This window comes from Elaeis guineensis, chromosome 13, assembly GCF_000442705.2.
Source record: "Elaeis guineensis isolate ETL-2024a chromosome 13, EG11, whole genome shotgun sequence".
NCBI lineage: Eukaryota > Viridiplantae > Streptophyta > Magnoliopsida > Arecales > Arecaceae > Elaeis > Elaeis guineensis.
This window is the reverse complement of record NC_026005.2, coordinates 1,431,552-1,503,640: the sequence shown is the minus strand read 5'-3', so window position 1 is coordinate 1,503,640 and position 72,089 is coordinate 1,431,552. Positions and strand designations below refer to the sequence as shown.

At 36.9% G+C, this 72,089-nt stretch overlaps 2 protein-coding genes, 1 long non-coding RNA gene and 1 pseudogene across 3 annotated transcripts; 2 read left to right on the top strand and 2 right to left on the bottom strand.

The window, feature by feature from the left end:
* Window positions 1-19,440: 19,440 nt before the first annotated feature.
* Window positions 19,441-20,452, bottom strand: LOC140853435 (uncharacterized). Its single transcript, XR_012136493.1, has 3 exons — window positions 20,213-20,452; window positions 19,766-20,105; window positions 19,441-19,597 (listed from the first exon to the last, which is right to left on the bottom strand). It is a non-coding gene; the product is annotated as an uncharacterized lncRNA (long non-coding RNA).
* Window positions 20,453-29,760: 9,308 nt separating this feature from the next.
* LOC105037816 (galactoside 2-alpha-L-fucosyltransferase-like) lies at window positions 29,761-30,839 on the top strand (annotated as a pseudogene).
* A 12,587-nt stretch (window positions 30,840-43,426) lies between these two features.
* On the top strand, window positions 43,427-50,478 carry LOC140853436 (galactoside 2-alpha-L-fucosyltransferase-like). The gene is made up of 2 exons (XM_073248085.1): window positions 43,427-43,832; window positions 48,804-50,478. Exons 1-2 carry the CDS (start codon window positions 43,580-43,582, stop codon window positions 50,270-50,272), a joined length of 1,722 nt encoding a protein of 573 aa, XP_073104186.1. The 5' UTR covers window positions 43,427-43,579; the 3' UTR covers window positions 50,273-50,478.
* A 2,846-nt stretch (window positions 50,479-53,324) lies between these two features.
* Window positions 53,325-62,508, bottom strand: LOC140853438 (mitochondrial uncoupling protein 3-like). The gene is made up of 2 exons (XM_073248093.1): window positions 62,039-62,508; window positions 53,325-54,091 (listed from the first exon to the last, which is right to left on the bottom strand). The coding sequence occupies exons 1-2, from the start codon at window positions 62,432-62,434 to the stop codon at window positions 53,549-53,551; spliced, it is 939 nt and encodes a 312-aa protein (XP_073104194.1). The 5' UTR covers window positions 62,435-62,508; the 3' UTR covers window positions 53,325-53,548.
* Between the last annotated feature and the right edge of the window lie 9,581 nt (window positions 62,509-72,089).

The window sequence follows — 72,089 nt, the reverse complement described above, 5'->3', positions numbered from 1 at the left end:
TGGCATGTATGATAATTAGACATTGATTAACGATTTATAAGTGCTTTAAATTTTTCTTCATAATTCTTATGAAGCTTCTATAGATTTTTGACTCCATGTACAAGCATCACAAATCTTTTCAGGCATAACTCAAAATCATTAGAAACATTTGGTAGGAATAAGTGCTTTTCGCCCCATCTAATCATTATCTAGTACTATGATTCAAGAGGTTTACACGATCTAGTGTGGACCATGCTGTCCAATATAGAAAAGCTGGGATAAGGTCCAAGAGTAAGATACGCCACTTTAGAAAATTAAATTGTGCACCAAACTTTCGAGTATTCTCATTTGTATTGTGATATCAGCTAATTGAGATGTTTTTTGAAAATAAAATTTCGAACTCCATGATGTGATGTCAACCCCTGAGAATTCCATGGACATAATAATGAAGGAAAATTTTTATCATTTGGATCTCAAAAAAGCAGTCAAAATAAAATTTCACCTCAAAGCATACTTTGACAAGGTACATCTCAAAATCTAGGAAAATTAGGAGAGGTGACTCAGGATAAAGTCGAAAAAATTTTAGACTGCCTTCTTCCATAACTTCGGATTGAGACAGTCGTTTTCTAAGTAGTTTTTGAAGAATTTTGTAGAGGATGATGGATATCAAATTGAAGTGGAGCATCGCTATCCACCTGCAAATAGATGGTTAGACGGAGTTTGGAAATCATACGATAGTGCACCTCCTTCAAGGCTACAATTCTAAGCATTCAAACACTAGGATGATAGCTTGCCCTAGTTCTAGTTTGTCTATAATCAAGCTATCTACGGTTCTACACATGAAGCCACATTTAAGGTATGGTTGGCTATCTAACACAAAGCCCCTCCAATCTAGAGTTTACAGTTGGTTCTGCAACAAAGAACAACAAGAAAGAGAGACCACGCATAAGTCCAAAGGTTTCTTGATGATATTACAATGGTGCATCAGAAAGTCGAGGTACAGTTGCATCGATTAGAATAAAGGTACGAGGATCAACATGACAAGCATCATGTAAAGTGCAACTTTCACAAGGGGGACCTAGAGTTTGGCTCCAGATGAAGAAAGAAAGGTGGAAGGGCAAATGAAATAAACTGAAGGAAATTCTGCATGGTTCAAATTAAATTTTGAAGAAGATATGGGAGAGCACCTTCCAGCTTGATCTGCCACCATGCATGAAGTAGTAGTTAATTAGTAATAAATGCTGAGAATCTGAAATATTTTAAGCCTTCCTCGCAAGATGAAGGCCAAAGTTAGAAACCTAGCTACTAGCTAGGGATGATATATAAGTGGATCAAGAAAGACCACTGGATGAATATTGCATTGTCAAGAGAAAGGTTACAGAAACCAAACCGTTGGGGGATTGAGTCCTTTTGAATTGACCAAAAGGATCTGCTTCTTTGTAAAGCCAACTGGTTTATCTATGAGATAGGGAAGCATATATTTTTCTATCTATTGCTTGGATTCAGTAGCTTTTAGTTTCCTTAATAGGAAGCTTTGATTCAGGAGGATCACAAAACTTCATATAGACCATATTACAGAGAGGACTGCATAGGATTTAGGACTAGAGATGGTAATCGGTCGTCAACCAATATTCGCACCCATCTCATAATTAAAAACCTCATAGCCACACCCTGCCCCGTAAGCGCCTCAAGTCAGATCAAGTAGAGATGTGGATCAGATCTGGTTAGACAGATAAAAAGAATTAGACTGGATTGTATCAGATATATATAAATATTATAATATAATTATAATTTTGAAAGAGAGATATAGATTAACATTATACCGAGTCGGATTTGAGATAGGACATACTATTACTCATATTCGATCCAAATCTATTTTGAATTTTTTTTTAGAATCCATACTCATCCCGAGTTCTAGTAGGATGTTTAGTGGGATGGCTAAAAACTTACCATCCCTATTTAAGAGCGAGACATCTGAAAGCCGAATTATACAATAAACTTTTGAATACCCTAACTGTGCTTTATCCAATTGAGGTAATTTTTTTTTTTTTAATGATCATCTGTTTTTAAATCACGGGCACGTTGTATGCTAGTCCGCAATCTTTCTTGAGAGCATGAAGTTACATATGACCACTTGGTTTGGAAGCTGTGATCTCTGACTTAAAAGAGGTAGATGCCAAACAGAAACTGCCAACTACATACAGCTGATCCTCAAAAAGAGGATTTCCAAGGAGCTGCCTTCCCTTTTACTCCTTCGCTGCTTAAACAAGGATGGAGATCGAGGAGAAATAGTAAAACCCTTGGCATTCTTTGAATGCCAGCGAGAACCAACCGGACAACAAGTCCAACCATAAATGCCTCCTCTAAGGTTTGCCCTTAATTAGACGCTACCGTTGAGGGACTCCATTTTAAAAAATTTATTAATTACCGAATTTTGATGGGTCTTGTCAGGTGCTTCCCATCCCATCTAAACTCGTTTGAGTCTCTCTGATGCGAAAAAACAGAAAAAATACAGATCGTTTGGAATCCTTTGGCCTTTGAGATATGTGCTCGTTCTCTGTTCCTCTCTGTTTAATAAAAAAGAGAAAAATTCAGCCAGCTTGAGTCAATAGAAGAAGGAAAAAAAAGATCATATGAACCCACCCCGTAGAAGAGAGAAAATGTAGTTTAATCTCCGCTGACCTGGGATCATCATTGAGTCTGATCTGGAAGGTCAGCAAATTTTTAGAATAATTTATTAGAGCGTTTCTGGATAAACTATTTTAGCTACCGAATTAGCAGTCTTATTAACCTAGGCTACAAACAAGACAGCAAGTTAGAGTACGTACTAAGTTAGCAAGAACGCTTCTTGATAGGCAAGCAACATTGCTTCGTGCTTTGTTTTTAATGCTTTTTGGGAGCTGAGAGCCCTTCCATTGAGGAAATTTTTGCCTGCTCCCAGTGCCACGCACATGCAACTAAATAGAGATGTACAGCTTCTACAGTTCTACCCCTTAAAAAAGGATGGAAATGGGGACGTAAGAACGTGGAGGCTCTTTATATGGCTCGAAGATGATGCATGCACCGAGTAAGAAGTAAGACGACGTCAAGAAAAAGCAAGTCATGAGGATTGACCTCCCCCAGCTTGTACCGCCTGAAAAGGAGCTCTCGGCCTCCCAAAAGCTGACGGCGAGGACTATAACGAAGTACAAAGCCCACACGTTGAAAATATGACGAGCATTAATTATGCTCGTTCGTGATCCAATTTCGTTAATCTCTCCAGTTCAAGCTTGATCTGGAGGTCCAGTCCCACTACGGAGATTGCACCACATCAGACATCCTGTGAATGAACGGTGGAGGTGGAGGGAATGCTGCAACCTTGGGCAATACGTTGGTATTTAACAAATAAACCTCCCTGAGAGTGGACTTTAGTAACGACTTTTAACTGAATTGGTGCTATGTATCCGTACAGTAAATAAAAATATATATAATTAATGTTAGATTAGAATTAGATTGATTGTACGTGGATACGGATACAGATCCAGTTAGATCAAAAATTTATAATAAAAATTTTACATCAATGATTCAAACTGTTAAATGTGATCTACTACTTCAAAATTATTTATATATAAAAAATTATATGATTTGAAAATTTTTAACCTATGCATCAAGAAATCAAAAATAGATAGCATAAATAAAATTGAATTAGATATATTTTTTGAACACTTGATGCATAGGTCAGGGATCTTCAAATCATATGATTTTTTATGTACAAGCAATTTTGAAATAGTAGATCATATCCAATAATTTGAATTATCGATATAGAATTTTCATTGTCTAGTTTTGATCTGATTGAATCTAAACCTATATTTGATCGGCATTATTTAAGTCTATATATATATATATATATATATATATATATATATATATATATATATATTAATATATATTTTATTTTTATTTTTAAATAATTTTATTTGAATTTAATTATGATGCCGGAATTCTTAATAAAAAAATATAGATTTTTCAGCCAACAAAATTTGATGTGAGAACCGAATAAAAAAAGGAGGACCTTGGATGTACCAACAATTTACCTATCCTTGCTTGTTTAAAGAACCAGCCTCTCGTAATACAAAGTCTTCGTTCGTTGAGTTACGTTTAAATATCGGCCCATGCATACCTTGTGCTAAGAAATACATTTTCCATGGTGCCTTTCATTAAAAAAAAAAAACAACTGAGGTTAATTATACTTTTGATCGTCCAAATTTTGGTTGGTTTTTTAATAAGTCCTTAAATTTCAAAAAGCTTAAATTTAATATCTAATATTTTGTATTTTTTTAATATCATCTTTCTCTCTATCCCAGCTATTTTTTCTTATCCAAAGTCCCTATTGGCATTAACCAGTGATTACATGCTTGATTATATGGCGGAAACCATTTAAATAAGTGATTATGTAGCCGATTAATGATGACATGAATAACATATCTATTGTGTCCAATTCTCTATTGCGCCCATCATCGGTGAAGAGCACCTGCAAAATGAAGTCTGCACTGATCAAAATCATATCCGACGGAGATCCTTCGATGCTTAAGTCAGTAGAAAGTGATGAACAGCAGATGAATATTCAAAGAAGCAGAGTTTCAGCCCTCAAAAGTTTTTACCAAATATTGTTCATTTATCTCTTTTTATAGTTGAGTAGTTGGTAACCATCTGTAATAGTTAGACACGTGGATCCTGCTTGTTCGGGTATTATGTGATCATGGGATGTGTGGTTATATCCGTCACTGATCATATTCTGGCTATTATACACTTTTTGTGCTGGCAATTTCTGATAAACCGACTATATGTCAGTAATCAAAATATGTCATATGTCGATCGTATGTCAGCAGTTGTGGAAGTCCAAATGACCATCGGTCAGCAATTTTGATATGCCGATGGTCATTAGTCTGAAATCAGTCGAGTTGTTATAATTGAAGTTTATTGATAGTTGAGGATAGCCAACTGTCAGTCGGCTAACCGATTGACAGTCGGCAGTTCGTGTTTATCAGGCCAATTAAAAGTCAGAATCGAAGAGTCAGCTGCATTGCCTTAACAGTTACCCCCCACTTCCAAGTTCAAGGCAGTCTGACATGTGGATTGTCACGTAGTTTGACACATTAGACAAAAGAAGTTATCACGTATTATCTCAAGCTCCGATTCGATGGTAGATATTAATAATTTTTCTTAACACGAAGGGTCTCTAGCCATTTTATCATTTCGATATCTGTAAAATCATCGTTGGGGTGTCACTTCGAGAAGATAGTCTGATATTCGGCAAATCTGGACGATTTAATTCTGACTAATCGATTTCGGCCACGTGTTCAGATGTCATTGGCTCTGTACCATCCACACGGATTGTAGTGAGGTGGCATGATCTGAGGATAGGTATGTCAAACTGTCCGATCAATGATCGATTTTGATGTAGCCATAGGTCGAAATTTGGAAAAGCTCCGATCTGAACAACTTCATCGAGACCATTGAGGAGTCTTATATATATAAAGTCACTTTCATTTGGACTTTCTGCTTTCACACTCGTCATTTTTCTGTGTAACAGAAGGTTCTGTCGAGCTTTCCCCGTTTGCATCATTTCCCCATTCGGGTCATTTCTTTGTTCCAGGTCGAGTTCTCATTTTTTTCTCCTAGGTTTTTCTTTTCTTTTTTTTTTTTCAATAGCAAATAGGGGGAAGAAAGTGAAAGCTTCATCATCTCAAGATAGTCGGTCGGAGAATCTGACTGATGATTCTCCTTCGGATCTGGAGACAGAGATTTTTTCCTTGTTCGGACCCAATATTGATCAGCTCTAGGAACAGTACCGTATCCTGGAGTAATTTCAACTTTTTACTTCTGATCCAGACGGTCGGGTGAACTCTCCTCCTTCAAGTCAGGTTGCATTTATGTAAAGGACTTTCGGGTCAATCTTCGATTTTTGATTCTAGAGTTTATCCAGAATCTTCTTGATTATTATTGCGTTTGTCCCGCTCAGCTGGCTCCGAATTCTATCCGACTGATTATTAGCTTTGCCTTGTTGTGTCGTCTTATCCCGACCAACCCTCGTCCTTCTCTTTTTCAAGCTTTCTTTGTTCTGCGCCCCCACCCAAAAATCAAAGGTTGGTGGTTTTTCAATCCGAGGAAGGATCTTTCTTTCATTTTCGATCTTCCATCATCCATTCATGGATGGAAGAATCAATTTTTCTTTATTTCTTCTTCGTCTCTTTGGAGTTTTTCTTCACATTGGGGCGATCCGAGAACCGACCCCAATGAGCATAGTCAGGTTGACATCATCGATCGAAAAGATTTTCTCTGACTTAAAGATATGAAAGTTCCAGCGTAACGAAAACTAATGACAGAGCAGGCTCTCTATGATGCCGGACTTAGTTCGGTAACTTATTTAGATATTGCATAATTGGTCGCTTTGTTTTTTGTTTGCTTCTAAACTTTATACTGAACTTTGTACTAAATTTTATCTTTTGATTGTAGCTATGTGGTCGATAGCACACGTCTCAGCTGCCGACATCTGTCTACATGTTGCTAAGAAGAGAGCAGCGATCGACATCGGGCCATCCCGACCGTCGAAGAGAAGTCAGGGTGACACTGAGTCGGTACCGACGATGGTGTCCGACATCCCATCGATGATAGCTCCCAGCATTGAGTCGGTTATAGTGTTGTCGGCTCTGACAATGTTTCTTCTAATTGAAGTACCATCGATCGGAGTTGAGATGGTGAGAGACGAAGATGCCGCACCAGAACTATCAGCAGCTCCATCAATCAGGGTTCGGGCCAATTCTGCAGTCACAGCTGAACCAGAACGATCTGCTGCTGTGTAAGCTATTCCTCAAGTGGTGTAGTCTCAAGCACAGTCGAGCATCGACTTTATGGCAGTTTCAAGCGAATGACCATCGACTGCGGAGCGGAAAAAGATGCCAGCTATCTCTGCCGACAATGGGTCATCGGTGGGTCTCCCCACTCTTTTCGATATCCGAATCTCTATCGGCGAGTCTACCTTGGCCAATCCATCATTGGCCAAATGACTCATCGAAGTTGCACTTCTCCCGACTGACAGGGAGAACAGGAAAGATCGGACAGTGTTCGAAATATTTTCTTCTTTTTACCCAATAATACTTGGAATAAGTTTTTTTTTTATTTAGCTCCTTTCTTCATTTTATTATTATTTTTTTGACTTATTCTGTCCTTTCAGTGGGCACACGATTTGCATGCTTTAGAGAGCGGATATCGAAAAATCATCGAGCTTCGTCAGACGAGAATGGACAAGGTGGCGGTCGCCAATGTCGAGAAAGTTGCTGCTGTCGAACAACTTCAAGCGACAGTTGAATGGGAGAAGATGCTCCAGGAAGAGATCTCCTGCATGACGGCCGAACTATTGTCCTCCAAAGCCGAATTAGGGTCTGCTCAACAGAGCATCACGTCTCTTGAATCTCGGATCAAAAGCAAGAAACATTTCATTAATCGACTTTGGAGAGAGAGACGGATGCATAGAAGAGCTTGAGATGGAGTGCGGAAGAAATCGGGCCACCTTGAAGAGGTTGGCACTGGCCGATGTAGAGTCGGCCTCCACTAAGGAAGAAGTTGAATCGATGAAAGGTGCTCTGAGTCTTGCCATCGAGAATTTTAAAGAATCATAAGAATTCAAGGATAAAATTTTTGAGGGTGGATTCGTCTCTTACTATATCAGATACGAGGACGGTAGAGATGCAGTTGAAAAATTATATTCGAACTTAGACTTGAACAGCATCATCCCTCCTAGTTTGAGAAAAAAGGTTGCTAAGGAGACCACCGCGTCGAATGAAAGAGATGCATCAGCTGCACTAGAACTTGCTCCAACCACCAAAGTTATACCAGAGCAAGGTGAAGAAGAAGCTGACTGATGATCAGTGTAATACTTTTTTCTTTTTCTTTTTGTAATCGGACAACAAGTCCAATTTTGTAATCGAACTTTGGGTCTAATTTTGTAATCTCTTTTTCAATGAATGAAAATTTTTTTTTATGGAATCTCTTTTTACACTTGTACTGTCAATATTGTTAAATAACAGTCGGATTACCACTCATCCATTGATGAATTGAATGTCAATCAATAATCATAGTAAAATTTATCCGCTAGTCGGGTGTCAGCCGACTTGTATACTTTTTAGATATTTGATAGATGGTGTTAAGTCAAATATCTTTCGACTGACTGTAGTCTAGTCAGTGTATTTTTTATTTGATCAGAGTCGAGTCGGTATAATATTTTGCTTAGCTAAAACTAAGTCGACATCAGTAGTCATTCGACTTAAGTTAGTTTTTATAATAAAAAATTGAGATATAGTCGGTAAGTCAGTTTTTACAATGAAAAATCAAGATATACTCAGTAAGTTGATTTTTACAATGAAAAATCGAGATATAATCGGTACAAACTGATCAATTATTTATCGATTTGATACCGTCGTTCGAGTTAAGTAGATTTTTACAATAAAAAATTAAGATATAGTCGATAAAAATTGATCGATTACTTGTCGGTCTGATGTCATTTTTGTAGATGACTTGCAGTTGACTGAAGATTTCAAGATTCAGGATCCCAATATTTCATTTCAAATATCATATATGTATAACTTTATTGATAGTATATCTTCAAATTATCGGCATTTCAAGTTCAAGGGATAGTTGTTCTATCTAGGATTTCTAACCGATATGCATCCGAATGAAGTGTCTCTGTTACCCTGTAGGGTCTTTCCCAATTTGGAGATAATTTTTTTTGATCCAGAGATTTTGAAACTTCTGCTTTTCTTAGAATCAGATCTCCTGGATGAAAGATCTTCGGCTTGACTTTTGTATTATAATATCGAGCTATTTTTTGCTGATATGCTGCCATTCGAATTTGAGCTTACTGTTAAACTTTCGAAAGTAAGTCTAGGTCAGCTCTCTGACATTCAGAATTGCTCGGCTTATTATACTGTTCCACTCTTGCTGATAGCAATTTGATCTCAAGTGGAATCATCGTCCCAGTTTCATAAGCTGGGTTGAACGATAATTCTTCTGTCGGTATATGAAGAGTTGTCCGATATGTCCATAAGATCGGATATAATTCTTTCACTCAGAGACTTTTAGTTTCATTTAGTCTGGTTCGATTTGTTACCTTCACTTCATCGTTGGACTGTGGATGACCGATTGAGATGAGTTTGTGCGTAATATGAAAGTTTGCACAAAACTCTTTGATTCTGATTGTCAAATTATCGATCGTTGTCGGTGATGATGGTATGTGGTAGATCGAATCTACATATGATTAATTTCTGAATGAAGTCTACCTTCTTACTTTCGATGATTTGTGCTAGGAGTTCAGCTTCCATTCATTTGGTGAAATAATCAATGGCAACCACTATAAATTTTTTTGACCAGATGTCAGAGGGAAAGGACCAAGTATGTTGATTTTCTATTGTACGAAGGGTCATGGTGCAACAATTGATGTCAGCTGGCTGGCCGGTTGATGTTGTATGTTAGCATACATCTAACATAGTTCATATCTTCGGATAAATTCAGCTGCATCTTTCTTCATGGTGGACCAATAATATCCTTATCGCAAAACTTTATAAGTCAGTGATTTGCCCCCCAAGTGATTTCCATAAATTTCTTTATGAATTTCTTGGAGTACATAGTCGGCATCCGTTGGTCTCAAACACTTTAGCAAGGAAAGAGAGAATGACCTTTTATAGGATTATTCATTCATTAAAATATGCGAGGTCATCCATCGTAGTCGTTTGGCTTTTAAGAGATCTGCAGGTAGAGTTTCATCAGTCAAATACTGGATGGTTGGATCCATCTAACTTGGCTCATCATTGATTTACAGTATTTCTTTGACTTTATCAATATTTGATTGTTCGAGACATTCGATGAACGTCTGACCGAACGAGCTGAATGAAGTGATTTTGAGTCAAAAAAGTACATCAACTCGAGCATTCTCTGCTCTTGAAATGTGAGAGATTTCAAAATATTTCAAGATCGATATAAGATTTACCACTTTTTGAAAATATTTCATCATAATAGTGTCTCGGGTTTCAAACTCGTCCTTAACTTATCTGATAATCAATTGTGAGTCGGTGAAGACTTTCAAGTTGGTGATGTCAAGTTCTTTGGCAATCTTCAAGCCGGCTAGAAGAGCTTCATACTCGATTTGATTATTCGAGGCTTTAAAATTAAATCGAAGGACATATTCAGTTACAATCCCTTCGAATTGGTGAGGATGAGACCAGCACTATTGTCTTGTGTGTTGGATGCTCCATCAATATGTAGCACCCCACACTGATGTTAAGTCGGCCTCAGGAGTTTCAATTTACTTCGATTTATCATCGAGTTCATCTTCAGGATTCTTATCGGATATAGTGCACTTGACGACATAGTCGGCTAAAATTTGTGCTTTTATTGATGATCATGATTGATATTGAATATCAAACTTACTGAGTTTTATTGTCCATTTCGCCATTCGACTTGAAGTATTTGGTCGATATAGAATTACCTTCAACAGCTGATCTATCAAGATGACTATTAAATATGCTTGGAAGTACAGACGAAGTCATTGTGATGATATGATCAGAACGTAAATTATTTTTTTTATTCTTGAATATCTTATTTTAGCATTATGAAGCACCTTGTTGGTGTAAGAAATCGATCGTTGAATTCGATTTTCATCCACTTGGATGAGTACCGAAGTAACTACCTCTGTCGAAGTCGCCAGATAGAGATACAAAGTTTCTCCCACTTTTGATTTTGTAAGTAATTGTAGAGATATCAAATATCTTTTTAGATCTTCAAAGGATTGTTGGTACTCATCTGAACATAAAAAGTCATTTGCTTGTTTCAAGATCTTGAAGAAGGATAAACATCTTTCTGTCGATTTTGAGATGATCCGACTGAATGCGGCAATCCTTCTATTAAATTATTGTATCTCTTTCTTGGAGCTTGGATGCTTCATATTGATGATAGTCTTTATTTTCTCAGGATTAACTTCAATTTCTCATTGTGACATAAAAATTTGAGAAATTTTTCAGAAGTTACTCCGAATGCATACTTCGTCGGATTCAATTTTATTTGATGTCATCAAAGTATGTCGAAGATTTTCTTTCAAGTTTCGAATATGATCAGAAGTTTGGAGGCTTTTCACCAGTATGTCATCAATGTAGACTTCTATGTTACGTCTAATTTATGCATTAAATAGTTTGGTGACCAACCATTGATAAGTAGCTCTTGCATTCTTTAAACTGAATGGCATTACTTTGTAACAGTAAATGTCTTTATTAGTTTGAAGGCAGTGATCACTGTCGTAGACGGTCAAGAATAAAAATCAACTCAAACTATATAGACAGGGTGAGTCGGGATCATTTTCACGATGATCTAGGATGATTCTCTTTTTTTTTAAAGAAGAAATAAAAAAGAATTGATTATAGAAGGATAAAATAGCAAGAATTCAATTAATAGTATGAATTAATTTATAAAAAAAAATAATTTAGAGAAATAACTCAGAAATTTTGAATCCATCATGCAAATTAGATTTATTTACTTCTTTTTTTTTTATGTTGCAATATTAATTTTTGTAATTAAGGTATTAGTATAGCTTATCTCTTAGAGGTACGGACTGCATCAGTAGATCACAGCTCATCCTATTGAGTATAAACTATATAAATTCAATTACAAGATTTAAGATTTAATCTCATATACTACGATCTATCTCTCCAAAATACGTACTGTATCCAGAGATCACGGCACGTCAATAGAGGGTATAGGCCATGTAGGTTGGATCAATACCTCAAAAAAAATAAAAAGATATGAAATAAAAGCATAATTTTATTACATAAAAATTAAATATAAGAAAAAAAATAAAAACTCATTTACAGGCTTCATCGTATTCCTGGATTGAAGGGATTTAGCCACGCATCAAGCTCTTTAGCTCCATAATCTCCCAATATTTGATCCCTAAAGCTCATTAATTTTTTTTCTATTTTTTTTTATTTTTTTTCTAATTTTTTTCTCCTCTTAAGACTTATTTCCGGACCTCCTATTTATAGATAAATTTTTCATATTTTTTTGATAGAAAAAAGAGTCCTAAAACCTTTAGAAAACGTATAAAAATCCTTAAAAATTTTTCTGGCCATCGGATCAGGCTTAGACCGCCCAGATTTGATAAAAAATTAACGATTTAATCCTTATCAAAGTTGGATCAAACCGTAGCCATCCGATCTGGGTTCAGATTAGTTCTGAGCTATCGGATGGCGCAAAATCTTCACTTATAAATCGGTAGCAAACGTGGACCGTCGGATCTGGGTTGGGATGGATGTCAGCCATTGGATTGCGCCCAGAATTCTTTTCGCACTGTGAGCCGCATCTGTGGACCATGAAACTATTCCTGTGGATTACGTTCTGGCTCTGTGAACTGAGCGACCGGTCCACCGTGCACCGAAAGCTATTTTTAAAATTTTTTAGGATATTTTGGCTTCATTTTTTGCTCCGATTTTTATCTAAAAAATTAAAAAAAATATGTATTAAATTTTTCAAAAATTTTATATTATTTTGATGTTTAAATTATTTTATTAAATTAACATCTATTTTTCATAAATATACTCTAATTTTATATTTTTTTAAATTATTTATTTTTATAAGAAAATTTAATTTATTCATAAAATTAGATTTTTAAGAAGATGTTAGCATCATAAATTATCAAAAATATCTTCAATAAATATAAAAATATATCACTTATCACACTCCTCAACTTGAACTTTATTCATTCTCGAGTAAAAAAAAATTTAGAATTAAGTATCATTTAACTTAAAGTTTCGAATTTCATCAAACAATTTTCAAAAAGAATCACTGATATCTAGTAGAGCGTGAGTGAGGTATGTCATTGAAATATTAATACTAATCAATATAAGAGTTAAATTAAGAATATTAAACTTTTTATGAACTTTTTTAAATTATTCCTACCTTTATCGCTAAATCGTTAATTTTCATATGGATAAGTATATTGTTACTTCGATCCTTCATTTATTGAATATATATATATATATTTAATGTTGTACTGCTATTGAGTGTCTTAACCCCTTAAGCTTTCTGTTTGACCCATGTAGTGAGTTTTCAGCCAATAACTCCCAAACCAGATGGCTTTAGGGTACTAGGTATAGAATACCCCTCGGACCTACTTGCTCGAATCAAACAGGGTATGAGTTAAAACTAGTTTTACAACAAAGCTTCTTTGTCCTTCATACCTGTTAACGCGAAACTCAATGCTTGCTTAGGCAAAGAGGCCCGGTTACTCAGCATGAAATACTTAATTTTTTTTTTAAATATATAAAGAAATATATAGTTATCCTACACAAGTCCATAAAAAGTAAACTCTTCTTTGATGCTGGTAGAAAAATTTAGAAATGCTCAAAGAAAACTGTTTAAGTTCTAAACTTAACTCCTTATTGAGTTTTCTTAATACTTGATCCCTCAATATCTCACAAACTCTCTAATTTGTACATCAATTTTTTTTAAAAAATACATAGTTTAACTCGATTCTTAAGTATAGTCAGATGCTTAAATACTAAATACTAACTTACTTGAAGACTTAAGAAATTCAAAATTTTTTATTATTCTGCCCTCTCAACTTAATCGACATTGTCCTCAATAGAATAAAAAAAATAAAGAGTGCATAAAAAGAGAAAGAAAAGAAGAGATGTCACCTGATCTAGATGTCTTTTCAAAATTAATTCTCTCCTTAATTTAGCCAATATTATCTTCAAATCTCTATAAAACATACGAAGCAAGCCTCGATTAACCTAAACAAAATGCAAAGGAAAACAAAAGCAAAAGCTGGAACTGGATTGCCTCCCAAAAAGTGTTAAGTTTATTATCTTCAGTCAGACCAAATTATTGACAGGTGCTTCCACATAGAGCGGTCCTTTATTCCTAAAAAATGAAGATTAGTTAAAATAAAGTAAAAAAAATTTGAGTTGCCTCCCAAAAAATGCTAAGTTTAACTTTTTCAGTCAGACGCTAAAAGAGTGTCTATCCTATTCCTGTCCGAATCTTAACATGAGTCTGTAATTCTCTACGTAATTCAGGCTCTTCCTCAAGGTACTTTCTACTTGGGACCATTATATGACTCATTCTTCTGATAACTAACAATTCTTCCTTTATAATTAGATCTAGATTTAACTTAAGTACTAGTCGGGATTTTAAGAGATCTAGATCTATATATTCGATGTGCTGAGGAAGTATTTCTGGATCTCCTATTGTTGTCTCTTTTTTTTTTAAGCAGAAGTTCAATCAGTGTCATGAGGGATTCAACAATTAATTTTGGGTTTAGCTGAGTGTAATGGTCACTAAGTGTGGATACCTCATTATTATCATCAACTTCGGATATCTCCTCCAGTTCCTTAGACCTGAATATTCTCAATTGATTGAATTTGTCTTTAAGTTCTACACCATTCTGAGCTCTAGGATCATCCTCTAGTTGGCTTGATAATCTATCCTCTTCTAGTTTACTAACCATTATAGTTGATTGACCCAATTGTTTAAATAACTGATCAGTGATTTGCATGAAATTATTGAGAGTATTTTTAATGTCTGAGGTTGGTTGCGCTAAGATATCTAAACTCTTTTCTAATGTGTTGACTCCTTTCTCAGGATCTAAACCTGATTGATCATTCAGTGTTTGGTTGGACCATAGATAGGGTTGATAAAAATTATGGGCTCCTAATGTTGTATCTTGTGACCATATAAAATTGGGATGACTTTCGGATCCTGGGTTATAGATTGGTGCATAAGGTTCATTTATGTAGCTTTCATTGAATGCACTCTCCTGTATGAGCTCAGTTTGGGTTGGGTTCATCAAATAAGGACACTCCTCTACAATATGATCTGGTGCATCATATCCAATGCACATGGGTGCTAGCACTTGATTAAATTGGATATGTCTTTTAAATTTTAAAGCTTCAATTCTATTGGTCAAAGTTACAACTCGAGTATCTTTAAACTCCCTTGAATAAATGTATGAATTTTCAATTTCAGTGAATGTAGGATGCATGTTAATCGTTTGAGAATCAATTATAAAATTGTTAGTCGAGGATCTAATTTTAGACGGTTGGACAGAGCTAATCGAATAACACAGGTCCGGCAGAGTTCTAGGTTATCTATTGGAATCCATTTCTTCTTCAATAACCTTGTAGGCTTGTAGGTTTTAGATTGTGTTTGACAATTTTCGTTTTGTCCAAGCAATTTTTTTTTAATTTTTAATTTTTTTAATTTAATATATGAGAGAAAAAGAGGAGAAAAAGAAGAGTTCTAGAGATGAGAGTTCTAAGGAGTCCTAAATCTAGAGACGTTAGAGAAGAGTATTTTAATTAGGGTTCAAGTTTGTAGGTTAGTAATCACATTATGCAATTAATCCCAGCTAAGGATAACCCTAGATCTAGATAGCTCCTAACTATCAAGACCGCCTTTGAGCACTTCAGGTAAAAAATAAGCCACTCAACTGGTCAGGTAAGTATAAGGTTGGTGGGGATCCCCTGTTACTTTTCTTAGATACTAACTGAGTTGGCCAGATAAATGAACGAAACCAATTAAATAACCACCTTCCTTCAGGACGTAGTCTCTGAACTACCTTTTTAGATACCAGTCAAACTGAATAACCCTAACCCGATCTTAATCTTAGGATCCATTGTCCTATTGAGCTTGAAAGTCCTTAGGGGCCAACGTTTAATTGATTTTAAGTTAAGATTTAGGTCAATGCAATATACAGGATGGTGATTTGTGGGCCAAGGAAGGGTGATGAAATCTCCACCTTATCTTGTTCAGGATTTGTGCCCTTAAGATGTTTTATGGAATTATGCAATGCAAAAAGAAAAGGTGACCAGATTTGATAGTTCGTTAAGAGTAAATTGATTTATTTTATTTTTTAAATTTTATGATTAAGTATCTAATTTCTTAAGTAGATTATGAGGTGTCAATGTAGAGATTTTTTTTTTTTAACAAAGTAAGTTTGACTAAGGAACTAAGCAAGTTAGAAAGAAACCAAGAATTTTTTTTTTTAAAGAATAATCATGCCTAGATCTCCGATAACAATGTCAAAATTTGATCGCTGTCGTAGGTGGTCAAGAATAAAAACCAACTCAAACTATATAGATAGGGTGAGTCGGGATCATTTTTGCGGAGATCTTCGATGATTATCTCTTTTTTTTTTTAAAGAAAAAATCAAAGAGAATTAATTGTAGAAGGATAAAATAGCAAGAATTCAATTAAAAGTATGAATTAATTTATGAAAAAAATAATTCAGAGAAATAACTTAAGAATTTTGAATCCACCATGTAAATTAGATTTATTTTCTTCTTTTTTTTTATGTTGTAATATTAATTCTTGTAATTAAGGTATTAGCATAACTTATCTCTAAGAGGTACGGACTGTATCAGTAGATCACAACTCGTCCTATTAGAGTATAAACTATCTAAATTCAATTATAAGATCTAAGATTTAATCTCATATATTACGATCTATCTCTCTAAAGTACGTACCATATCCAGAGATCACGGCACGTCAATAGAGGGTATAGGCCGTGTAGGCTGGATCAATACCTCAAAAGAAAATAAAAAGATATGAAATAAAAGCATAATTTTATTACATAAAAATTAAATGTAAAAAAAATAAAAATTCATTTACAGGCTTCATCGTATTTTTGGATTGAAGGGATTTAGCTACACATCAAGCTCTCTAGCTCCATAATCTCCCAATATTTGATCCCTAAAGCTCCTTGATTTTTTTCTTTATTTTTTTTATTTTTTCTTTGATTTTTTCTCTTCTTAAGACTTATTCCTGGATCTTCTATTTATTGATGAATTTTTCATATTTTTTGATAGAAAAAGGAGTCTTAAAACTCTTAGAAAACGTATAAAAATCTTTAAAAATTTTTCTGACAATCGGATCAGGCTTGGACTGCCCAGATTTGATAAAAAATTAATATTTTAATCCTTATCAAAGTCAGATCAAATCGTAGCCGTCCGATCTGGGTTCGGATTGGTTCTGGGCCGTCGGATCGTGCAAAACCTCCTCTTATAAATCGACAGCAAACGTGGACCGTCGGATCTGGGTCGGAATAGATGTCAGCCATTGGATTGTGTCCAGAATCCTTCTCTTACTGGGCCCAGCTAATGCGTGAAACACTCCGCCTAGGGAGTACGCTCACACAAAGTCTGTCAAACAACCCACTAGAGTCTTCAAGCCTGAAATAGAGAAAGAAATTCTGTGAGCCACATTTATGGACCGCAAAACTATTCTTATGGACCGCACTCTGGCTCTGTGGATCGAGCGGTCGGTCTACCGTGCATCGGAGGCTATTTTAAAGATTTTTTAAGATATTTTGGCTCTATTTTTTGCTCCAATTTTTGCCTGAAAAATAAAAAAAAAATATGCATTAAATTTTTTAAGAATTTTATATTATTTTGATACTTAAATTGCTCAATTAAATTAACATCTATTTTTCATAAATATGCTCTAATTTCATATTTTTTTAAAATTATTTATTTTTGTAAGAAAATCTAATTTATTCATGAAATAGATTTTTAAGAAGATGTTAGCACCTTAAATTATCAAAAATATCTTCAATAAATATAAAAATATACCACTTATTATATTTTCCAACTTGAACTTTGTTGGTCCTCGAGTAAAGAAAGAATTTAGAATTAAGTGCCATTTAACTTAAAGTTTTGAATTTCACCAAATAATTTTTAAAATGAATCACTGATGTTTAGTGGAGCGTGAGTGAGGTATGTCATTGGAGTATTAATACTAATCAATATAAGAGTTAAATTAAGAATACTAAATCTTTTCGGAACTTTTCTAAATTATTCTTATCTTTATCGCTAAATCGTTAATCTTCATATGGACAAGTATATTGTTACTTCGATCATTCATTTATTGAATATATATATGTGTGTGTGTGTCTATATATATATATATATATATATATATATATATATATATATATATATATATATATAATATTGTACTGCTATTGAGTGTCTTAACAACTTAAGCTTTCTGTTTGACCCATGTAGTGAGTTTGCAGCCAATGACTCTCAAACCAGATGGCTTTAGGACACTAGGTATAGAATGTCCCTCGGACCTACTTGCTCGAATCAAACAGGATACGAGTTAAAACTAGCTTTACAATAAAGCTTATTTGTCCTTCATATCTTTTGATATGAAACTCAATGCTTGCTTAGATAAAGAGGTCCGATTACTTAGCATGAAGTACTTGGAAGCTTTTTTTTTTTTAAAATATATGAAAAAATGTATAGTTACCCTACACAAGTTCATAAGAAGTAAACTCTTCTTTGATGCTGGTAGAAAAATTTAGAAATGCTCAAAGAAAACTGTTTAAGTTCTAAACTTAACTCCTTATTGAGTTTTCTTAATACTTGATCCCTTAATATCTCACAAACTCTCTAATTTGTACATCAATTTTTTTTTAAAAATATTTGGTTTAACTTGATTCTTAAGTATAATTAGGTGCTTAAATACTAAATACTAACTTACTTAAAGACTTAAAAAATTCATAAATTTTTATTATTCTCCCATGCCCAACTTAATCGACATTGTCCTCAATGGAGTAAAAAAAATAAAGGGTGCATAAAAAGAGAAAGAAAAGAAGAGATGTCACTTGATCCAGGCATCTTTTCAAAATTAGTTCTCCCCTTAACTTAGCCAATATTGTCTTCAAATCTCTATAAAAGATACGAAGTAAGCCTCAATTAACCTAAACAAAATACAAAGGAAAGCAAAAGCAAAAGCTGGAACTGGGTTGCCTCCCAAAAAGTCCATATTCTCTTTTTATTGCATGCACATTGCATTTGCAACATGCAATTAATATCATCCAAGATATTAAACTCTTCTTATCAGTCTATAATCACATTAAGAAGAAAAACACTTCCAACCTGATCAGCAACTTTCCAAAACATCTAAAAGCTCAGTCATTTCAAGTAATATCATCTAAAATATTAGATTCAAATCACTTACTATTTACAGAGACATGAAAAACAAAAATAAAGGACAAGAAGAAGCAGGCCTTGCCATGAATGTAAAGCAAGTTATAAACAGGAAAAAAAAAAAAAAGAACCTCAATTAGAACATAGATATCAAAAATAAAGTTCGAAAGTTACATACACTGGGTCAGAATATCGGTCTATAAAAGCAATAGAGCTAGACATAAAAGAAATCCTAGAATCATGGTAATAAAATACTCATTATGTATAGAAACCATGTCTTGCGTTGACCTAGTAGTCATTTGAGTTCAATTAGTGCCTGTGTATGGTCACAAAGTTTACAATTAAGATGACGCATTATAACAATGATAACAAGAACTATCAAATTACAATTCGATGATGCGAGATAACAAGGCTTCTGATACAGGTATCTACTTCTGATCTGAAACTGCTGGTATTCCTAATAGTAGAAACCATCCCAGGTTTACCAAAAGGAAAAAGACAAGAAAGAAATCATCCCAGGCAGGCTACAAGCTTATGACCATGATAGGTAATAGATGCATTCTTAAAATTACATAATTTAAGTGAATCCATTCAAATTCCTCCTGTTAAGAAATCAAATGGAGGAAAATAACATCAAGTTTTGGCTCATCCAATTGTAAAAGCGACATTTCTATAAAGATCATGACATCTACCATATGTCTGTTCTCTTAAAGTCAAACGCAACTTTGTAAATTGAAGAATTTAGGAGTAAAGTCTAATGAAAGACAAACCTTATTCAATGATTGTTGAGGTACAGAGTATTGATCTGATGGTTGTCTCAGTGAGACATTGACCTGTCAGCTCAGCTACCACCAGGAACTACACCACCATCAACGTTCCCTATCACACTGTTCATCTCGCTGCTGCTCTTTTTGTGGTAGTTTCCAATAATTGTCTCATCTCCTAGCTGGCCTCCTTAGCCACCAATTAATGGACCATGGTCCAGTGTTGGGAAGGGGACCGCACATAATTAAGGCCAGGTGACGCGCCAATTTATTTGCATAAAGATCTTATTAATTGTAGGATGACTTGAACCTTTGAGCGATCATTTGCCAACATTTGCATCTTCAGCTACATCAGAAGTAGATTTTATTACTGATATTTTTACTTAACCATTGTGTGTTATTCCAAACAACTCAAGTTAGACTTCTCAACGTCTCTATCGACCCATTTTCTACCTTGTGATCGAGTCGAACTCCACATGGTCATGCAGTCAATATCTCGGCCAGTTTCTTTCTTCTACCTCGCAAAGCTAAAAAAACCATTAGCATCAGTGTGATTAATGCATAAAAACAAACATGAAAAGTAAAAAAAAAAAATGATCATGTCCAATCTGGGTAGCCCCATCGGCCTATAACAGGAGGGGTCTTGTAATTTTTCCTACACTGAAATATCTATAGTTAAAAAAAAAAAGGTTGCCTTATATATATGGGTGGGTTATCCTCCCTTCTCATCCCAAAAAAAAAAAAAAAAGAAAAAAAAAAGAAAAAAAAGAAAAAGAAAAGAAGTTGCCGCATGCACGAGGCACCTATCATTATGGGGCTCAGAGAGGGTCAAACGTGCATCATTTTATCTTTATGTATGGAGAGATTTTTTTTCATGTTTCAAAGGTGTGCCCTCTAGGTCACAATTAATGAAGAATTCTTGTCAGGGCACCAAGGCTCACCTTCATTGGAACATGTATAGTTACATATCATAATAAATATTTAAACCATCATAATAATTACGATTTTAAGAACTTAACCAATACATCTAAGTTGTTTGAATTCTAATAAACAGCTACTGCTTGTACTCGTCATCGTCAACCTTGTCTAGATGATGATTGCCATTCTTATAGATGGTGTGTTGCTTATATTTGGCATTGAACGCGTATAGCCGTTAAGGTTCACAAAAAATACTAAGAATTTAAACTTGAATTCTATAACCTAAACTAAGCCTTCGTAAGCAGAGTAAGGACATCTTAACATTAGTTTGGGTGAACTCTAAAACAAAGTCATTGACTAATTTTGATTTTCTGGAAGGTTCCAAATCATGATCGCACACAAACCCCTACAGAAGCCTCTTCTAAGAATAGCTAATCTTAATATCTTCCAAATTTGACAAAAAAAAAAAAAAAAGTGGTCCAGATAAGTAGCCATTAAAATTCAATATCATGGTGACCACCACACTGAATGATCATATATCTTGGATTAGGAGATTATTATGCCTAGTTTCTTAACCCACACGACCTACAGTCATTTCCAAGAGAAATTACAGCTTCATTCTACACAAACAGTCTTCAACCAAACTAATTAATGTGTGATGAGTCTACCAACTACAAATACCAACACCCTTCTGCCCTATAAATTCACAATTATATTGCAATTCTGCTAAAGAGAAGAAGTTTAGGAAATTTTAGCTTGGATATTCAATTATCAACTCCTGTTCTTGTAATCGATGTGTCACCACTTAAAGTATTTTCTATTTCTCAATAATAAGTTACAGCATATATATATTATGTATAGAGATCCTTTTTCAAGAAATATAAATAAAGCAAAATTTACTTAAATTTGCTGATTGTAAGTAGATCTCAATAATGATAAGCATGCATTCACTACCTGGTGTCTAACCATACTCCGCAACGGAATTTCATATTCCAAACAAAATACATGTTACTCACATAGCCAAAAAACTAAGAACATTAAAGGAAAATTAAAACATGTAATCCGATATGGATCAATTGGTTGAAGCCCCATAAATTGTTCAAATCCTGGAATATGATACTAGTTCTGCAAGAAAACTAACATTGGAAAGAGCATTCGCATGTGGAAGTTCATAACAAGATGTCTGACGTTTGTTTTTTGCTGGAACCTAATGCTTGTTGGTTAGAGGCGATCATGTTACAGAATGTATAAAGCGGGCAAGTAAATAGATGGGCTGAGCTGCAGAATTTTTAAATAAATATATCATATCTTGCCCCACAAAATGATTATTATTAAAACAAGAACACTGCTCTCTTGCTTATGTCATAAACTTCAATCACTCTATAAGTTATTTAATTTTAAATGGTGAATAATTTAAAATTCCAAGTAATCATTTTGAGCACATCAAAATTTGAATCTGCATGAATGATATAATCATCTAAAAAATTAAGGATGTAAAATTTTGAAGATAATGATCCTTGGGAAATAGAATATATAGCAGCTTTTGGTTCATAGTAGTTCTTTAGAATGCTTTTTTGGGGTGTCTAACATATCGGTATATTGCTCCAAACCTGGCAATCTGATGGGAAAATTATTTTCTAATCCCTTCTCAAGCTCCTAATGAATAAAAAAATTCCATCCAATTAGAAGAGTTGCTGGATTGCGGGACTAACTTAGCTTCTCGTGCTCCTATTCCTATCAACAAAGCAGATATTGTATGCCCCCTCTAATTAATTATCCGAATCCAGAGAAGGCCAGAATGTATGAGAAGTCAAGTAGATCAACCACTTAATTTGCTGATCAACAAGGAAGAGAGCAGGGCATTCAGGCCAAACAAAAGAGGTGCAGAACAAATATCTCAAAACAAAATGACCACTGAAGCGAGGCTGAGTAGAGGTTCTAATGCATCAGGAGAGAACTTCCATATGAAAGGAAATAAACAACAATAGACAAATCCCTTTGTCTATAATCTATTCAAGATTGAACACCAATATGGAAATCAGTTTTAACATTCATGCTGCATTCCTTTTTCTTTTTTATGAAGAAAATAGCGGGTTTATACGCACATTCCGTAGAAGAGACGGACGGTCGGATTTGAGACCAAAGGAAGGGTTACGAACTACCCTTAAACCAACTGAAACACTACATGATGACAACCTAAAGAAGTTCCAGGAAAACCTACTCAACAAGCAAAAGCAAGGCAAGCTATGCAGGGGCCACACCCCAAATAATTGAGCCTCTACCTGTGGACAGCCCTCAACAAACACCCACAAGAGAAAGCCACAGAACAAAACGGAGAAATCCATGATGTGACTCGATATTAAGAAGAAATAAAGAAGACTTCGACTGATTGGGATCATGCAGACCCTGGACGTACTGGTGATCATCCCATGACTGGACTTAGTCATCAGAATGAACCGATGGCACGAACACCTTACCATCAAAACCAAACAGCGGATGGCAAACTTATCACCATTCGAAGAATCCAATGGTGCTAATACCATCTTCAAAAAGGTTTCTTAAGAAACTAGGGTTTGAGCTTACCAGAAGCAAAGACGAGAGTTTGAACGGGGGATTGTGGTACCGACCAATTCAATAGCTTGTAGAAAATCTGCACCATCGGACAGTATGTAGTGTGGCATGATCACTTGCGAAGGAAGATTGGCTGGCTTAGGATCATCACCAACGGGTACAAACAATAATATAGAAGATAACTGCAGAAAGAAAAATATATATGAAGAGAAATAAATTTTTATTAATATAAATTTTGACAAGACAATTCGGAGAATAATATCAGACCAACCGCTCGATAATACTAAACAATTGATGGCCAAATCCAAAGCATCAGGATCCATTGCAAGAGGATGACACAACAGCCAAAAGCCTTTCACACCAACTCCAAGCTATTTCGTCCCATTCTAAACTCAACCAACAAAAAGGCTCATGTCCTTGATGCCACATGAAAATTCAGCTATCCCACTTCCACTGGAAACAATACTTCATTTTTAATCAAAGACCCTTCTGAAGAGACTTCCTACTAGAATCAGACTACGTATCTGTCACACACCCAACTAAAAGCGCAATAGATGCCACATGTTTATAAGGTAGACCATACAAGCACACAAGGCTACCTCATCAATTGACTAAATCAAGTCAAACAAATATCCAAAGAATAGCAAAATTTCCTAAATCTTGGATAATTAATGTAATGAAAATCTAATCCATCATTCTCATCAATAGATATTCCAAAATAACAAGAGTCATAATGTTACAGGATATTAACACCATTCAAACCAAATAAAAGTTTTCAAAACAAAACAAAAGTAAACTAAACCAAATTAAACTAATAAAAAGTCCAAATAACACGAATAATCAAAGAAAACTATGTCCAATAGAAACTCTAAGCAATCTAGCACACACTTTGCAAGTCCAGTGCCATTCATAGTTTAGAACCTAAAAGTAGAAAATAACAGATAATGAGCTATACCAGTCCAACGAGCAATATAATGCTTCAAAACTGGGGTACTCTAAACATGCCAAATGAATAAATAATCTATAGAATTTTAAAACATAGTATTGATTGGGCAAGAAACTTTACTTTTCATCATATCTCAAAATATAAGATAAATTATAAACTGATATTAAACACAATATCAGACTTTGGCCATGTAACATAGTGGCATGGGTCAGATAATGAATATGACAGATGCAGGGTATACCAAGCATTAGATAATTAATAGATAACAAATGTTATTATTCTAATCACTAGTGGCTTCTTGTTGAAACTAGTTTCACAAATTTAAAAGTCGATAGAGCCAATATTTAATCTCCAATGATAAGGTCAGCCATTTCACACATTACGTAGTCAAAATTTTCAAATTCATTACTCAAAATAGATCATGAATTCAAAATTAACTTCTTTATAAGAATAACAAATACATACTACATTCTTATATCGTTTCTCAAAATAAAATAATTAGAATAGTAATAATAACATGCTTGACCCATTTTATTAAAATAGAAAGCAAAGAACATAAGAAAAAATTAATAAACTATTTGTAGATTACAAAGATTATTTCTTCTAACAAAGTGTGAATAGAAAACATGATGAAGCTAGGTTACTTATCTCTTCTTGCTTCAAATATCTACTTCAATTAGGCAGATCAGCTATAGTACTTATTTAAGATCATTAAAATTCAATTAATTTTGTTATATCTTAGAAGCTCAACAAAGCAGAAAATCCCAAAGCACCTAAATAGGTTAAGATGGGGGTGCTGCTGGGAGTGTAGTTTCATGTCCAAACTAAGGTGGAAGAAGGATAAGGCTAGCTAGATGGTGGTGTCCAACATAATGCTCGACTAACAAGACGGTTCAAAGGCTGCTTTACCAAGATCAATCAAGATCACTGAGAATTGGCTCTCTGCAAGGGTCCACCAAACCATAGAGAGAGAGAGAGAGAGGGTGATAGAGAGAGAGAGAGAGACAGAACATGGGAGAGAGAAAACAAGAGAGATGGCTTGAATGCAACAAAGTTGGCTGTCATCCATCCCTAAAGGACAACTATTGAACATACAACACAAATGTTAATTGACACCCTCAAAACTACAACCCAGTCATCATTTAAGCAAATTAGGCAAGCCTTGGCTGGAATGACCATTAGAAGCTGCTCAGTCCCATTATAAAGCCAAAGCAGCCCTCAGAAATAAATTGTTAAACACATGATATGCACATAAATCAGATAGCCCTAAAAATCCATTCTCAAACTCCATGCACCAAACAAATCCAATCAATGTGAACAACCAAGAAATCACTTAACCTCCACACAAATTGGAAAGAAAGAAGCATCTTATGGCAAGGTTGATACCTAAGACGGGAAAAATAACACTTGAGTAGCAAAATAACAAGGACCGCAAAACTTGGCATGAAAGGGAAAAATAGTAATCAACCTCCTTCATTCTAAACTCTACCGACACAAAGCGACTGGACGTTTCAACCTTGTGGAAGGCTGCATGGATTTGGGAAGCCCTGCAACAACGAGGATGATGGTTGCCTCGTTTTGGATAAAAATGACAATGGAAGTGATTTGACAATTTTAAATAGTAATTTTAAAATTTTAGAAAAGGTATAAAATTGACTTTTCTTTGGAGAAGCAATTTATTCGTCTTCAGGATGCTAAGAAATAATCAGATTGATGACATGAAAAGTGATGAATCATTTAATTAAAATAAATTCAATTTATTTGCTTAAATAAATTTTTAAAAATTAAAAGTTTGCATTTTGTCTCAATAGACAGCAATAACACACTATTAGAAATCAGCCTTTCAGTGAGTGATATTACCAAACGATTTATCCCTCGGAAAATCACTGAGAGATTACAAAAGAATTTTCAAAGGATATTAAGTTATTTTCAAAATCTAGTTTTACTGAAGAATCTTTAAGTGATTTGCGATGGATTTATTATCCTCGATAAATTCTTTGAAAATCCCTCAGTAATCTGCAAGGGATCAGTAAGTGATTACTTCAATAATTTTCACTGAGGGATTTGTGAGGGAAGTTGTGTCCCTTAGAGATTTACTAGGGGATGAATCCCTTGGTGCTATTAAGATTTTTTAAAAATTTTAAAAATTATATTAGAGAAAAATTTTTTCCTAGAAATCCCTTAGTGATATTAAAATTTAGCATCAAGTAAATGTCATTTGCAGGCACTATAAGAATTGAGAGTACCAGTAATGACATAATAGTGACGATATAAAAAATTAAGGCATTTAATCCACTATCACAACATGCATTCATATAAGATACAAAGCAAGTGAGGATTATTACACGGTCATTCGTGATTGTCGAAATCAAATTTTAATGATCGACATATCTAGGGCTGTTGGATCGAGACGGTCTTTTATGATGATATTCTAATGATAATTATTTCGATAATGAATGGTGAAGATAGACTTTAAATTCTAAATTTATACCATATTTAGAGAAAAATAGAAAAAAATTATATTCTATCTTTATAGTATAATTTTGAAATTTAAAGTCCATCTTCGCCATTCATTATCTAAATAATTATCGTTAGAGTATTGTCACAAAAGATCAGCTCGATCCGATAGTCCTAGCTATGTCGATTAATAAAATTTGATTTCGACGGTCACGAACGATTACGTAATGATCTAAAAGATAGAGACCACCGATGAATTCGTAAACTTACAACGATAATCTCGATGATATTTGTAGCACACTATCAAAATTTTATTTCAATCGGATATCATTATCATGATCAATTTAGCACGAAATTATTTCAGCCATTAAATAAAAAATAAATGATCAAAAGGCCAAACGGCATTCGATTAAGATGACTTTTTAGATAAATGATCTTTGTTACTACTTTGATCATTTATACGATGATGATTATAAAATTTAAATTGTATATATATGAACCATTCATATTAAGCAGATTTAATAAAAGCACAAGTATAATTACTTAAAAACTTTAAGAATGAGAATCAAGAGACATATAATTTTGGATCGTTCATATATGTGCGGTTTGAATTTTGCAATCACCATCATATAAATAATTAAAGTAGTAGAAAAAATTATTTATCTAAAAAATCATCTTATTATCAGACGTCGTTTGATCTTTTGATCACTCATTTTTTATTTAATGGTCTAAATTATTTCATGCTAAATTGACCATGATAATGATGTTTGATTAAAGTAAAATTTTGATAGTATAATATAAATATCATCAAGATCATCGTTGTAAGTTTTTGGATCTATCGATGTTCTCTATCTATTAGATCATCATTCGGTCATTCGTGACCGTCGAAATCAAATTTTAATGATCGACATACCTAGAGCTATCGGATCAAGATAGTCTTTTATGACGATACTCTAACAATAATTATTTAGATAATGAACGATGAAGATAGATTTTAAATTTTAAAATTATATCAAATTCAAAAAAAAATAAAAAAAAATTATATTCTGCCTCTATAGTGTAATTTTTAATCCACTATAGAAAAAATTATATTCTGCTTCTATAGAAAAAATTGAGACATTTAATCCACTATCATAACAGATTTATATAAGATATAGAGCAAATGAGGCATTTAACCTTTTGCCAAAGGAATGCTATAATCCAATTAGGAAGAGAGAAAAAGATACAAGATTGGCCAAAACAAAATTTTTATGTCCCCTTTAATTTTATAGTTCATTTATAATTAAGTTACATAGTTATATTCATAAGGATAAGATATGTCCTTACTTAAGCTTGGTCAGATTCATCTTCTCAATTTGAATATGGCTCATGTAGAGGTGTCTTGCATTTATATTAGCACCGGCCCATAAAGTTAATTGAGGCATTTCCATCTTGTTGGGCGAAGTTAGCACTATCCGATTTTAGTAATATCTCTATGTATTATCTACAAGAGATTTGAATCAAACTAACCATAATATTTGAAGTGGTTTAATTTGGGTTTGAGCCCATGTCTCATATAAAAATTGATTATATTTTTTTGATCCATCTGATTAATGCTTATTCTCATGTCCACCACTTATTTTTGAAAAAAAAATTGTGCTATTTCCCATCCTTTGAAAAAAAATGGTCTACATATTGTATGCACAAGATGTAACTGGATCGTGCCAAATCTCAGGATGGATAATAGGCTACGTTAACCATTGTATTTTATCGATTCTCGATTGCATACTATTTGGCATTAATAGGGTCACGATGTTGTATTAGGACACTATGATAATCAAATTAATTTCAACTTCAATAAAAATTAAAAATACGTAAAGAGTAGTGAGTCGGATCAAATCCACAAAGAAGACAGTATTTTGATTTGAAATTTTTAATTTTATAAAAAAAATAAAATTTAAAAAAAATAATTTAAGTCAAAAAATAAAAATTAAAAGTATAAAAAATAAATTGGATATTAAGATCTACTATTTAGATCCTAGCTTCTATTTACAATAAAAATAAATAATAAAAATTTAAAGTGTATAAAATAAATTGGTACTAAGATTTACTAACTAGATCTTAGCATCTACTTGCAATAAAAATAAAAAAAATAAAAATATAAAAAAATAAATTTTATATTAATTAAAATTAAAAATTAATTATAAAAAAATTAATAAAATAATAAAATAAAATAAAACTGTAACAAAGATCTGAAGTTGATCAGCACAGTCTCATCGAAAAGATGGTTGACGATCTCTTCTTCTTCTTTCGTACTCTATAGAGCGAACTGATTTTTTTCCTTCTCCTTAGATCCTTAAACCTCTCTAATTTTTTTCTTATTTTTCTATTGATTTTCTCTACGCTTTTCTCTTATTTCCAGACCCCCTATTTATAGGTGAATTTTTTACCTTTTTCTGATAGCAAAAGAAGTCCTAAAATCTTTAGAAATCATATTATATCCGTATTTATTAATTCTAGCCGTTAGATCTTCATTGGACCACCCAGATCAGATCAAAAATCAACGTTTAAGTCCTCTTAATCAGAAACGATATCAGTCGTTGGATCGTGCTTCGAATGGAATTAGGGCATTGATCAATGTATTTGATTTTCTATTCACAGTCAGGATGAACACCAACTATCAGATCGGACTCCAGATTGATTTTCAATCATCAGATCGTGCAAAGAAATCTTTCATCTGATTAGTTCTCAGTCGGTAACGAATACAGACCATTCGGTCGCGTTCGGGATTAATCTTCACCATCCGATCATGTGAAAATGCTTCCGTCCGTCATAGACCACATCGTGCATCGCATACTGTTTCCATGGACTATGCCCTTGAATCTGTGGATCGAGTGGCCAGTCCACCGTGCATCGAAGACTATTTTAAATATATTTTGGGGTATTTTGGTTTGATTTTTGCTTCGATTTTGTGTTTGAAAAATAAAAAAAAAATATACGTTAAATTACTCATTAATTATTCATTATTTTGATGTTTAAATTACTTAATTAATTTGGTATCTATTTTTTATAAATATATTTTATTTTTATTTTTTTTAAAAATTATTTATTTTTATAAAAAAATCTAAATATGACTGACCTTTTTTGCGAACCATTTCCTGATACCTCATGGCTGCTGCCCTCGGATTTCCCTCTTCTTAACCAGTTTAACAGATTGCACATAAAATATCCTCAGAGTTTTGGAAATATGTTGAAGAGAAAGGCTATCAGTGATGAAGTAAATGGTGCATTGAATTCGAACATGTCACTACCACCTTATGTGTATGTACATCTAAGCCATGATTTTGATGACTTCGATAAGCTTTTCTTCTGTGAAAATGATCAACAAGTCCTTCAAAACATCCCTTGGCTGCTCCTAAGATCAAATCAGTACTTTGTGCCATCCCTCTTTCTAATCCCAGCATATGAAGAAGAACAATTGGTCGGTTATTCCCTGAGAAAGATACTGTTTTCCATCATTTGGGACGTTATCTTTTTCACCCTACAAACACGTACAGTGTGGGGTTTAATTACCAGGTCTTACCAGTCCTATCTAGCCAAGGCTGATGAACGAGTGGGCATGCAGATCAGAGTCTTCAATACAACAAAAAGTCCATTTAAGTATTTAGATGTGGTCCTTAAATGTGCTCTAGAGGAAAAGCTTCTGCCTGATATCAGTCTCAATGGACCTGTGGCTTCAAGTAGTACTGGTGCCAAGTCAAAAGTTGTGCTCAAAACTTCTTTGGATTCTACGTACTTTGAGAAGGTGAGGAGCATGTATTGGGAGCATCCAACTGCCACTGGTGAGATCATTAGCGTCTATCAGCCAAGCCATGAAGGAGTGGAGCAGACAGGGAAGGAGATGCATGAGATGAAAGCATGGGCAGAGATCTATCTCTTGAGCTTGACTGATGTGTTGATCACATCAACCTGGTCTACATTTGGGTACGTGGCTCAAGGTCTTGGTGGTTTAAAGCCATGGATCGCATTGATGCCAGGTAATCCTTCTTGTCGTCGAGCCATGTCAATGGAACCTTGTTTCCATTTCGCCCCCTCTTACAATTGCAAAGCAAAGACAAGCACTGATCTAGGGGCTATAGTCCCGCATGTGAGGCATTGTGAAGACATGGTTGGAGGTCTTAAGCTGGTTGATCCGGTCCACCACTAGCTATGGAATATATATATATATATATATATATATATATATATATCTTGCTTTGAAATAGGATGGTTCAACCCCCCTAGGGAACCATGGTTATTTTAAATTATGGATCAATTGGCATGGCAACATGAAAGACATGTTATCATGTGATATGTCAGAAAATTATGAATGTAATTCATTAAGGTGGCCATTTTTCTGTGGTGTCATATGTTGAAATGGATGAATTTCTAAATTAAATGGAGAAGCAAGAAAAATAGTTATTTTTTGATAGTACTATTTCCATCCTTTTTGAATTGAGCTCGGAGGATGAGTGGTTAAAGGAGATCCGCGATCTGCAAGGATGGAGGTGAGACTAGAGAGAATGGAGGCAACGTTGCGAGTAAGGAGACGAGGCTGTAAGAATGGAGGAGGGCTGTTAAGGATGGAGCCGAGGCACGTGGAAGAAGGCATGAGGATGGAGGTGCTTGTGTGAGGATGGAGATACCACAGGCATGGAGGCACTAGTGCACAAATGGAGGATGCCTGTCACAGAGAGTCTGCCTTCTTCTCTCTTTTCTTCGTCGAGAGATCAGGCCTATGAGTAGTGCTACATATGGGTTGGGTCAGACTAAGTCATGATTGATCTTGATTAGATATAGCTTTTTAATGTTGAATCCAAATCCAACTCACTAGAAAATCAAGCTAGCCAGATCTGATTAGATCCAAGTCTAAAATTTTAGATCAAATGGGTCATTTGGATTTGGTCAGGGTCATGTATAACCCAGCTCTAACTTCAAAAATTAGGGCATGGGTTGAGTTCATGTCCAAAAAGATACTAGGCCACCATTTAGCATGAGTGATTGGGGCTAAGAGCTTTTCATAATGGTTGATCTATGGTACCAAGCAAAATTCTTTGTACACCACTTGCAATGTAGAAAATCCGATGTGGAGTATACTGCCTCATCCGATTGGACCACGTAGCCACCGCTTTTCTACGTGCATTTAATATCCATAATTCTACTTTTTCATTTGAAATTTTGAATGACAAAAATATCCATTTTCTTTAGAAAAAATTATGATATCTTATGTTAAAATTATGACTTCCTAGATATGATGTCATAATTTTTCACAAGATGTCATAATTTTGGTAGGATATTGTCGTCATTGATTTTTCAATAATGAAAATATCATTTTCTCTTTATGACATCCTATAAAAAAATTATGGTATCTGATGCAAGAAGTCATAATTTCAATGTAAAATATCATAATATCGGTATAAAATGTCATAATTTTTTCAGAAAGGAATGAGTATTTTCATCATTCAAAATTTCAAACGAAAAAGTAGAACTACTGGTATGAAATGTGTATTGAAAAAATGATGGCTACGTAGTCCAATCAGATGAGGCGGTATGCTCCACGTCAAATTTTATAGACCACAGGTGGTGGTGTGCAAAGAATTTCTTGTAAGAGAAATGATTGTGGAAGCATATATTTACTCAAATATCCTAAAGTACATGCACAACTCAAAAAGAAAATGCTCAAGGACCAAGCATTTGAGGGGACTGAACAAACCCTTTGAGGCCACTTGCAACCGTATATCCAGCAGAAGAGAAGATATCAATGGTTGAACAAAATTTTCCACAATTACTCAACAGTCATGAGGTAGCGAAGAGATCCGATGACCGACCATCTGAATTTATCCGTGGAATGTACAGAAGATCCATTCCTTGTTACACCGACACTTCGGAAACAAGCCAAAATTTCCATCTTCAATGGTGGTGGACCAACCGCTGGTGGGATCTTCCATTAGACAACTAACACCGACTCCACCAACCTGCTGATCATCTGAAAATGATCTACACACTATATGGCCTTATTGTGTTGTTAAAATCATCACATATGTGGTCCTTCATGAAGCCTCCCGCTTCCCCAACTCCATGCTGCATGCATCACAGCCATCATGCTCTAGCGAACAAAATTAAAATTGCACGAACAGGAAACATAAGAACCATCGGAAAAGTACTCGACTATATAAAACCACTATGAGGCTACTAATAGAACCATTTTTAAAAAAGAAAAAAAAAAATGCAATTAAAAATTTATTTCAGGAGATAATTTATACTAATTATCCATGAACAAAAAATTTATGTTTTGCCTCACAAGGCTCGAGCCGATTTGTGTCTTCAGCAATTAGGACGAACACTAGATCTCTTCCGCGTCACACCTAGACCTGCTCAAACTCCAGACCACCCATCCGGCCCATGTACCTAAGCTTGGCCCCTTTAAAATGAGCTTGAGCTATGATTTTCAACCCAGCAGATCGGACTGGGCTTAGAAATCGAGGCCAGATTTTTAAACAGACCAAGCTCGGATTTATATTGATCCAGTCCGGATCCGTATTTAATTCCAAAACCTGTTCCAAAAGTCACCCCGTCCGTAACTCCATAACCATAAGTACTCTTCGATCCCTATGTCTCTTCTTCCTAAGAATCCTGATTCTCCCGATCCTAATCCCTGATTTGTAGCTCCAGCCACCCTATCCCCATCCCCAATTCTCGACTGTTTGACACCAGCGCACCATTCATAAGGCCACGACCTCCACCTCTACAAATCCTGCCACTATCTCCCCACCCCCACCGATAGCTTGAAGCTTCGGATCTTCTACTACCACAGAGGCCGACTCCTACACTTGATTTAACTGCTGCCTCCATTTCACTATCAAGCTCCACGCCATCATCATCGCCCTTGACTACCGCCTTACGTCTGAGCACTGCCTCCCCTCTTTTTCTGCATGCTCGGCTCTTCTTGATCAGGCTAGGGCTTTTTTCCTCCCTGCTGCCGCGCCTCCTCCTCATGCCTCCACACCTCTTTGCGCCTCTGTGCCTCCCCACCTCTTCCTCTTCCCACCTCCTTTTCGCCTCTCTGGCCCTAACATCCTCCCCACCTCTCCACCGTCTCTCAGCCAGTGATGTCGACTCTGGCAGGTGAGTGAAAAAAAAAAAAAAAAGCTTTAGGCCCAGCCTGAAAACTCGAAGGCCGATATATAATGGGCTCGGGTTTGAAAAGAAAGCCCGAAGGTCGGGCCTAGGTTTGAAAAATTACTGACTTTTCTTGAGTTGAGCCTGATCCAAATCCAGCCCAGCCCACTGGACAAGTAGATCTACTCACACCATGAGTAGGCTAAAAAATATGACTCTACTAAGATGATGAATTTTGCAAAATGATTTAGAATTGCTTTTGCTGGTGCTTATCATATGTTGCAGCGTATTGTTTTTTATTTTATCCTTTGCCCAATCAAAAAATTATTTTCCTACACCATGTGAAGACGATATGTAAAAATATTTTATTACTTTTACCATGGTATTGGTTAAGCTATAATTAATAAACTTAGGTTATTTGTAGTACATAAAATTATTGAATTTTTAGGAGTAGCATGACTAGTTGCCGGAACCCTTGTCATTCAAATCCTTATTTTATTGACATACAAAAATTTTTCATTTTTCAAAACACTTGAATATTTTGATATAAAAATAATATTTTTATAATTCTTGCCACCATGGCAAGTTGGAGGTGGGAATTGCATTCATCCATTTGGAACAGAGACTACGTAACTCTCTGTCTCGTTATCCTTTTTTTTTTTTTTCTGTTTTACATGTTATAATTTTATGGCTATTTTGGTGCTTCAATAATCAAAGTTCCTTAGATTTTAGGTTCTCTTAACCATGGCATCTAGAGATCTTGAAAGGAAAAATGTTTTAAGATGGTTTTAAGAAGTTCAATTGGATCATGGTTTATCATATTAATAATTTTTTATTTATTGAATAATTATCAATTTAGGAAAAAGTTATCTTAGAGTCCCCCATAGGGAAAAAAAATATTTTAGAAAGCCGTTAACACCGGACTCTTCTTAATTATTTTTCAAAAAAAAATAAAAAAAATAGAAAAGTCTATGTTCCTTTATAATTAATTTTCACTATACTTGTAATGCTAAAAATTTATTTAAAAATATCTAAAATTATTTTAGAAAAATACAATAACAAAAAGGCATCCATTTATAGTCCCCATATAGAAATTATTTTTTAAAAAATATATGAAAAAAATAATTTTTTATTATTCTTGACACAAGGGCAAGTTGGAGGTGCAGCAATTGTGTTCACCTAATTAGAATGAATCATGATTTATCATGTCAATATTTTTTATTTATTGAATAATTATCAACTTAGGAAAAAGTTATCTTAGAGTTCCCCAATAAAAGAAAAAAATATTTTAGAAAGCCATTAACACTAGACTCTTCTTAATTATTTTTCAAAAAAAATACAAGAAAAAAAATTAGAAAACACTATGTTCCTTTATAATTAATTTTCACTATACTTGTAATGCTAAAAATTTATTTAGAAATATCTAAAATTATTTTAGAAAAATACAATACCTCAAAGGCATCCATTTACCGTCCCTATGTAGAAATTATTTTTAAAAAATATTTATAAAAAATAATTTTTTATTATTCTTAACATCATGGCAAGTTGGAGGTGCAGCAATTGTGTTCACCCAATTAGAATAGAGACTACTCCATCTCTTTTTTTCTATTTTTTTTATACAAATTATAATTTCATGATAATTTTAGTGTTTTAATCAAAATTCTTTATATTTTAGGTTCTCTTAATCATGGCACTCTTGAGATCTAGAAATGAAAAATATTGTTTATTAAATAATTATCAACTTAGGAGAAAAAATTATTTCATAGCTCCCACAAAAAAAATATTTTAGAAAGCCATTAGAAATATAACTATGCACTAGACTCTAATTATTTTTGAAAGAAATATACAAAAAATTTATTTAAAGAAGCTCTACATTTGTTTATCATTATTTTGTATTATAATTGTAAGATTAGAAATATATTCAGAAATACCTAAATCTAGCAAAGTATAATAATAGAAAAGCATCCATTTATGGTCCCCTATAGAAATTATTTTAGAAAAAAGTTATTCTTCCTAGAAATTATTTTAGAAAAATTCAAAAAATTTAAAAATTTTAGGAAATATATTAAGCCATCCATTTAGAGTCCTCACAATAATAGAAATACCTCCATGGATTATTCTTAATTATTTTGACTCTTCTTAATTAATTTAGGGGGGAAAATTATTTTAGGAAATCTACTACTGATTTTTTTAGGGAATATTTTTCTTCATTTAGAAATTTTTTGATTACCAAAATCCTTGACTCTCTACAAGAGGTAATCCAGATGGCCTACATAAGAGTATAAATGCTCCTCAGTAAGGTACGATAGACTACTTGATATTATGATCATTGGAATATCAATATTCTTTAATGGTGGCATGATGATAGATACACGATTTTTCCATCAGGCATGTCAGAAAGACTTGTTTACTCTGCTTTCCATCAAGAGAAAGATGGGCGAGCTAAAGAGAATCATTGGCGTAGACTTTCACTTTGTTTGTCTAAATAGGAGTGACAGATCTAATGGCTAGACTATGGAAGATATACATATATGCCATCGATATTGGATTAACCAAAAATAGGATGCTCAAAGAATGATGATGAACATAATATCAGCATAATACTTTGATCTTTATAGATTTTCACGATCATCACATCATCTATTTGAAAGAATAAAGATATGATATGATAGAGCATAGCTGAGGCTACGATCAAAGTATTCTACTACTACTCCCATGGATAAATTAAAGTCCTACTAAAAAATTAAGAGCAAAAAAATTAAAGATAAAGTAAAGATAATTAAAGATAAATGTAAACTTATTTCACTACATGAGGCTTTTTATGTGGATTACAATCTATTATTTATACACTTAACAAAAACAATATTACAATTGCTGAACTCTTGTAGCCATCCATGTTGGCTCATCACAATCTTCAATGGCCCATATTTCTATCTCTATCTTGCTTAGACTATCATGGCTAAATCCTGCTAGGTCTAGCAGGATCCCTTAATCAGTCTTGCTCTTTCGGCCCATGTTATGTGATTCTTATCTTTCTAATCCCTTAACCTCTTTTATACAGTGTTTACTTATGACTGCTGTTGCGGCCAATCCCCTCTTCGCCAGATCGCCGGGAACGTGCGCCTGCAAAAGAAAGTCCGCACTGACCGGAGGCAACTCCGGCAGGGACCCTCCGACGGTCAAGTCAGAGAGGAGACTAGGCAACAGCGAGAAGAGAGCAAAGAACTCAACGAGAGAGAGAGAGAGAGGGAGCAAGCCTGTGAGTTTCAAAGGGCCTCTAGCACTGTAGCCTTTCCCGATATATATAGTGGAGCGTAGTATGGCGCCGTCATTAATGACGCAGACAATTAAGAAATTGTCAACTCACTGTAGACTGTCAGAGTCGCTGTGACAGTGTCATGTCGCCGTGGGGCTGTCAAATCACTAGGGTTGACAATGCCCTAGGTGGGATAATGCCCCTAGGCGGCAGTGCCGCATACCGTTGTCAGGACTGACAGTCTCTGACAGTAGTACGGCGATTGGAGGAGTCGTCGACCATAGGTCGGCGTCCAGCTGAGGGGCGTCGGGTGAAAATTTGGGCCCCTCCGACAGTCAGTCGAGCACGTTGCAGGAATCGGACATCGGACTCCATAGTGCAGTCGATTGGGAGAGCGGAAAAGGTCTGCCCGACCGACGTATCCTCGGTCGGTCGATAGCCGTCGATCGATCGGTAACGGCACCCGTCGGTCGGTCGGTCGATGAAGTCGGGCGTCGGACGTGTAGGCCCGATGATGAGTCGGCATGAGTGGGGTCGGTCGGTATTCGGCTGCCGGGACGTCGGGTGATGACCCGAAGGCACCGTCGGCTGGTCTGGTGTCTTGCTTAAGTCGGACATCGACTGCCACCCCCGACAGTGAGTCGGTAATATGGGTTCGACCGCTCGGTCGGTCGAGAACAGCATGGGTCGGTTCGGCCGACACACCTTCGGTCGGATATTGTCGGCAGCCGTCTGTCGGGACCGTCAGTCGGAGTCGTCCGTCGGTCGGCGGTCAGTATATCCCAACAGTTGCCCCCCCCCACTCCTGAGTCCGATGTCGTGCTGGCTCGCGTGAACACGTGGGCGACGGCTTCGGACGAAAGGAGTGGTTTTCCGTCTTGTCTTGCCCTGACAATGGTGATCACATCAACGAACGATCCAATATCGATCGTCCTGACTGTAGGTCGAGCATGCACGTCGGGTCGGAGGTCGGCCAACCTCCGAACGTTGCTCGTCGACACGCTCATTCTGCAGAATCTGATAGTCGAGTAGCGTCCGACGTATTCGGATAGGATAACGATGGCAAGTCGAATATCCATTGTCTGGCCCTTGGTCGGACGTATGCGTCGGGATGTATGATAAACGGTGGCAAGCCGAATATCCTTCGATCGGTCGTGACCAGATCGGTATGTCGCGAATGCGACTGCGATCGTCTTGGCATTTTGCCCTTCTTAGTCGAAGCTAAGTCGGCAAGTTAGCCAGCCGCATTAGTCGAAGCCCTTTGCCTTCAAAGGTGGGGGCCGTCGTAGATATTCCACCCCTTCGATCTCCGTCGTAGAATCCGATGTGTCCTCGACGATCGAGACGTAGATCGAGCCGTTGGTTCGGCGATTCATCGATCAGGCCGACGACGGAGTCGTAGATTCGGCGATCGGCAATCGAGCCATGTTGGTCGGGGCCTTTTACCTTCAGAGGCCGAGGCCGTCTATTTCGACGATCGGTGATCGAGCCGTTGATTCGACGATCGACGATCGGCCATGTTGATCGGGGCCATTTGCCTTCGGAGGTCGAGGTCGTCGGTTCGACGATCGGTGATCGAGCCGTTGATTCGGCGATCGACGATCGACCATATTGGTCGGGGCCTTTTGCCTTCAGAGGCCGAGGCCGTCGATTTCGGCGATCGGTGATCGAGCCGTTGATTCGGCGATCGACGATCGACCATGTTGGTCGGGGCCTTTTGCCTTCAAAGGCCGAGACCGTCGATTTCGGCGATCGGTGATCGAACCGTTGATTCGGCGATCAGCGATCAAGCCGTGTTGGTCGGGGCCTTTTGCCTTCAGAGGCCGAGGCCATCGGTTCGGTGATCGGTGATCGAGCCGTTGATTCGACGATCAGCGATCAAGCCGTGTTGGTCGGGGCCTTTTGCCTTCAGAGGCCGAGGCTGTCGGTTCGGCGATCGGTGATCGAGCCATTGATTCGACGATCGATGATCAAGCCATGTTGGTCGGGGCCTTTTGCCTTCAGAGGCCGAGGCCGTCGGTTCGACGATCGGTGATCGAGCCGTTGATTCGGCGATCAGCGATCAAACCGTGTTGGTCGGGGCCTTTTGCCTTCAGAGGCCGAGGCCATCGGTTCGGCGATCGGTGATCGAGCCGTTGATTCGGCGATCAGCGATCAAGCCGTGTTGGTCGGGGCCTTTTGCCTTCAGAGGCTGAGGCCGTCGGTTCGGCGATCGGTGATCGAGCCATTGATTCGACGATCAGCGATCAAGCCGTGTTGGTCGGGGCCTTTTACCTTCAGAGGCTGAGGCCGTCGGTTCGGCGATCGGTGATCGAGCCGTTGATTCGGCGATCAGCGATCGGCCATGTTGGTCTGGGCCTTTTGCCTTCAGAGGCCGAGGCCGTCGGTTCGGCGATCGGTGATCGAGCCATTGATTCGACGATCAGCGATCAAGCCGTGTTGGTCGGGGCCTTTTGCCTTCAGAGGCCGAGGCCATCGGTTCGGCGATCGGTGATCGAGCCGTTGATTCGGCGATCAGCGATCGGCCATGTTGGTCGGGGCCTTTTGCCTTCAGAGGCCGAGGCCGTCGTAGATTCTCCGCTCCTTCGATCTCTATCAGGATCTGCGCATGAGGAGCGGGGAGAGGGGTGTAGGAGTCATACCTGCGATGCATCGGTCTCCGACTCTGTCGTCGGGGCAAGACCCGTCTATCGATGGAGGGCCTGCTGGGTTCAGTAGGGGCCCGACCTTTCTTCCGTTTTTCCTTTCGGCCCGTGCCTTAAGTCAGGCACCGGTCGGAAGCACTTTCGTCCGCACGCATGTACTTGTACGTGCGCTCCAACAGTTCGGCGTATGTCCGGGGGAGGGTCTTGTCCAGAGAGTAAGTAAAACGGGATGCCCTCAACCCCCGTTTCATGGCCGAGATGGCCATGTCTTCGTTGAGGTCCCGGACCTCACGTGTGGCCGTATTGAATCGTGCCACGAAGTGCTGGAGCGTCTCATTTTCTCCCTATTTGAGTGAGAAAAGGCTGTCCGACGTTCGCGGTGGCTTTCGGCTGGTGCTGAAGTGAGCCACGAAAGAGTGCTCGAGCTGCCCGAAGGAGTGGATACTTTCCGATCGAAGATCGGAGTACCAGGCCCTGGCAGCTTTGTGGAGCGTGGCGAGGAAGTCGATGCAAAAGAGAGCATCGGTTGCCCCCTGAATTGTCATGAGAGCTTTGTAGCTCTCTAAGTGGTCGATTGGGTCGGTGGAGCCGTCGTAGGGCTCCAAATGCGGCATCTTGAACCGATTGGAGATCGGTTCGTCAAGGATGAGTCGGGAGAGAGGTTGGGCGGTCTGAAAGTCAACGTCGTTCGAAGACTTCTGCCCGTCCACCTGCAACTGTGCGAGCCGACGGTCGATTTTCTCGAACCGACATTCGTAGTCGTCCGTCCGTCGATGCTTGGAGACCCCAGGAGTGGAGTCTCCGGAAGATTCCGAGAGGGAGGCGGACGGCGTTCGCGGTTGCTTCTCCTTCTTCGCTCGTTCCAGCTGGGAGGGAGAAAGCTACTGGGACCGATGGGCATCGCGCCGCGGCCGCGCCTCCTCCTCTCTGTGGGAGCACTGTGGCAGGCGCTCCCGCGGAGACGACGGAGATCGGCGCGGGCGTCGGCGGCTGCTCCTGGAGGTTATCGGACGCACCGTCGGTTGTCCGACCGGTGATGGCGGCAGCTGTGCCGGTTGTTGCTGGAGGCTTTTGACCGCATCCGTCAGCACGGTCATCTGCCGTACGATCGCCGCGATCTGCACCTCCGTGGTGACCGCGGGGTGCGGAGAGCTGGATTTCACCGCGGAGGGTGGCGGAGAGACCTCTTCCTGGTGGGAAGAGTGCCTCGCTGACCCGGTGACTCTCGATCGTTGAGCTCTCGTCTTTGTCATTAGTACTGCCCCCCCTATCTGGCGTGCCAATCTGTTGCGGCCAATCCCCTCTTCGCCAGATCGCCGGGAACGTGTGCCTGCAAAAGAAAGTCCGCACTGACCGGAGGCAACTCCGACGGGGACCCTCCGACGGTCAAGTCAGAGAGGAGACTAGGCAACAGCGAGAAGAGAGCAAAGAACTCAACGAGAGAGAGAGAGAGAGGGAGCAAGCCTGTGAGTTTTGAAGGGCCTCTAGCACTGTAGCCTTTCCTGATATATATAGTGAAGCGTAGTATGACACCGTCATTAATGGCGCAGACAATTGAGGAATTGTCAACTCACTGTAGACTGTCAGAGTCGCTGTGACAGTGTCACGTCGCCGTGGGACTGTCAAATCACTAGGGTTGACAATGCTCTAGGTGGGATAATACCCCTAGGCGGCAGTGCCGCATGCCGTTGTCAGGACTGACAGTCTCTGACAGTAGTACGGTGATTGGAGGAGTCGTCGACCATAGGTCGGTGTCCAGCTGAGGGGCGTCGGGTGAAAATTTGGGCCCCTCCGACAGTTAGTCGAGCACGTTGCAGGAATCGGACATCGGACTCCATAGTGCAGTCGATTGGGAGAGCGGAAAAGGTCTGCCCGACCGACGTATCCTCGGTCGGTCGATAGCCGTCGATCGATCGATAACGGCACCCGTCGGTCGGTCGGTCGGTGAAGTCGGGCGTCGGACGTGTAGGCCCGATGATGAGTCGGCATGAGTGGGGTCGGTCGGCATTCGGCTGCCGGGACGTCGGGTGATGACCCGAAGGCACCGTCGGCTGGTCTGGTGTCTTGCTTAAGTCGGACGTCGGCTGCCACCCCCGACAGTGAGTCGGTAATATGGGTTCGACCGCTCGATCGGTCGGGAACAGCATGGGTCGGTTCGGCCGACACACCTTCGGTCGGATATTGTCGGCAGCCGTCTGTCGGGACCGTCGGTCGGAGTCGTCCGTCGGTCGGCGGTCAGTATATCCCAACAACTGCCATCCAAGTTGTTAAGATAGGGTATAAATAATGACCCTCCTTCTTTTTAGGTCCTTTTGATATTGTAATATTCATATTCACCATTTATTTGTATGCCTCAACTTTATGGTTTGTATCAGGTAAAGTAACTTGATAGGAGTTTCTATAATAGCTTGGTCAAAATTAGTTTGCCTTTGAACAATTTCTTCCCTTTTCTTGCTTAACCAAACTGAATGATTGTACACAAGTTAGAATGCTTCATCACATTCTAATACCCTGGCAATTGTTTTGATATATCTTAGGAACAAAAGTTGGTAACTTGAAATCTATAACTTTATATCAGCGTCAATTATTCTTCTATGGAAGTCATGAATATAACCATTTATTATCATTGCAGCACGTTTTTCAAAATATATTTATTTGGTATAATATTGATTTCTATTGTATCAAGAGATTTAATTGCATGGCTACAAAGGATTAACAAATACTTTATATTTTTTTATCGTTTCCATGTATTATGATCATATATTCATGAATTGGGATATTATCATCTCGATGGATGATGTAGGCTAATATAAGCTCCTCGTATATTTCTTCTTGAATATTTTTGAAATATTATACTTATGTGGACCTCCATATCCTATATTAGCATTTGATTTTTTAAATTTTGGCAATTTATTTTTGGAGTTCGATTAGCTATGCTCGAGTAGATTTCCACTCAAATTTTATCGAATCTAAATTGAACGATATATAGAAATTCCACATCAATAATTTGAGTCATTGAATATGATTTATTACCTCCAGATTATTTATATATACAAAATTATATGATTTGAAGACACCTAACTTATGCATCAAATAGATCAAAAATAAATAATTTAAATAATATTAAATTATATATATTTTTGATCATTTGATGCATATGCTAGAAGTCTTCAAATCACATAGTTTTTGATATATAAGTAATTTAGAGATACTATATTATATCTAACGATTCGGATTATTGATATGGGATCTCTATCATCCAATGTAGATCTGATCATATTTAGACGAAGATCTACTTGAGTATAATCAAATTCATCTCTCTCTACACTAAAAAAGAGGCCCTGCTTGCATAGAATTCTTCACTCTCGATATAGTCCATATTAGTAATATTGTTATTAGTTACGTACTCTGCTCGTCATGCGGATTATTAATTTTTATTATATTTTTATCATTATAATTTTACTTAAAAATGAAAATACAACTAGAAGAAACTGATAAACTGTATTATATGTCTAAGATGCAATAATATTAAAATTTTTGTATAACGAAAAAAACACCGTAACATTAATATCCATATTTTGTTGTGGCTTTGTTACATTTTATTCAATTTGCGTCAGGTATTCTACTATATCCGTTTTATATTTAATTTAAAAATAAGAAGAAAATAGAGGGGAAAAGGGATTACAGTCGGTGCATTGTGGAGGCATATGCTATTTATTTAATAATATCACGGATACGCTGCATTGAAAACAATTGGCTAAAATACGAAAGCAACCCTTCTCCCTCGTATTTTTACTTCAATCGGATCCCAGGCCGCTTTTGTGCGCATTCATTTCCGTCAGGAGATGCCAGATGAAATCGATGCCCGGATCCTGTGAAGAGGACAGGTGATGGACATGAAGCGGATCCGGAGGCATCAGTCGTCTCCAGCCGGCCCCTCCGATCTGGAGAGCAATGGGGCTTCTCGGCACGGGGCGGAGAAGAGACCGGCCTCCCGTTTCCTCCGGCCCGTAATGATCCTGCTTGCCTGCTTGATGCTCCTGTTGGTCGCCTCCGGCGCCTTCCGGAGCTTGTCGCTGGATCGACTTCGCCGAGTCGGTGGAGTTCAAGGAATGGGAGAATTTGAAGTAATAGCAAGACAAGGTACTGGTCCCCACTCTTTCTTCTTCTTCTGCAAATTTAGTATGTTTCTTTTGTGATTTTGGGCATAATATTTGCTATTTTAGTTAGATTAGTTTGCCGGTTATGGCTTTTCTTTTTTTGCGAATGCTGTCGCTTTCATGCTAAGATATATTCTTGTTTTCTTTTCTCTCTAAAATTTAGTGGATCTGTTAAGAAAGAGAGAGAGAGAGAGAGAGAACATTAGAAAGTTGTGTTGCTTTTGCCCCTTTGTTTTCCAAATTGAAGCTCGTAGGTTTATGTAAGTTAGACAAAAGTTTAGTTTAAGAATTAGAGATTGGAGAGCTTCTCCAATAGTGACAATTGCTTCATCAGTACTTCGACCTGTATTGCGTCATGAAGTTTCTCCAGTTTGAATGCCGTCTCGGTGCGTTACTTTGTGTTCAAATGTGTATAGGATGATAGTATTGAAGTGGATTTTAGTACAAATCCTTCTTGCTAAAATTAAGAATGTATACCTTAGTGTGAATTTGTTCAGTTTAAAGATGCTGTACTGCATTAGATGTCACTCACTGACCAATCCCACAAAAAAAAAAAAAAAAGAAGAAGAAGAAGTGGTGATATAAAATGTTGAATGCTTTGCTCAGGTATGAGAAAATTAAGCACCTACGAATGACAGACATTTACCAGCATTCTGAATGCTAAAGAACATGTTTTTATCATTCAACTAGATTATAACCAGATATTGCAGCTGTATGGTCAACCCCTAATATGGACTGATCCAACTTTTCACCTGTATTTGCTAAGATGGAACTATTTGTCATATGATGGGTTTGCTATATATTTTCATAGGCAAGGGAAGAATTAGCCTTGCAAGTCTGCTCCAAAAGCTAGACCTTGGGTACCATCTAGACCAAGTCAGATTAATTCTCTAATATATTTGTGGTACGTGAACTTCATCATCATAACCATCTAGCCCTTTTCTAATTGTTTAATATTGGCTGTATGGATCCCAATTCACAATTTGGGTCTATTTCAAAGTTTTTGATATATATGTTATGACCAATTACCAACCTGGCATCAACCCAACACCTTTCTCATTCGGGCTTGGGACTGGCAAGGATGGTGTTAACATGGGCTATGTTAGTTAAACAAGGGAGTGAACTTCACTTGGAACCAAAAGGTAGATACATTTGCACTATGGAGCTAAAGGTTTTTCACATTTTCTGCAATTAGATTAACATAAAAAAATTTTGAATTCTCATCTTCCATTGATTCATGAGAAATAAATCTTGCTTCTCATCTAAGAATTTGGCTATCTATATTATTTTAAGTAAAGTTTTAAATTCCATGAGATGAGGGTGTCCCAATTTCTCTATGGAATGAGACGTCATGTTGGCTGCCCTATCTTGGTGGCGGTTTCTCAATCGAATGAGACGTCATGTTGGCTGCCCTTCTTTTTCTTTCCTTTCTTTCGTTCTCTTTTGCCTTTCTTCTTTTCTTTTTCTTCTTCTTTCTTTTTCTTATGCCATCCTTTCTTTATTTTTTTTCTTTTTCTTTCTTTCTCTTTCATTCTTCTTTCTTTCCTTCCTTTCTTTCTTTTTTTCTCTCTTTCTTTCTTTCTTTTCTTTTTCTTCTTCTTTTTTCCTTTCACTATTACCTTTTCTTCATATTTCCTTCATTTCTTTCTTTCCTCCTTCTTCTCTTCTTGCATTGATGGGTTTCAAAGTCCCGACTCTATCCTAGTCATGTTTTCTCATGAGAATGGGACAGAACGGCCAAGATGCCCTCAATCCCATTGGAGCTTAAAACCTTGATTTTAGGAGTCTTTGTTGATTTCCTCCCATTTTCCCTGTGAAATTGCTTAGATTCATGCTTCCAAAGCTATCTCTCTTTGCCCAATGAAATAATGCTATCAGTACCATAGAGAAGGTCTTCAATATACGAGGTATCAATAGAAGGATAGGAAAATTTAGGATGCATCTCGCTGGATATTTTGATATCTGGGGGAATGCATGTTTGTTCCTTAGTGAAATAATTAATTAGTTATGGAGAATTGTCTCTATTATATATATTGATATGTTTTTGTCCAGATGTTCGGTCCAAGAGGCTTTTTCAGCTCTCATGTTGGAAATGACTTAATTCTCAATCAGTAGGACATTAGGAAGTCTTTCATTAGGAAGCCTTTGGCTGATTCATATGAAAAAATGAAAATTCAATTTCCTTTTTAATTTACTGGCATGCATTCTTTACAAATCATTTTACTTTGTCTCTTTCTATTGTGAGTCCCATTGTCGGTGATCCCTCACATGAGTGAGTAGCAATGATGGCTTCAGAAGTGCATGATGGTGACTGAGAGATGGACTGATCAAGGAAGGTCACTAGATTTCCCAACTTCTGAGTCTTTGAGATACCAGAAACCACCTTCTTAAGGGATCCCAATGTACTTGAAATCTTCACACTGCCGGATCCCTCACTTCCCTCTATCTTTCCTCTAACTGCCACCTTTCATTCAATGCTTCGATATCATATGGTAGGGATTCTGGGCATCCAAGGAAAAACCCCTTAATGACATCACTGATTCATCAATCTAAGCAAAATAGGTGGTTAAAAACATAGAACATATATTCTACCTTAATGTCCATTTATTATGTTTTCTTTTTATTTCGGTCGACTATCGGCTTTGAAACCGGTTTTCACTTCTGATTCTTGCTGACAATGCATTTCTGAAACAATGTAGGAGGCCAAAATGTTCTTGTGTAAGCCTGGGCTGCTTTCAGATGTCAAATTTTCACATTATTGTATAACCTAGTCATACTTCACAATTAGCCAGTTGTTGTCTGATGAGAAGATGATAGATGTTTGCTTTGCTTTGTGCTTTTGTATGCTTCAGTGTGTATCTCGCATGTGTGCATGTGGAAACTAGTTTTTCACTTCTGATTCTTGCTGACAGTATGTTTCTGAAAGAAGGTGGAGGATCAATTTTTATTTTCCTTTTTTTTTTTTTTTTTTTGGTTTCTAAAAATAGGCTATGCTGTGTTTTTAGATGTATACACATAACACATCATTGTCAGACTTCATAATGAGCCATTCGTTATCTGATGAGCATGTGATTGACATGCACTTTTGCTCTGCATTCTTATATGCTTGTTACTCAATGTGTATCTTTTGTTGTGTTTGTGTGTGTGAGCCAGCTTTTGTTTGATGAGAAGATGATAGATGTTTGCTTGCTCTGTATTTCTGTATGCTTGTCTCTCATATGTTATCCTTTGTTGTGTGTGTGTGTGTGTGTGTGTGTGTTTGCTGTCTGACAAGAAGATGATAGATTTTCACTTTGCTCTGCAGTTCTGTATGTTTGCTACTCATTGTATATTCTTTGTTGTGTATGTATGTGTATTTGTTGTCTGAGCATTTGCATCTGTATTTATGTGTGATTGCTGATGAGAAGATGAACAGAAGTGCAGAATCCTTATTTTTTGGTAAAATGGATCCATAATTTATGAACAGGATTCCAAAGAATTAGTGTTTTCTTTTACCTTTTAGTACCACCAACCAGCTAGATACTAAAGCAAATTCATGAATTATAAAATATAATTAAGAAATAACAGAGACATAGTTATGAGTTTTAGATGGCCTTGACTTATAAATAAAAATGTTTGTTGTATGGGTTCAGTAAGACACTTTTTGGCATGAGTCAACTCATGATTATCATTTAATTTGTTGTACTCGATTTCATATCTTACCTCAAGTTTCTCTTACATATGCATGAGAACAACTAAACGTAATTCTGTGTATGAATGTGAAGTTGCTTCTAAAAGATATGCATTGCATGTATCACTAGGAATGCAAATGTAATATAGAGTTAGAAGAATATAAAATCTCAGAATTTAACAACAGTATACTGACATCCACGAAAAATAGTTTCACGGATACATGTCTTGCACACTGATGACACCAATAGCGAAATACATTTAGATATTGTATTTAAAGCCTATGAGGTGGTATTCTTTTGGTGGGTACTTCTTGCCCAGCACAATTCAATTTTCACAGCCATCTCTATTTGTTTTCCTGGAGATAGGATTGTTGTTCTTTCAAATATTAGTCAATATTTTGATCTTGAAGTGCCTTACCTTTCTAGATTCTTATCGCAGTAGTACCTGCCAAGCAAGTAATAACTAATCACTACTTTTGGTAGCCTCCACCAAGTCAAATCCAGTTCTCCTGCATATGTCCTCCCCACAGACTGCTCTCATTGCTCCTTCACTCCTTTTTTTTTTGCCTTTATTGATATTTATTTCTCCAAATTAAATTTGAATTGTAGAAGTCTTAGATCCTTTTGCTGGGCTGCCATGTCTCTATGTATGCAGATCTGCAACTCTGCACCTTCTTGCACAAACATGCATATTTGGAGCACATATACTTGATTTTCCTCAAATGTACCTGCCCACATATGTAATTGTAGCTAGAAGTATTGAAGCATATTGAGATAATTACTTGTATTAATTTATAGCTTGTCTAGATTCTTGGTTGCATGCTTTATGCTATTTTTTCTTGACTATGTGTGCTCATCCCCCTTATGAGTGGAACTGGCTGAGAAAGAAATGCCACCAGGGTGAAACTTGTGAGAAAGGGGTTTTGTGGGGGGTTTTGGTTGGGGTGGAGGGGGATCATGGAACCCAGTGGCCTTTTCTGACTTGTTTTTGCTACCCCCCCACCCCAATCCCTTCCACTCACTTCAGACTGCCTCCTTCCTATATGAGTCCTGTCAGATGGATAGGAGGTCAGGCATCCAAACTGTCCCCAAATTTGTTCAAGTTGTTACTTGCTAATCATCTGATAGTCCCACTGTCTTCTTGTTCTTCTATGAATTCTGAATTCTCTTTTAACTACTCAATTGCTGTTACCTAAAAGGCCTTTTGGTTTTTGTTAGTTCTGTATAAAAGATGTCTCCATGTTCAATTAGCTTAAGTGCCTTTGAATGTGTGCAATTATTAGGTTCAGAAAATGGATCCTCTGCATCCTCGAGCATACGAAAGGACAAACTTCTTGGTGGCCTGCTGGCTGCTGGATTTGATGAAGAATCCTGTCTAAGTAGGTATCAGGCTGTACTGTACCGTAAAGAATCACCTCACTTACCTTCTCCATATTTGTTGGAAAGGCTGCGAAAGCATGAAGTTCTCCAAAGAAAGTGTGGCCCAAACACTGAATTGTACAACAAAGCTGTGGAACAGTTGAAGTCTGGTCAGAGCATTGAGACTGCAGAATGCAATTATGTGGTGTGGATATCATATAGCGGGTTAGGGAACAGAGTACTAACTCTTGCTTCAGCATTTCTTTATGCTCTCCTTACGAACAGGGTCTTACTTATTGACAGAGGTGCTGATATGGCTGACCTCTTTTGTGAACCATTTCCTGAAAGCTCTTGGCTTCTACCCTTGGATTTTCCTGTTAACCAGTTTAACAGCTTTGATATTAAAGCTCCTCAGAGTTATGGAAACATGCTGGAAAAGAAGGTCATCAGTAATAGCGTTGATGGAGGTTCAACGGGATCATTACCTGCTTATGTTTATCTCCACCTTGACCATGATTATGGTGACTTTGATAAGCTTTTCTTCTGTGAAGATGACCAACGAGTCCTTCAAAAGATCCCTTGGCTGGTGTTGAAATCAGATAACTACTTTGTGCCATCCCTCTTTCTGATTCCAACATATGAAGAAGAACTTCATCAGCTCTTTCCTGAGAAAGACACTGTTTTCCATCATTTGGGACGTTATCTTTTCCATCCCACAAACACTGTATGGGGTTTGATTACCAGGTATTACCAATCTTATCTAGCTAAAGCAGAAGAAAAGGTGGGTATCCAGGTCAGAGTCTTTGATACAGGTCCCGGTCCATTTCAGCATGTGCTAGATCAGATTCTTGGATGTTCTCTAAAGGAAAAGCTATTGCCTGATATCAGTGCCGCCCACGAGTCTGTAGTTTCATCTCCAACTGTAAGATCAAAAGCAGTTCTTATGACTTCTTTGAACTCTGGATACTACGAAAAAATCAGAAACATGTACTGGGAGAACCCGACTGTCACGGGCGAAATTATCAGTGTCTATCAACCAAGCCATGAAGAATACCAGCAAACTGGAAAGCAAATGCACAACATGAAAGCATGGGCGGAGATGTATCTCTTGAGTTTGAGTGATGTGTTGGTGACAAGTGCCTGGTCGACATTTGGGTATGTGGCTCAAGGCCTTGGTGGTCTAAAGCCATGGATTATGTTCAAGCCTGAAAACGAGACAGCACCTGACCCTCCCTGCCACAGAGTCATGTCAATGGAGCCTTGTTTTCATGCCCCTCCCTTTTACGACTGCAAAGCGAAGAGAGGTGTTGATACAGGGGCCCTAGTCCCACATGTGAAACATTGTGAAGACATGAGCTGGGGCCTCAAGCTGGTGGATCAGGATGAATGGTAGCTGTGGCGTATCTACTACTTGCATTCAGGTAGGACAGGTCATCCTTGTACACGAGGATCTGGCAAGTTATTATCGATCTTGTACTGCGATGTTTCTGGCTCATGTTGGTCTTAGATTAGGGCTAGTTCAAATGGCATATCTTGGATAATGTGAGCAATATTTGATTAAAGAAAGAAGCTCAGCCATTTTGTTGTACTAGTAATGTTGGGTGATTATTACATTTGGTGTTAATTCCTGGGAACAATTTATGAACACTTTATAGTCCACCAATTTAGTTTAATGATTCAGAGTCCTTTTTTCCGTTCCAGAAATTTTAAGTTTCCAGAATTAACATTGTTTGGCATATGGAGTAATTATACATTACTTGAGATTTTATTAGTCCTTTAGCCGCATTCATATCGTGCTTTTCCTGATGCTTTTCAAGTAAATTTTGCACAGAAAGAATAGCAAAATCTCTAGTTTGAAACATATTGAGTCAGGCCTTCTGTTTTAGGTACCCGTGGAGTGTATGTTGAGCTTGTCCGGGGTTCCTGGATCCCCTACTACTGTTGAGTTGCTTCCTTGTATCACTATGGTAGGCGGTACCCAGTTGGTCCTTGTACAGATACTCTACTCTATGAAACCACCTTACCAATTAGAAACAAAAAAAGAAAGGAAAAAAAAAAAAGAGACATTGAGTCAGGTCCGTGTACAAAGTATGTGTTTTTTGTTAATTACTGTCTCCAATTCGCAGGGTCAGAAGCTATCCATGTCCTGAAAACCAGGTATGGAGAATCATTACTGCCTCAAGATAGGACATAAGATAAAAACTGTTGAAAATTTCCTGTGGTGTTGCAGGTAAAGCACTGAATAGTTAAAAAGTGTACCCTTAAAAGGGTACTGATCAATTATGGACCTATCTGGGTGGCCTATTAGTACCGGTAAGAAAATAAAGGACCTGGACGGGGCTACATAAGGTGCTCATGATAGAGTTTTCATTCTGTCTCCTCAGGGTAATACTCGGGTCGCGGAAAAGAAAAAATTCTTGTCACATTTGTACCATATCACCGACACAACTGTGAATCCAAATAAATCCTTAATGAATTTGAGCAAAGAGGGAAGCTATTCTTTAGAAAGAACTAATCATTTTTGACAAGTTTCTTGTATATTCTGGTAATCCCTCGCTTTTATCATCACATAAGTCTCCATAACCGATTCAAATCGAGACTGCTAACTACTCTAAACTTTCAGTTGCTAAAGTTGGAATCCCTCTTGATGGCAAGAAACTTTGCTACTAAACTGTCTTTTCATCAAAAAAAAAAAAAAAATGCTTTCTGTCCCTTCCTTGATTAAAAAATCTTGTTTCTGGGCGCCACCTTGTCGAACAAGATTATGTTGTGATATTTTTTCCTTCGATGTGCAGGATCATGTGACAGGATAATTGATTGAGAAGGGTGACAAACATGGTTGACTATTCTTCTTAGAGTCTTTATTTCAGCTGACTACTCATGTTGTTGGTTCTTGTCTAGAAGAGGAAGCATCAAAATGTTTATTATGGCACTCAAGATTTGGTCATCCCCATTTTTGTTGTTTTTGTAAGCTTGTCTCTTCTTATAACATTCCAATTTCTTTAAACCAAGTCACGAATTTGCCTAAGTGTGTTGCTCATTAATCTGAAAAATTTCAGACATACATTTTCTATCTTCTGAACACAGTAAATAAATTGTTTGCTCATTTATTGAGTTTCATTGATCAATTCTCATGGTACACTTAGGTTTATTTTTTACATCATAAGACTGAAGTCCTTGTTTTACGGAATCTCATCACATGGCGCCACCCGATTCAATGCCAAAATCAAAACCCTTTGTTCAGACTTGGGAGGAGGAGTGGAGGATACATGTCTAACGAATTTCAAAGATACTCCCCAATAGAATGGCTTAAATGACAAATGCATGTATGCCTGCATGTATGTATGTATGTATGTGATTCTTTAAAATTTTTATGTTAAATGACAAATGCAATCTCATTTTTCTTTTTCCTATTATAAAAATACAATCTCCTTGCCACAACTCCTATCCCGTAATTTAAAACAATGGTAGCAGAAAATACTAGCGACTTATCAGCGTTTTTCAGAATAAGCGATTATTCTCCACCAATTCTTTTTGTAGTAGGGGAGGGTGGTAAACTATCCAGTTTTGTTAAAATAAGATAATTGCCAGAAAAGGAAGAGGGATGAAAAGAAAGGAGAAAAATAAGGACGCAAACCCAAGGTTTGTTACAAAAAAACTCGAAACATGGTTCTCTAAAGAGATGCGAAGCTACAATCAATGAGGATCCCGCCGCTGTCATTTGAGCAATCTCTTTATTTTTCTCTCCATTATGTTAATCAAGTGCTATTGTTAGTCCAGAGCTAACTTGAATCTCTCAGCATTTATGATCTTTCTTTCCCCACAGTCCACAAGGAGAAAATTCCTATCTCCCAAGCCTTCTCCAAATCTATTTAATAAAAGGGCAATGTAAAATAACATAGTTAACAGTCTCCACCTATCTATCACAAAAACATCTAGAGCTAGCATTCCACCTCTTTTCTGTAAGAACTTCACTAATGTGATTATTCGCCAACATTCAAGTTTAAACTTGAGACCTCTCACAGGATGAGCTTCCAAGTGACACAATCAGCATTCAGCATTGACCAATAAAATTAGTCACATATTCGACAATTGGGACCATTTTGTCCCATTTTCAAATATTCAGACTTGAGTACCTTTGACATTTGATGATTTATTTTTTAACAGCGTAGAATGAAAGGAGGAAACGGGGAACAACAACACCGTGTGCTTCAAGTTTCACAAAGTGGTGAACAGGGCAGATGACATAAATTAAGTCCCAAAAAGTTCTGAAGAGAATTGCATTTTCACCACCATGACCTTAAAATCGGGATCACTTCAGTGGTTAATTGGTAGTGCTCTTTTGTTATAAAAGCTCACCCTTTTATGCCAAAATAAAAATATCAAGCTTTTACAGATTTACATGATATTCTGGGCATTCATACCTGTACCGCAAAAGAACTACATAAGAAAAGTTGAGAAAATGGAATAAGTTGGAAAACAAACAATAGCACTTTCAGTAAATATTTCATATTTTGCGCACTTACAACTAAGTTGTGTTATTTCTAATGAAATCTAGAACTACCAATGCTTTTTATTTGTTAAGTTCAATGACACTGGCAAATTTACCATATATGGCTAAGCAAATGGGAGCTATATTGGAACTAGACGAGAAGGCTCCTCAAGTCTATCAGAAAGATGAAAGACCACAGGCTTGTCGGAACTTCTCATAAGATACCCAGAATACAAACTGCCATGGTCCGAGCCTTGCCCAAGTCGGAAAGAAACCCTTCCACAATGCCATTATGCCTTCAAATTTCACTGTCTTAACCAAACAATCATAAGAATTCCTGTATAATGTCTGGGTCTTTTTGCCAGAAGTTTGATTCATCATTCTAGTTTTCACCACATCAGCTGGACAGCTAAGAGCAGTTGCTGAGAGACCAGATGCTATAGATGCCAACGTGTGAGCAAACACATTATCCTCACAAATTTGCTTGCGAATAATGAAATGCTTTGCATGGTCATAGCATGTCAATTCACCCATGTTTACCAGAAATGCTCTCTGAGCATTAGGAAACACCCCCCTCCAAAGTCCCAGAAAGCCTTCTGTTTGGATAATCTTTGTGAAAGCATCAAATATCCCTGCATACCTGGGTTGCAGTCCTTGGCTCAAAAGACGGCTATCTGCTTGCATCCTCACCTTTATAAGATCAGCTGGGCTTGCCACAACCTGCATTATGAAAACCAATTAATTGTCTGTGTTGATTTAGTATCACTGAAATTTGAATATGCAATGACACTCATGGTAATTTATGCATTAGTACATCCATATTTGTGATGATCACAAACTGTGTCATGCTGAATGCAAATTTGTTTTATTCAGCTTGTCTTTAAACGAGTGTCTCAGCTTGTCATCAGAGATAACAAATAAGCATTCTCCAATCAATTAGGGAGTCAAAAATCAAATCAATAATTTCATCACTAGATGCTTATTCCTAAAGTAGGTAAGTGTATCTTGGTACCATCTCACCACTTCCATTCAAATAGGCACTGCCCTCCTTTCTCTATCCCTTTAACTTAAACATGTCATGGTTTCACCAACGCCTTGTATTCGGCTAGCAATACTAATGACCAAACATTCTCAACTGATTCTTACACAACCTCTCTTATTTTAAGTACCATACCTATTATTTTTAAGTACCATACCTATTAACTCCCCCTTTATTATATTTGCATATCCACCTCAAAATCCTCATCTACATTATGCTGATTTGCCCTCTTCATATTCCACAATTTAGTGGTTCCAACAGATCTAGCTATCAACATGTTGGGCTTGTTTTGGAAGTTTCTATGAGATCTGGCAAGATGGGCTGGAGAGAGAGCATACCGGGGAAGGGAGAGAGAGCAAGAGAGCGAGCAGAGAGAACAGGGAGTGATCCCCATGGGACCAAAAAATACAATCTCCTGAGATCTTGTTTTAATCCCATGCATGCTCCCCCTCTCCCTCTCCCTCTCCCTCTCCCATTCCCTCAGCCCCATGCTTTCCCTCCAGCCCATCCGATTGAATCCTGTAGGAACTTCACAATCAGACCTGTAGTACTAAATTTTTTTTTCTTTTTTGGATATAAGCGGGCAATCACACCACTCTGGTACGAGAGCAAACCATAAAATCAAGGTACAAAAGGTCCCGTAAGGCCCGTGGGCATGTATCACCCTATCTCCAGACAGTCTCCGGAGTGCTCCACCACATAAGATGCAATCCAATCTGCCATGCTGCTCGCCTCTCGATAAAATTTTTCTTCAAGGATCACATTAGACTCCAAAAGCACAAGCCTACTATAACATTTATCATTTAAGTTTTCCCTCATAGATCACATAACACTCCAAAACAAAATTTCTACACTGCCACACCTTATCTCTCAGCAAATTATTTCCATAATAGAACAGATTTAATGCAAAAGAGATTTGAATTTTGATTTCTAATTTAGTGTAGCCCCTGGTGCCAACATTTTCTTCGGAACTGTAAAAGTTTGAACTGAAGCCAGTCTGAGTATAAGATGAACATTGCATATTCATCAATTCTAATTTAACTGTTTCAGTTAGGATTTAAACCTCTTTCATTTTAAACAAAATCCAGCTGGTTTTGCAAAAAACCTAGCTTATGGAAAGAAATAAGACACATTTGTCCCATTTCTTACAAAACAAGCTGAAATAGGCAACTACTTGTTTCATCATGCTTGTTATTCTAATTGAAACATTTTTGCTCATTTCGATGCTCTATTTCATAGTTTATAATTGATGTTTACCTCTTCCCTCATCATATCAAACGACACTGCCTATCTTGTAACAAGGGTTGATTAACTCCCCCGATTTTAGTGGTTGACTGACATTTATAGATACTTGGCATGTTGCTTAGTTATCTCTCACCTCAAATTTTAAACAATCAGCTTAACATTTCTGGTTTTGCCATCCCATTCTCATCCTTGTTCGTCCATGAGCAATATCCTTGTCAAAGCCAGCAGATTGCACTGGTTGGATACCAACTTTAGCTAGAGCATTTATCCCAGCAACACCACCTTGTTTTCCATGTTTACCTTCTGTGTCACAATTTTATCTTTATGCAATATCCTAAATCGATGCTAGGACAAATCTATCTGCTCCACCCTAGAATGATGCTCCAGTCTGGTGTTTTGGGTAACTCCTTATTTTTCCTATATTGTCAAGTAATATAAGTTGCAGGTCTACAATGCACTTAGCCATCTGCTAATACCTCATGCAAGACCAAGCCTGCACTTTTATCTGGTCTGCACATCCCAGGAGTTGCAGCTCCCTTACCAATTTGAGTAATTAAAGTTGCTACGTCTAATTCTACCATACTTCTCCCCATTATACCCAAGTCTATCTACATGTCATAGATAAATGTGTACTACAATTATTAGAAATCCATTAACTTTTAGACTCACAGAGATTTCATTTAGCATAGGCTTCGTTGATAGCTTTGGAACAAATCCTTAGGTCTAGAATTTAATTTATTGTTCCTCCACTAATGCCATATATCTGGACAATGTAAATGTCATGACCAATATTGGTCACAATGTGCCCACAATTGCCTATGAGTTGCACATCTAGCAATAGTTCAAAATGGATGACCCTGGGATCCTTGAGGACTTCCTACAAATCAAGGTTCCCTATTCTCAAGAAAACACTTGTTGAAGCAGTCATAAGCCTATGTCTGGATTAGTGGTTTGTTTCTTGAATCCAAACAAAAATGAAACACAATCAAGCATTATATAAAACTTAGTCGCATGCATGGAAAGCTTCTCACTGATCTTCCTTTGATATCAAGAGTGGCCAATAATGTTGTTAAGGCGATTAGATACTTTTCTATTTGTTTCTTCATTCCTGTCTTTTTGGTAATGATTACATTGATTAGGTACTTTTTCTGGTGGGTAGTGATTACGTATCTTTCCGAGATCTTATCCCATGCTGTTAGGATCAGGATCAAGCTGTAAAACTGCAGAGGGTTTAGATCAAACTGGGTCCTGGACTGACTTGCAGATTACAAGGATTTTTCTGATTTCTTCAAAGATTGTTAAATATAGTATAAAAATTGAAAAAATAAGTCAATTATAAAGTAGGTGAATGGAGAATAAAAGGCCATCCATGTGAGAAGTCTGTTTTCCACCATCATAAATCCATCACGTCCAATGAGACAAGCACCAAGTCTAGTTATTCAAGTTATTTATATACAAGCTATCAATCTAGGCACTTTAGCTAGAATATTTTTACAAAAAAGAAAGAATCAGATATCAATTCATGGTTGTCAAAATAAGTCAAAGAAAATCCCTGAAGAGTTTGCTAATTTTACATGCTTGCACTTATTAGAGATAAATAAGCAATTCTAAAAGCTCTATACTCCAATAAATTTATATAAATGGACTTCACATGTTCAAGCAGGAATTTGTGATCCGAGGGATTTCATGATGCATAATATAGATCTAGATCTTATGAATTATGATCCTAACTGGTCCCAATCAAACTGGATCTTTCTGCCCTCTTTGTGTATATCCATTCTTTGTAACTTAAAGACTTTGATCAATCTCTTTCTTTTTTCCCATTTACCTACATACTCAAGCTTAGAACCTAACAACTGTAATTGAATTGCTAACTTATGTGATTTCCTAGTAAACCTTCTTATCTTCTAGATGAGATCTAAGTAAAATAGCATTATCTGAAACAAACTATGATTCCCATAGTTGTGTTATGGTTATTAACAAAACTATGATGTGGATCGACAAATTCAGGAACAGTTCAAGATGCATAGGTTTGAAGATCAAATTTGCAATTCTTTAATGTTTCTGAAAACAATTGAAATATCCACCAGTTGACCCTAAGTCAAATGTCTTATTTCAAGGGTTAACTTCTCATAAGCACATACTTAAGGATGGCTTCTGCTCTATCCATCTTTGTAAAAACTTTATTCACCATGTGTACTACTATTTTCATAGCTTCACTCACAAGGGCAAACAGTAGAATTAGATCATTAATCTTGTCATCTCTTTGAGTGTGTATAGTTACTTCTTTCGGTTTCATCATTTTGGTTAGCTCTACTAGGCATTTATACTAAGATATAACAAATCTCTAAGAAATTTAACTATTTGTCAGTCTTTTTATCCCATTTTTTAACCTAAAATTATATTCTCCAACACTCCTAAAACTTAATATGCTAATCACTTGACCTATTTGTTCATCCTTAAACTTTGCAAAATGTCTCAATTCTCATTATAGGCATACCACTACCTTTCCCCTGTAAAACACGATGCGGTAAAGGTCCACATCATGGAATCCTGTACCGTCCCATACCGTCTGATATGGAACGTACCGTACCATATCAGTCTCATACCGATACGCCATTTTGGAGCGTACTGACACCACCGAACCGTACCGAACTGATATTAAGTAGAATTTTATCGGTATCGAGATCAAAAATCTTGGTCCACATCAATGATGTCGGGTGCTCTAGATGCTTGCCTAGGTGCTCAAGCGAACATGCTTGAGCACCTCAATAGGCCCTATGCAAAGCAACTTACTAAGACCATGCCTACACGAGCACTTAAACAAAGCAAGAGAAATTCAGATAAGCACCTCACCAATAGATTTGTTGAAGGGCCAGGCTCAAGCTTGGCCCTTAATCAGGCTTTGTTTCAAGCCTCGAGCTTTGTAATCATTTTTTATTTTCTAAAATTTGCTAAAAATACTTTTTAAAATGCTGAATATGAACAATTAAATATTATCAAGAACCTACAATAAGTCTATTATCTTATTAAATTCACATATCAACAACAATTGTCAATTAGGTCCCCATATACATCAAACATAAACAAATAATACAACCATAAATGTAAACAAGCTTGGGCCTGGCTTTAATCCCCAAGCATGAACTTGGCATGATTATTAAATATGCCTATTTTCTAGACCTGAAACGGCCCGCGAGGCCTAAAATCTTGGCACGAGCCTATTGAAAAGGCTGTGGGCTTGACTGAGAAAGGGAGAGTGAGGTTGGCAACAGGCTTCACTTAAGAAATATTTAAAAAAGAAAAGTTTGAGTGGAGCCCCTATTTCATTTCGAAACAAGGGCCACCCCTGCAACCTGCTTCTCTTTCCCTTCCTCTCCCTCTCTCGGTCTCTCTCCCTCTCTCTCTCTCCCCCCTTCCTCTCTAGCTTTAGCTTTGCTGGCATGATCCAAAATAGCACAACATGATATTGTACCATATTCTGAACCATACTGCTAGGCAACCTACATTATGCTCAATACCAATATAGCCAAACTTGGTTCGTTCCCTATGAAGTGATACAAATACGCAATTTTAGTTGATTATGTGATCACACCCAATACTAACTATAAGAACCCAATAGGATTGTGGTGGATAGAAGGTTCCACCTGAATATAGAATATTTACCACCATGATCTATGCTATTTATTCCTTATTATCAAGTATAAAGTTTTCCCTTAGCCATTGGATCCAAAAGTTTTCCTTTCATTGTTGCATCCAAAATGGTTTATTGTTTTATCAAATGTCAAATCGTGGTACAGTTATATTTTTTGCTGAACCTATGACACTTTTCAAACACTTTTTTCCTTGGAAAAGGTGGGACTTGATGCAATGTTAGATTGCTCCATTATGACCTACAGGTCATAGGTTTGAAGCATGAAAATAGTCTCTCTGCAAGCGAAGGTAAGGCTGCATACATCTTACCCTCCCTAGATCCCTTAGTGGCAGGAGCCTCGTGCATTGGATGACCCGTTTTTTCCTTGGAAAACCTTTGAAAGTTAATGGTGTGTTATTTTCTCAAGGTGCACTAACTAAATGAATCTTTGGCCTCTCTACATTTTAAGATCCATTTTATAATTGGTCCATATTTCCTGGCCCACTTATTTTCTAATTTAGGTTCTTTGAAGAAAAGCATGTCACATGTCACCTCTGGAGCATGCTAGTCTATTATAGCACTAATTAATGCTCAAGCCTTCATCACCTCTAGTACCTAGGCCATCTTTCCTATAATAGTTGGAACTATAACAGAAAATTAGCATTATTAAAAGGCCGTTGGTCATGTTGTTTGGTGCAAGAGCATGTTAAACTCACCAGAGGAAGAGAAGCCCATGTAGACAAAGAAAAATTATTTATTCGATGAGGAGTAGATCCTATTTCAATCACCTCATTCAACATCCAAAGAAGGAAAAGAATTTTAAAGTCATAAGGAATGTACAATTTGATTTTTCTCCTATAAAATTGCAATAATTTTTTCAAAATGGGCAAGAATTACTCAAAGAAATCATTGTAGGGGTGAAGTCAAGAGAGGATGAGCCAGGGCCTCCTTAAGCTTGATAAATTCTAAAACAATATTGTTGTACCCAAAGCTCATCTCCCCCACCACCTCCCGCCGAAAACTCAAAGTTTGGAATATTTCATATTTAAATTGTTTGAATCCCCTCCCAACATGGTAACCACCTATTAGAGTCTCCTTGAAATTTTCTTTGCACTCCTATTCTTAGATACCATCAAACCTCTCCTTTCCATAACTACTACCGAAGTAGTGCTAATTGCTAGCATATAAAATGAATCTGACAAGAAAAGATTACACAATAGATGTTGAGTTGTATTTGCTCTTTAGCAGGTTAAAATGGAGAATTGCGAAAGCAAGAATTGTTATAAAAATCTATTTTGATGGGATTTGTGTTAATTTTCCCTTCCTCCAGTAAAATTCTAAATGTGATGAGTTTTTCTCTTTTTCATTTTTGGGTGGGGGGAGGGAGGTGTGGGTGGGGGAAGAGGCCAATAATCACAATTCTGATTTTGTGTTAGGCAAACATGGTACAAGCCCTGGAAAAATCTTCAATAAAAAAGAAAAGGTCATGTTGATAATGATAAGATGATTGCATTGAATGCATGGCATCTAGGGCTGAAACTAGATCAGATATGGATAGATATCAGTATATCCATATCCATATTTTTTTTTTATTTGATGAATACAAATGTTAATTAGATACAAAAATTTGTATCCATATTTGTTTTAAATGAATACAAATACAAGCCAGATACAGGACGTATGGATATAAATGTGAAAATAAGTCGGATAACTAAACTTTATGACCATAGAATTAAAAATATTACTAAGTAGATTATAAATCAAAATAATAGGATGTTAATGTGGTTATATATTTTCTTAAAAGTTCATAAGTACTATATAAAATTAAATAAAATTACAAATAGAATTGGATAGTCGGATATGGATCGGATAGTTGTATACTATATCCATATCTATATCTATTTATTTTTATTGATATGGATATGGATGCAGATATTAATCGGGTACTCAAATTTCTATCCATATCCGGATAGATTCGGATATGAAAATAATTTTATCCGATCCACTTTCACCCCTAATGGCATCGGGTATATTACCGAACAAAATAAAGGTATCTCAATCAGCCAAGCCTCCAACTCCCTCATGTCCCTCTCCTATTGCCGTTAGCCTTCTAGTGCACTATGTATCCTTCCCAAGTTTCTTTCATGACAATGTCAAGGCTCCCTAGAGAAAGATGAGTGTCTCCCCTGCTAACTTTTTCCCTTTCTTTGGTAAGACTGACTTCTTTTTTTCCTTTTGTAAGAAAAGGACTTTCTATTTTCATATAAAGAATATAACATAATACAAAGTTACTATCTGACTATAGAGTTTATGACTTTCTCTCACGCCCATTCTATTCATATATCTGGCAGACTCAGATTTTTCCTTTTTGTCTCTGTTGTCTAATAAGGATTGCAGGAATGCAAGGATTAGAGTAAAAACATGGATAAAATATGGTCTGCAGTGCCACATGCATCAAGATTTTAGACTAAGATGTGTCTAATTCCATTCAACCTCTGATTATGCTAAATTCAGGTTCAAATTAAATGTTAGCACAAGTCAAATACATTGTAAAACATAAAGCAAGTGTAAACTTTATCGGATTTCGATCTACATTTATCAATTAATGGTCAAGGGAGAAAACAAATTATGTATACAGTATCTAACATATTTTTATCTACCATTCGAGGGTTAGGATCTCGCAACACTTTTTCTATCACAATAACCGATTATACTCGTCAAACAATGGGATCTTGGAAAGTGGAAATACCTGAGCGAGGACGCCGGAAGCGCCCCCAGCGAGGGCCTTTCCGAGGAGAGAACCGTCGGCGCCGGCTGCGCTCCGAAGGTGCTCGTAGCCCACGATGCGAATGGGGGTGTAGAAGAGATGGCGGAGGACAGCAGGGGAGAGGCCGCTGTAGAATCCGAGCACGCCACCCTTCCTCCATATCTCAGAGGCGACTCGGAGGGCGTTGCCAGCGGCGGAGGTGGCGGCGGGCGGGCGGAGGTGTGGGGACTCGCCGTGGAGCTGGAGCCTGGTCTTTATGATGTCTATCGGAAAGGTCGCGGTCTCCGCCACCGCCGCCGACAGCGAGGTGAGGGCGATCTTGGAGAACGTCCGGCGCTCCTCCCCTTGTCCTCCGCCGCCGCTGCGGCCGCCTCCCATCGGGAGAGAGCACAGTGGGAGCTTCTATGATGAGCGTACAAAATACTCGAATGGGCGAACAGGGATTGTTAATATGGAAGCCGATGCCATCATAGAAACATTTCTGAAGAATCCTTGATTCCCACCCATACATACGTCATGCCACCGACCCAAATCCGCCAACCACCGACGTGGTGGCATCCGCCACATATCCATAGCAATTCTCTCGATAAAAATACAGAATTTCTCATCATAATATTTAGAAACAAGTAATAAAATTAAATAATTATTTAAATAAGTTCAAAATTAAATAATTATTATTGGGGATATTTTCTCTTTAGCCAAGGTAGGAAAAGCGACTAGGTATGGACCGATGGATGCGATAAGATGGTCCGAATCTAGCTTCGACCATGATGATCCTTGGATCCTGACCGTAGTTTGAGCAAAATTCGAAATCGGTTATTCTTGACTTCGTCATCATACTGTCTTTACAGCCACTGGCTTTCAATACAGGCGGCTGCAGATGGCGGGGTGCTTGGGCATACTAAGTTCTGACTTCGGCTGTAAGCACGTATCGACTCTCATCTCATTGGATAAGATCCAACTCGAATATTTCCTTCTCTTAGCATCCGCTTCCATTATACTATACCGAACTCTCAACTAAAAAGACAGGACCGATCCCATCTACGCCTTAATTCAAAATTTAAAGTCATCCACGACTTTTAGTTGGCTTTGGAACGGAAAAGGTAAGTGCAGTAACTGCTTCCTCGATTTTGATTAGGAGTCTCGTCACATTGCGTCCAAATCGATCCCATTATCTCTCTCGACGGTTACACGATTTCATCCTACAAAAAGATCTATAAGGGACCTCCCAAGGTATGCGATCATAATCTTCTACACTCCTCTTCTATTTTTCTTATATCTGACTTGAGCGTTGAAGGATCTTACTGGAGCCAACTCCAATCATGACTTGTGTGCAGATTTTTCAGCCAGGAGGACACATCACCACTTCAGCTTCTTCCGACCGTGATCCAATTTTAGCGGCAACAACTATGATTCAAATTTTAAAGTTTCATAAAATCAAACAATATTCAAAAATCTCGCATCAAACTTTAATAAAATATTAATATAAAGTAAAGAGACCAAAGTTCTATTTATAATCACCCTTTCAAAGTAAGGTTCTGTACCAAACTATTTCTTCGAATCTATAAAAATAGTTAGTAACCAACTAGACATCTTTGCATGCAATAAATATTTTAACTAGATAAATTAGATAATAAAATTAATAATATATTTTTTATGAAAATAAGTATATAAAATATATCAGTTCAAAGTCAGATCTAGATATGGAGCATTATCAAACATCAAATTTATCGAGTCAACCATGAACTATGACCATATTTATACATATGGTTGGGCCAGATAATAAGCTCAAAAATAGTCAAAGTGCCAATATATAATCTTCATTGCAAGATATCGATATGCTAATATATAACCTCAATTAATAGGATATCAATGTGCCAATATGTAATTTTTATTGGCAAAATACCTATGTATCAACATATAACCTCCGTTAGCTGGATATTGATATATAGCCAAGCTAAAAGTCCAAAAACCATCTTGAATTAAAACTCTTTTTTATAATAAACATAATTCATGCTCTAAATTGAAAGATACATAAAACTATACAACATCAAAATTAATCGAGCATAATTCATATCAAAATTAATTTATTTAATAACGAGTCATATAGTATTTCAAAAAAAAATATTCAATAATAAATTATTATGCATCAAATTTATAAATTATGAATAATTCAATAAAATTTATTAACATAAATATTTTATAAATTATCAATAAATCTATAAAAAAGATACATTATTTACCTCATAAGTGCACTAACAAATTCAGATATTATCCAAAAAATTCTTTCTCAAATCTTCAGTTATAAACAATATCATAGTATTCCCTCATTGGATCTCTTTTTACCTAGACAAGTTTATCTCTACACAGATTCAACTCTCTAATAATCAAAGAGTATCGGCAAATAATCAAGACAGTGATAGAAAAAAATGAGGAAAAGGTGGAGGAAAGGGTTGGCAGACAACAATATCTAATGACCCAAGTCAATCCAATCTAACAATCCAACCGTCCAAGTTACTGGACAAGAGTTAGATAGAGTACAGGTGGAGATTAATAGTGATAGAGCCCGATAGTGTTCAATAAGGGATGGGGGTCGACATGTTACATAACTAGTAAGGTAGTACAGAACATTTATGCCAGGATCAATCAAGACCTCTAGGGATTCACACGCATCAAAGAGACGAGGGCGGGGGAGATGGGCCTTCCTCTTCTTTCTTTCTTTCTTTATTTTTTTTTCTTTTATGCAGAGCGGAGGGAGAGAAGGGGAGTAGTGGCCTATTGGTGGTGGCTAGTTGCCAGGGAACAAGTAGCAGGTGGAAGGGAGCCAATGGAGGTGGCCGGTTGTGGTAGAGGAGCATTGTGAATAAGTGCAATAGGGTTGGTCAATGCAAAGAGAATATGACTGACCAAACCTATGAGATTCGAGGCCAAGACCATTTGCTAGAGATCGGGGCTCCCAACAGTGGCTATAGGCTGAAACAATGGACTGGTTAAACACTCTAGCGATGAAGGCTGGTGAAAATAAATGGGCTTTTAGGTAAGGCTGCAAATGGATCGGATTGATCCATGATCCACAGATCCGATCCGAACCTATTTAAAAGACTCATGGAACCGGTCGAGTTCAAAAATTAGACCCATTTTTTTTTTCAGATCGGATCTGAATTTTTTGAATTTGCATCCGATCTGACCCGACCCGACCTGTGGAGATTTTTGGATTAATTTGGATTTAAGATACATGACCCGACCGACCCGATCCGGACTCAAATATAGGATCCAAACTAGTTAAATGACTCACCCAAATAGGGATTTGGCTTGGGCCAAAATTTTTTAAACCCTTCAGTCTTCGGAAGCATATGCTCGACCTATACCATAGATCAGAGCACGAGGTTTGGAGGTCTTCCTCATTTCTTCCAAACAAGAGCATCTGAGGGACGCCACTATCGACAACCTTGTCAAGGTTGGGTACCTCGATTGGACCGATTTGATCTTAAAGTTTGTCGTTCCTATCTCCTACAATCTCTATATTTTGATGCCATATGTTCTGATTTTTTCTTTATTTGATTTTGAGTTATGAATTTTTTTAGCGTTAAAGCGCTAGAAGGCAATAATAATAATAATAAAAAGTTCTAATTTTTGAGTAATCTGATAAGTTTAGTGCTAAAGAACTGAAATCAAGAAAAATATTAATCACAAGAAGTTAGAATAATAATACATTCATGTCATATTGGAAAAGGCTTCCATCAAGCTATCCATGTGTAGATCATGGATACTTCATGATCAATAATAATCAGGGGCAACAATATGTTACCTCCTATTTCCATCCAAAATTTTTTTCATATGATTTTAGATATTAAATACAAATATTTAAGCTCCTCCAGTCTGCAACTAATGACGGTCATTTATATGATTCACGTGCACATAAGACTGCTACGATGCGGTGCGAATTATAAGGCCGAGAAAAGGAGAAAGTTGATAGAGCAAAACCACCGCTTGTGGGGATTATGGGAGACTAATAGTACAGTCTTGGAGGCCAGTGCCAACAGAACATTCAAACTCCCAAATCCCATGTACACAATGTTTGAAATTTCTTCCTTGCTTTTTTTTTTTATGGATTTTCTCTTCCGTTACATCAACATATAATCCGCCCCTTCAGTAATATAAGAAAAGAGATCTTTCTTAGTTGTCATCTAGCATTAGTATTCATTGATGGTAGGTTTCAAATAAATTAAATCTATGATTCGATCCAATTCGAACCAGACCCGCATTTATGGATTGGGACTGGGTTATATATGGATCCGATCCGACCCGAATGATCCAATGGGTCAATAAATTCGGCCATGGATCTGACCCGATTCGATTTTTTATCAGGATGGGTATGGATCCAATATCAAGACCCGATTAAGAAATTGGATCGGGTCGGGATCACTCAGGATCCGGTCCAACCCGACCCATTTGTAGGCCTACTTTTAGGGGTTAAAACATAAGGGAGGATTCTTAATCTATTACCTAGGGACTCTAAGGCAGAATTCAACTGGTGATAGAGACCTTAAGGCTTGGGGAATTCAACTGATGATAGAAACCTTGAAGGCTGAAGGAGGGAGGAGAAGAAGGCATCAGAGCGATTCTGATGAGATTGTTATGTAGCTCTAAAATAATGAGCTAAATTTTTTATTTTATCATATGGTATATTTATCATGGTATCAATCTGACAGAATAATCTAAATCATATTGATCTTATAGAATCAAGTCAAAAAGAAAGAAATAATATAATCAATCCAAGATTTCAATAATCAAGGATCAACTATGATCTCAGCAATTGAAGAAATATGTTAAGAGAATCAGTCATAACCAGCAGTATGATTTTGACAATTAAAAAAATCTGTCAAAAAAATCAGTCATAACTAGTAGTATGATTCTAGCAATTAAAAAAATTTTCAAGAGAATCGGTCATAATCGATAGTATTATTTTTTGAATATTCTTTTTCGATTTCTCTCCCCTTATTATATATATTCTATTTTACACCACCATCTGCAAGAAAGCAAAAGAGTGAGAGTTTTAGACTTGAGAGCTTCTCTTTTGTGTAGATTTGGATATATTGAGATTTTGGATTTGAGAGATAACTATTTATTTTTGTATTCCATTTTATTATAGTGAAATTTTTTGCTCTATCCTCGTCCGTGGAGTAGGCACACTACCGAACCATGTAAATTGCTGCATCAGTGTGATCTTTTCTTCTCTCTTTCTCATATCTTTCATAACAAACTGGTATCAGAGCTAGTTTCGTGAGATCAATCACTAGGACTTCTTCATCATTTGATATTGAGAAGTTTGATGGTACTGGTAGTTTTAATTTATAGCAAGTTAAGATGCATTAGTTCTAACACAGAAGGGCTTGAAAAAGATACAGCTAGGAAAAGAGAAGATGCACAATAATTTGACAGAAGAGCAGAAAGAGGAGATGGATGATAAAGCTTTGACAGTGATCTACTTGTGTCTATCTGATGGGTTTTGCAAGAGTGCTTTCAGAAAAAACAACTGCTAGCTTGTGGTTGAAGTTGGAATTTTTGTACATAACAAAGTCTCTTACCAATAAGTTATATTTGAAGCACCGTTTATACATACTGCGCATGGCTGAAGGTACACCCATGAAAACTCATGTTGATGAATTTAATTCTATTATTACAGATTTAAAGTCTATTGATGTTAAGATTGAAGAGGAAGATGAGCCCTATTATTATTGTGTTCTTTATCTATCTCTTATAAGTATTTTAGAGAAATCTTTCTTTTCGGTAGAGAAACTATATCCTTAGAAGATGTTAAAGCTGTATTATTTTCTAAGGAGCTACTTGAAAAGCATATATTTGGGAGTGTTACTGAAGGACAAGATGATGCTTTAGTTACCAGGGGAAGGTCTAATGATAGGGGTTCAGGTAATAGTAGCCGAAGAATAGGTCTAAGTTAAGAAATAAAAACTTGACTTGTCATTACTGTAAGAAAAAGGGGCATACTAAATCTGAATATTATAAATTAAAAAATAAAGAACAGAATAACAAATAGGGTCAAGGTCAGAAAAAGATTGAAAAATAGGCAGAAGCTAATGTTATAGGAGAAGATTCTGATGGTGCTGACTATGTTCTTGTGCAATCAGTGATGCTTATTTTAGAAATAATGGCTCATGGATTGGCTTGTTCTTTCCATGTGTGTCTCAATAGGGATTGGTTCTCTACCTATGAGACTGTGAGCAACAAAATTATCTTAATGGGCAACAATGCAGTTTGTAAAATTATAGGGATAGAAACAATTTGAATTAGGATACGTGATGGTATAGTGAGGACTTTGACAGATGTTTGGCATATCCCTGAGATGAAGAAAAATCTAATATCTTTAGATACTCTTGATGCTAAAAGGTACAAGTATTCATTTGAAGGTGGAGTCATGAAGGTCAGTAGAGGTGCTTGGTTGCTATGAAAGCAAAGAGATTATTTTCGAATTTATATATCTTGCAGGGTGTTACTATTATAAGTTCAGTTGCAGTTTCTACATCTTCTATGTCTGACTCAGAGCTTATCAAGCTGTGGCACATGAGACTTGATCATATGGGTGAGAGAAGACTACTCCTTTTAATAAGAGAGGTCTTCTTTGTGGTCGAAGTGTAGGAAAGATAGATTTCTGTGAGCATTGTGTTCTTGAAAAGCAAAAGAGAGTTAGCTTCAGTGCAGGAGTTCACAGAACAAAAACTACCTTAGACTATATTCATCCGAGCTCAGGGAGCCTTCACGTGTTCCTTCCATAGGTGGTGCTCAGTATATACTAACTTTTATTGATGATTACTCCAGAAAGACTTGGGTGTTCATGCTGAAGCACCAAAGTGAAGTGTTCAAGAACTTCAAGTAGTAGAAGTGATGATAGAGAAGCAGATTGGTAAGAAGATTAAGCGACTCAAAACTGATAATGGGCTAGAATTCTGTTCTTTTGAGTTTGATGAATACTGTAAGAATGAAGGCATTATTAGACACATGACTGTGAGGCACACACCATGGTAGAATGAGATAGCTGAGCGTATGAATAGAACTTTATTGGAGAAAGCACGATGTATACTTTTGAATGCTGGCTTGTCTAGGTAGTTCTGGGCAGAAGCAGTCTCCACTGCATGTTATTTGGTCAATAGATCTCCTGCTTCAGCTATCGAGTTCAAGACTCTTGAAGAGATATGATCCAGTAATCCTCCTAATTATTTTAATTTGAGAGTGTTTGGTTATCCTGCATATGCTCATGTTGATGAAGGAAACTAGAGCCTAGAGCTAAAAAATATATTTTTCTTGGCTATGCATCTGAGGTGAAAGGGTTTAGATTATGATGTCCTGATCCCAAATCATCAAAATTTATCATTAGTAGAGATGTTACTTTTGATGAATATGCTATGATTAATCCTAAATAGAAAAATACTATTAGCTCTGAATTTGCATAGATTAAAGGTAACATCAAGTAGATGGAGCTAGGAGCAGTTGATTCTAATCCTTTGCAGATTTTACTCCAGAGTTTCATTCAGAACAGATGCTAGAAGAGCAAACTTCACAATAAGATGAGCCTTACTGCATTGCCAAGCATAGACAGAGGAGGGAGATAAGGCCACATGTCAGGTATAGCCATGTTGCACAGTCTAGTCATGCTGATTTTGTTGCTTATGCTTTGTCTGTAGCTCAAGAGACGGTGACATTGGTGAGCCCTCTATATATTCAGAAGCAATTTCTGATATTGATTCTGCTAAGTGGTTAGTGGCCATGCATGAAGAGATTGAGTCTCTGCATAAGAATAATACTTGGAACTTGATAAAACTGTCTGAACGAAAGAAGATTATCGGTTGCAAGTGAATTTTCAAAAGAAAGAAGGTATCTCTGGAGTAGAAGATGCTAGATATAAAGCAGTTTGGTAGCCAAAGACTATAGCCAGATTATTGGTATTGATTTTAATGGTGTTTTCTCTCCAGTAGTCAAGCATAGTTCTATTCGTGTGTTACTCTCTTAGTTGCCATGCATAATTTGGAGTTAGAGCAGCTTGATGTTAAGACAGCATTCTTACATGGAGAACTTGAAGAAACCATTTACATGCATCAGCCTGAAGGTTTTGTTAGTGAATTCATAGAGGATCATGTATGCTTGCTTAAGAAATTGCTATACGGATAAAAATTGCTTAGTGAATTCATAGTGGTATAAGCGATTTGATTTTTCATAATAGGTTGTAGTTATTTCAAAAACAAATATGATAATTGTGTGTACTTTAAAGAGCTTGTTGATAGATTCTTTATTTACTTACTGTTGTATGTAGATGCTATGCCTATTGCTACTAAGGATATGTTGAGATTGATAGGTTAAAATCATAACTTAGCAGTGAGTTTAAGATGAAAGATTTGGGAGCAGTTAGAAAAATTTTTGGTATGAAGATTTAGTGAGATCGGAAGGCAGGATTGCTTCATTTAACTCAAAAAAAAGTATATTAAGAAAATATTGGAGTATTTCGATATGAAGGATGCCAAACTGGTTAATACTCTACTTGCTGCCCACTTAGGTTTTCAGCTAGTTCATCTCCTCAGTCATATAATAGAAAGATCAAATGTCTGACATTCCTTACTCTAGTGCTGTTGGCAGTCGTATGTATGTCATAATTTATACTCATCCAGATATTTCACATGTAGTCAGTATTGTTAGCAGGTATATGTCTAATCTTGATAAAAGCATTGGCAAGCAGTGAAATGGATATTTAAATATTTGCGAGGTACTTTTGATGCTTACTTAGAGTTCGGAAGACATGACAGTAATATGGTTGATTTTGTTGATTCTGATTTTGCAAGAGATCTTGATAGGAGAAGATCTATTACAGGTTATGTATTTGCTTTTGATGGATGTGCTATTAGTTGGAAAGCTTCTTTACACCTATTGTTGTTTTATCGACAACAGAGTTTGAGTACATTGCAGCGACAGAAGCTATTAAAGAAGCTATTTGGCTGAGAGGCTTGTTTTCTGAACTCAGTTTGGTACATGATGTGACTGTTGTTCGTTGTGATAGTCAGAGCGCTATTCATCTGACCAGAGATCAAAGTTTCATGAGAGGAAAAGTACATTGACGTGAGGTATCACTTTATTCGTGATATTATTTCACAGAGTGATTTACTGTGATTAAGATTGGTACTACAGATAATCCAGTTGATATGTTAACAAAGTCTCTTCCAAACATTGCTTGGATTTGGTTGGTGTTTGCAGCATTTGAGTTTTTTCCTTCCCTTTCGGGAAGTAGTGGAGAAGATGGAGAAGATTTCTACTATATTTGGAGTAGCTGGACCCAATTTTAAGCCAAGATGGAGATTTATTAGGTGGCTCTAAAATAATGAGCTAAGTTTTCTATTTTATCGTATGGTATATTTGTCATGGTATCAATCTGACAGAATAATCCAAATCATATTGATTTTATAGAATCAAGTCAAGAAGGAAAGAAATAATAGAATCAATCTAAAATTTTAATAATCAAGGATCAACTATGATCTCAGCAATTGAAAAAATCTATTAAGAGAATCAGTCATAACCAGCAGTACGATTTTAGCAGTTAAGAAAATCTATCAAGAGAATCAGTCATAATTAGCAGTACGATTTTAGCAATTAAGAAAATTGTCAAGAGAATCGATCATAACCAGTAGTACTATTTTTTGAATATTATCTTCTGATTTCTTTCTCTTTATTATATATATTCTCATTCTACACCACATCTGCAAGAAAGCAAGAGAGTGAGAGTTTTAGACTTTAGAGCTTTTCTTTTGTATAAGATTTGGGTGTATTAGAATTTTGGTTTGAGAGATAACTATTTATTTTTATATTTTATTTTATTATAATAATTTTTTTTATTCTATTTTATCATAGAGTAGATATATTATCGAATCACATAAATTATTATGTCAGCATATTTTTTTTCTTCTCTCTTCCTCGTATCTTTCGTAACAGAGATTTTGAGGCCCGCATAGCAACGGTCTTCCGAAAGAAAAAA

Bases quoted from the DNA above. Each gene is read 5' to 3' on its own strand.
- LOC140853436 (XM_073248085.1), top strand. From the start codon at position 43,580: ATGGACATGAAGCGGATCCGGAGGCATCAGTCGTCTCCAGCCGGCCCC. The intron at 43,833-48,803 runs GTACTGGTCCCC...TGCAATTATTAG, and splicing joins TGAAGTAATAGCAAGACAAG to GTTCAGAAAATGGATCCTCT.
- LOC140853438 (XM_073248093.1), bottom strand. From the start codon at position 62,434: ATGGGAGGCGGCCGCAGCGGCGGCGGAGGACAAGGGGAGGAGCGCCGG. The intron at 54,092-62,038 runs GTATTTCCACTT...TTCATAATGCAG, and splicing joins CTTCCGGCGTCCTCGCTCAG to GTTGTGGCAAGCCCAGCTGA.